At 31.4% G+C, this 72089-nt stretch overlaps 3 protein-coding genes and 1 long non-coding RNA gene across 4 annotated transcripts; 1 reads left to right on the top strand and 3 right to left on the bottom strand.

Moving 5' to 3' along the window:
• Nucleotides 1-12499: 12499 nt before the first annotated feature.
• LOC143043114 (apolipoprotein D-like) lies at nucleotides 12500-20706 on the top strand. Its single transcript, XM_076215572.1, has 5 exons — nucleotides 12500-12698; nucleotides 13318-13448; nucleotides 16138-16223; nucleotides 19169-19261; nucleotides 20408-20706. The coding sequence occupies exons 1-5, from the start codon at nucleotides 12570-12572 to the stop codon at nucleotides 20617-20619; spliced, it is 651 nt and encodes a 216-aa protein (XP_076071687.1). The 5' UTR covers nucleotides 12500-12569; the 3' UTR covers nucleotides 20620-20706.
• A 4074-nt stretch (nucleotides 20707-24780) lies between these two features.
• Nucleotides 24781-25485, bottom strand: LOC143043113 (uncharacterized). The gene is made up of 2 exons (XR_012968200.1): nucleotides 25423-25485; nucleotides 24781-24875 (listed from the first exon to the last, which is right to left on the bottom strand). It is a non-coding gene; the product is annotated as an uncharacterized LOC143043113 (long non-coding RNA).
• Nucleotides 25486-28785: 3300 nt separating this feature from the next.
• LOC143043112 (uncharacterized) lies at nucleotides 28786-35243 on the bottom strand. Its single transcript, XM_076215571.1, has 3 exons — nucleotides 35141-35243; nucleotides 33130-33441; nucleotides 28786-30764 (listed from the first exon to the last, which is right to left on the bottom strand). Exons 1-3 carry the CDS (start codon nucleotides 35163-35165, stop codon nucleotides 30469-30471), a joined length of 633 nt encoding a protein of 210 aa, XP_076071686.1. The 5' UTR covers nucleotides 35166-35243; the 3' UTR covers nucleotides 28786-30468.
• A 294-nt stretch (nucleotides 35244-35537) lies between these two features.
• On the bottom strand, nucleotides 35538-39802 carry LOC143042963 (fucolectin-1-like). Its single transcript, XM_076215466.1, has 2 exons — nucleotides 39667-39802; nucleotides 35538-35794 (listed from the first exon to the last, which is right to left on the bottom strand). Exons 1-2 carry the CDS (start codon nucleotides 39728-39730, stop codon nucleotides 35538-35540), a joined length of 321 nt encoding a protein of 106 aa, XP_076071581.1. The 5' UTR covers nucleotides 39731-39802.
• Nucleotides 39803-72089: the final 32287 nt, after the last annotated feature.

Genomic DNA, 72089 nt, shown 5'->3' with positions numbered 1-72089 from the left:
CAATAACGCTTTAATAAAATCACGATACTTACAAATAATCTCACCAAGCATGCATGCTTGCTTTTGTGAACTATTAAAATGTTGATAACATTTAAAAGGTTAACAAAAACGTTTGCAAAGAAGACAATAAACTTTCAAATAATGCACGATTTGTAATCTGTTGAATATTATAAAACATGCAGCATGGACATAAAGATTCAACCTTTCGTTCAATTTAATAGATAATGCCATGCAACATTCTATTTTAGTATTCACATTTAGAATAAAAGCAAATAATTCTGCGTCTTACACAAGTAAGAATTTATTTAAGAACATCACGTGACTATTTGTATTCAAACTTCATTTCTATCTTTTAAATTCTAATTCGTAAACTCAAACAAACGTAAAATATTTATCAAATAACCACAAACTCTTACATGGGAGACACCACTTGCAGAGACAAGGGCACATTTTATTAAAAATATAAATATATAGCTATTACGCAGCTTGTACTGGTTTCCCCATACTTGTGGTGCACAAATCTGAAAAAAAAATAATATGATTATTTATATTATGTATTTTCCAAAAGCTACTGTAGACTTTGACTGCAATGGCTCGAATGACTTTAAACCACCTGAGTTCACTCGTGCATGAATTCAATATCCTAATCGAACCGACCTTATTATAATTAACCAAACACGCGTTAACTATAAACAAACAACATTTTACATGTTCGATTTTGTACAACTTTGATAAATACATGTATGATCAGTTTACCAATGTTGTCTTATTCCCGACTGTTATATTTTAATATGGAAGATGATGCATGAATTGCAAGAGACGAGCGCTCACCTATGATCGACACCCCGATCTATATCTGCTTGAAATTTATGCGATTTTCTCAGGTTTTGTTTTATCTTGATGTTTATATTCGAATGGATTCATGAGATTTTAACACGGGCTAGTAACTGTTGCATCTAATAACATCTCGACAAATTCTGACTTTTTTTTTTATCCAAGTACAATCTTACATTTACAGAGAGCAGATACAAACTTCTATTTGTTGTCCCATTTTGTTTGTGTTGGCATTACATATTAACATTCAAGTTCGATTATTTTATAAAAATGCATTTGAACTGGATTTATCTACTATTATTTGTAATATTTATTGTTTATTTTGACTGCAGAAATATAAATGGTAATTACTTATGGTTTCTGATAAAAATTAACGAAACATAGACGACAAGTTATAAATAACCATATAATGATGTTTGACCCAATATTGTGCAGTCTACTGTTTTTCAAATGAAATGTATGTCCACCAGATTAAGAATGACAGAACTGGTTCGTTTTATTGAAAATAGCTTAATTCAATTTCATGTTATCATACATGTATTTCTCTCACATAAGATGTAAGAGCACGTCCGAGAATCCTTAAGAACAAATCAATAGTAATTCTATAAATTTAATTATTAGTTCCATAATTAATAGGAAAATCTGTAACTCTTACAAATAAAAATGCCACAACGTATACACGTGGGGTCATCCAAACATAGACATGAACACAAATTACTGTCAAATGATCACATTAGAATGAGTAATTTCATCTGATATCGTAAGGAAATATTCAATCTAGTCGTGTAAATCAGTTTATCTCTGCCTGATTGGAATGACTAGTACTTCTGCATAGGACGAATGATATTGGTTACATATAGGAAGAGAACTAAATATGTTGATTAAGTAGATAAAAATCACAGATATTGAATGTAAATCTACATTCTCTTGGGAAGAATGTAAGTCTTTTATTCCCGCGTGTTAAATGTTCAGCAAATGAAATACTAGTACCTAAATTAGTGTCAAAGACTCTTTCTTCCTTACATTGTACTCTAAATACGTCCAAAATTAGGAATTGTGTTTTTTTCAGTCAGATATAAAATTGTAAAGGAACTTCAAATGTATATACAATCAAAATAAGAAGATGTAGTATGATTCACCTATATGAGACAAATAACAAACCGAGTCTAAATGGCGTTGATGTATGCGACTACAGGTCAACATGTCTTTTATAATTAGCAAAATTCATAGCGTATAGTCAGCTATAAAGTGAATCCGATTAGACAAAATGTTAAATAATTCAACCAATAAAGCTAACGGCCTGGTACATGAAGCTTTAAATCATCCAATAGTCAGAGAATGCTACTAATATATGATTTATACTTTCGTCACTTTTTTCGGGAAATTTTACCTCATGGCCATATTATAATCTTCTTGGATTTCGGTCGCCTTATAACATATATGTCCCTTGCTTTTTTGTTATGTCCGGTACGTTGATGGGTCTAGAGGTTCAATTTAATATTGGTATTATTTCCTTTCATCCTCACTGTTTCATTAAATATTATAACTATCAGAGGAATTCTGATTAATACCATGTATATAGGTTTATATGACGAGATAATCATCAAGCCGAAGAGAGATAACCTGTTTTTTCAAAGAATCTTCAGAGGAAATACGTAGTTTATTTTGCAAATTTATTAACCGCAATTTGATATGTTCTTTTCACCTGAGCTCAACTACATGTGCTTTGCAGTTAATATTTGCCACACTAATATGTAAAGTGTTTACCATGTATATTATCAGTAAGGTTATTCTAATGTCCCAGCATGGTGTTTTTAAAAGATTTGTGTTATATAGCGAATTCCTATAGATTCTTCTGAAATGTCAATTTAAAGCTTACAATTAAGATATAGTACAAAAAGGTACCGAATTGAACATGTACCTTTGAAGTCACCCATTTGAAATTTTACGGACGCCATCGCGGTTTGGAATGTCTTTCTTTCTGCGTTTTCTGTCCATTACTTTAGGCGCTCACTTATAGGCTCAGGTCAATGTCAGTTCAGTATTTATATTTTATTAGGTTAGTAATACGTATTTGTACGAATGTTGATATTATTTATTAATATGTAATTGCTATTCCCAATAATTAATCAGTTATTTATTAAAATATCATACACAATAAAAGACTATTTTGGAAATAAGTGTTTAACATTCATGGGTCATCTTTTGGTTAAGTTCATTAAATATACGTTATGTCAGAACTATAAATTTATTATCTTTAGGTTTTATTTAGCAATGTCAGTTCTGAATCAAATATACCTCTGTATGTTATACCTAAGTCTACCTAAGTCTACCTAAGTCTACCTAAGTCCGTGTTCATATTGACCTAAACTCGGTGTTGTGTTAGTGTAACTCACACATAAACTAAACATAATTACGTTCCCATTAACAAAACTCAATGTTTACATGTAGTTTAAATCATGTTTTGTCTACATGCAGTCGATAGTCGATGTAGGCCTTGTGTAGGTTAAGTGTACACAAAGCTAGGCATTCAAAACTTTAATTTTCCCATGTATATTTAAAAAAAAAACAATTTTTATATAAAATTCATACTTATAATACTTATTGATAAAGTTCCTTACAGAAATATTTGTCTAAACTTGATATATTTATTTGTTATAAAACACTGTACGTAGCCTTATTAACCCCTTATTTAGACTCATCCATTATCATTGCCGAACACATAATTCATTTGAAAAGGTCTTACCGAATCGACTGGACGTACACCATGACAGAAATATTTGCCACTGGTCTTTATACTCAAGCAACGATTCACTAATAAATGCATTACTGAATAAAGGTGAGGTTAACTTTTTGTTTGTGTAGTATCTCAGATCCGTTAAAATACAATTAGAAACAAATAAATAAAAAAAACATTACCCCCTCCCTTTGCCAAATACTCCTTGGAGAAAAAATACCATTTGAAACAAACAGAAAAGATAAAAATGTAGTGATCTTTATAATCGCATTTTTTTTTCTTCGTCTGTAAGCACGCTGATGTCGAGCCTACGTTTTAGATGCGTAATCGAGACACCTTTAAACTACTGCAAATCATCCAAAGTGACTTTCTTAAAGGAGCAACCACTTTACTTCAACAAAAGGGGATGTTTCTGAGTCAGAATTTTTTCCCTACGCGAAAGTTTATAATTAGTTATTTTCAATGATACCAATTCAATATTTAACACTATAATGTATAGGGAAACTTTGGTATCAGAATATTTATTCATTCTAATAATCTGAATGAACCGATTTTTTAAAATTAAATTGTGGACAAATTCATCCCCCTTTTTTTGGTCGTTCCCTACTGCTAGAACAGTTGTTCGAAAATTTGAATTCGGTTCTACGTAATGGACATTTAAATGACATATAGTTTACAAGTGTGAACAAATCTTATGTACAGGTAGCTAAACAAGGTGTATAGATGTGAACAAATTTAATGTGAAACTAGTTTACATTACATTAAACCAAATGTAAAGTACATGTTTACTGTACACGGCGTTTGGTGTGAACACGGCCTTTTAAATGTATCCAAACGCAGGAAGTTTTGTTATTGCAAAACATAACCATTATCTATGGAACGCTACAACTGTCTTATGTTGAGCTCTGATATTTCGTTTTATCATATACTTAGCATTATATTACTATAACCGATATCAGAGGCGTCTCGTGCAAAAATGTAGTAATAATGATATAAAACTGTAAATACTCCCTCCATGCTTCCAGCTTTCAAATTTTCAATAATATATATGGCGGCATAGTGATGCTACTGTTGGATAATTATATTGTTATTTGTTGGATTCATCATTTTACTTCTTTAAATCGTTTTTGACTGTTTTAGTTATTTCATTTGTTTATTTGCCTTACATAAAACAGTTGTCGGAAGTATATGATACAGATATTAATACATGACCTTTTCAATATCGGCCTGGGTATCATCCTTTGACCCATAAGAGCATCTCAACTGTGTCTCGGGCTGACATGGGGGTATTGGGATGATACCCGGGTCGATATGGAAAAGGCCGTGTATTAATCTCTATTGATTGTTTTATTATTACTAAATGATATTTTGTATTTACTTATTTATGATTTTGACATTACGTAATGATGTTTCGATATGATGTGACGATTTTACATTACAAATAGTACTTGATGGGGTAAAAAAAACTCGTGACTAATTCGGAAAAAAAATTGTTAAACCGATTTCCATATACGACGTTTGTTTGATGTGCTTTGGATGAGTATATCACTATCCATTGAGTTCAAGTTCAAATTAAAGTTCGAGTTGTTGATTTGAGTTATTTGCACTGGGACTTTTTTCTATCTATGGGAAAATCCAATAATATGGGGGTCCAGTCTGTTTTAAAAGATGGTTCCAAACCCAGGACAAAAACGGGTAGGGAATTGGTTCCAACCATATGTCCATATTCAAACGCAGTGATAGTCTTAAAAGGGGGTTTAAACATCGGAAACCCCCTTTATCTCATTGGATCCACCCCTTTGGAGGATGATAACCTTCAATTTATTGTCCAAATCTTCTAGTGTCGGGTTTCAGTATATGAACTTAAAGTCCATTTTCCACACTCCTAGATTCCTGTTGCAGTTTATGAATCCTCCGATTTATGTATTTTCTTTAAGAAATATCTATTATTTATTAATGAAAATTCATAAAGTGAGAAAAGAAAACGCCATTTCTTGTTGTATATGCATTTATCAAATTTAAACAAAATTGCATTGTTAACTTTGTCATGAAAATTGGGTAAAATAATCTTCATAAATAATCAAACCAAACTTTATTTTACAAAGGGTTTCTATGATCTCATTTTGAAGTTAAATCAGTTTTAAATTATAAAAAATAGTCGAAAAATGCTTCTTTTCTCGATATGACAAAGTTTGAAGTTGCGAAAATAACATTTTACGTTAGCAACGTCATAAGATCCCCTGTAACTGTATCATATGTCCTTAATTAGGAATGAGTAACTAAAAGTGTTACATTGTTTGTAAATACAAAAATAAATATTTCAGCTTAATGTACATAATTCCACTGCAATATTCCTGGTCATTTTTAATTAGAGAAATAAGGACCTGTATTTGCCAATCGTCTCATTTCTACATCACAACCAAACTTAGTTTTACTTCCTATGACATCATATCAACTTGGTTGATACAGCAGTAAGACAAAGAAAATAAGAAAGATATCACTGCTTAAAAAAATCTTAATAAAGAAAAAAAATGTCACTGCTTAAATTCATATAGTAATGGAAGAAAAGTTGAATTAAAGAAACTTTCAATATCTGTATCAGAACCAATATAATGAATATTGACAACTATATGTGTCTTAGCTTTCATATATCATATGTATAGGTATGTCTTTAGTCTATTAAAGCGTAAACACATAGCTATGTCCACCCGTTGATAACAATGATAAAATAACGCTTTTTGTAATATTTAGGTATTTTTTGTAAAGATGATGCTTGTACCTCACAAGAGAAGGCCTTAATTTGACCCTTGATATGCAAAAAATGGAAAAATTATTCTTACAAGACATTCTAAATTATGTTAATTTTATTGCCAAATGGACACTACAGATTGATATATTATGAACATTTAACTGCAGAGTGGTCATTTGCTTTATCACATCAATGTCATAAACATGTCCAAAATGGGTATTTTACCTATTACAGTTTGTGGTTAAAGTGGATCGCCCTGTGCTTTACCAAAAATGATATTCTGTTGCAAGATATTATTACGACCCTTTGCTTTACTCAATAATAAAAGAAAGGAGAAACATTTTAAAGTTTTAAGTACAAAATGTTCAAGTCATCATGGAGTCTCTGAAGAGCAAAGATATGACGTCTTCTTACCAATAAGTGGCAAAATACTATATTAACTTTAATTCCTTCTAACGATCTCTAACAGGTGAACAGTACATTTAGTTACTTCCTGTGTGACGTTTACATTCTGACGTAAAACACGCGAATGTAGAGTTGACGAGAATGCAGTCACAGGACTTCAAATATTCAAATCTTTTATGGGTTGATTTGAAATACATATATAAGTAAGCAGTGAATGTGATTGTTAAATTTGATAGATGCTTTTTGTGCTTCTTTGTCCTCCATGGGAACTTCCCAAACCAAAAATGATATTTGATCTCCGTGAACACAATAAAAATAAAACAATTCCTCTTTTAATTCAGCAAAAATACAGTATCAAACATGTCAAGTATTGTTTTTTTAAATTGTAGCAGCATTTGAATATATGTCACAATTATGTATCTGAACGACGATGTTAGTTGGTCAGCAGAAAACTAGGTATGCTTTTGCAAAGCTGCTTGCGTATGAATATGGTATGCTAAAACGTTAGGACACCTGAATTTTTTCAGTAAAGTGTTTGGTTCAATTCTTTTTTCCAGAAATTTTGATATTTTTGTCAAAGGGTCATTATAAAAAAAAATCATAATTTTATGAGAATTAAACGAGTCGAACTAATTTTAGTTAAGGGGTTTGGTACCATCTTCAAAATTATAAGTACCTGTATGCTGCAGTTCTCATTATCATCCATTAAAAACTTATTTTTTATAAAGATTATATGATATTTATGTGGTTTATATTTCTGTCTCTTTTTTCACTTTATGTCGGGAAATTTTATGTTATGGCCGTATATATATATATATATATATATATATATATATATATATATATATATATATATAAATTTGTCAGTATAAAATCTAACTCTAACACTGTTTGGTGTAATTTTCAGACTTATATATATATATATATATATATATATATATATATATATATATATATATATATATATATATATATAAAAGTCTATAAAAAACGACCAACCAGCAAATTTACTATGTACCGGATCGTCTAGAATAGGCGATACTATGCAGATAAGGAAAAAAATTATATCAGTCTAAAGATTTGCACAACGGTACTGATATAAGATGTTATAATACGAAAATGTTGTTATTAAATCGTGCTGACAAATATTTCGGCTCTGTTGAGCCGAAATATTTGTCAGCACGATTTAATAACAACATTTTCGTATTATAACATCTTATATCAGTACCGTTGTGCAAATCTTTAGACTGATATATATATATATATATATATATATATATATATATATATATATATATATATATATATATATATATATATATATATATATATATATATATATATTATAAGCTTCTTTGATTTTGGTCCCTTTTCACATTTGTCCCTTGTTGTTTTAATGTCAAACATGTTAATGGGTCTAGCAGTGTTGGTTTTATTTCCTTTTATCCTTACAATTTTATTTAATATTATAACGATCAAATTTTCAGAGGATTTCTGATTAATACCATGTGTATCGGTTTATATGACACGAGATTACCATGAATCCGAAGAGAGATAAACTTTTATGTCAAAGAGACTTCAACAGATAATTAATATTTTGTGTATTTTGCAAAATTATCAACAGCAATTTGATGTGTTGTTTTCACCTATCCTCAACTACATCTACTTTGCAATTAATTTTTGCCACACTTATATGTAAACTGTTTACTCTTTATTTTAGCAGTAATGATCTTCTTATGTCACATCACGGTGTTTCTTTAAAGGTTTGTGTTATTCAAATAATAGTAAATTCGTTAGAACCGCCTGAAATGTCTGTTTTAATCCTACAAGTAAGCTATAAAACTAAATAGATTGGATTGTCTGTCTTGCTCCGTTTTCTGCCCATTACTGAGTGAAAAGTAATAAAAACTTTCCTCGAGCCACAAATGTGTTCCGGATTCCATGTGAACATTACAATGGGAGAAACTAGGCTAATTGAACTTATGACACATTTTCATATATCCTTTAAAGAAAGATACAATGATTTTATATAAGGGATGAAGTTTGTATGTTCAATTACTTTTGACTACGATGCATGACCGAAACACATGATACTTGCCATTTGGAACCATGAAATCGCATTGGAGAAAATCATAAGCGAGGTAAAAAATGTACTTATAACTTTTTTTTTACAAGAATCTAAATTTATATCTTACTTTAGGCGCTTAATTATAGACCCAGGTCAATATCATTTGCAGATTTTATATTTTAATAGATTACTTATGTGTACGAATTTGAATACAATAATTTATAAATGATTGATCAGTTATATGATATCGTACACAAAATACGAACTATTTTGAAAAAAAAATAGGTGTTTTGAATCCTTTGGTTAGGACATTACTGATACGTTCAGTCAGAACAATAACTTTATCTGAAGGTTTTATTTAGCAATATTTCTAAATTAGATATACATGTACATGTGTATATTATTGCCGAACATAACCATTAAAGTTGTCTTATGTGATATAACGTAATATGGTTTTATTATTACTAAATGATATTGTGTCTTTACATATTTATGGTGTTGACATGACGTTATCATGTTTCGATATAACTAACTATGGAATAGTCATAACTTAATGATATTTCGATGTTAAACGATATAGTTTCATATTGACTTGATATAGTTTTATCATTACTTAATATAGTTTTGTCATTACTCGGCTTTGATTCACCATTATTTAATGTGGTTGTGTCATTATTCAATGTGGTTTTAACATCACTTGATGTATGTGACTAAACGTAATGTAGTTGTTTCATTACATGATGTATTGTGACTAAACGTAATGTAGTTGTTTCATTACATGATGTATGTGACTAAACGTAATGTAGTTGTTTCATTACATGATGTATTGTGACTAAACGTAATGTAGTTGTTTCATTACATGATGTATGTGACTAAACGTAATGTAGTTGTTTCATTACATGATGTATGTGACTAAACGTAATGTAGTTGTTTCATTACATGATGTATGTGACTTAACGTAATGTAGCTGTTTCATTACATGATGTGGTTTTGTTATTTTGTAATGATGATTTGTCAATTCTTTATTTGGCTTTAATATTACATAATAATGTTTCAAAATTTGACGATTTTACATTAAATGATGTTTTTGTTTCAGTATTTAATATGGTCATGTCATTTTTTAATGTGGTTATCATAAAATTGAGAATTTACTTGATTATGTAAAAACACGCGACCATTTCGGAAAAAAATATGTTCTATTTTTAAACCGACTTTCATATATGACGTTTGTTTAATATGCATTGATTGAGCATATTGCTATCCATTGAGTTAAATTTCAAATTAAAGTTCGAGTTGTTGTTTAGAAATATTTACACAAGGACTTTTTTCTATCCATTGGAAGATCGACTTATGAGGGGGATCCAGTCAGTTTTAAAAGATGGTTCCCAACCCGGGAGAAAACTGGGAAGGGCATGGGTTCCCACCATAAGTCACTATTCAAATGCAGTGATAGTTTAATAAGGAGGTTTCAACTCCCGGAAAACACATTTTTCTCCATAGATCTACTACTTTGCAACATGCGTACCTTCAATTTATTGTTCAACCATTCTAGTTTCTTACTGCAGTATACGAACTTTAAGTTCATTGTCCCACAATCAATTCCGGTTGCAGTTTATGTTCACGTCCAATTTATGTATTTTGTTTAAGAAATACCTCTTATGTATCAAACGTTCATAAATTAAGAAAAAAAAACGCCATTTCTTGTTGTATATGAATTTATCAAATTAAGAAAAAATGCATTGTTGACTATTTTATTAAAAATTAGTACAAAATTAATAATCTTCATGCGTAATCATTTAAACGTGAACTCATTTTCAAGTTAAAAAAAGTACAAAAATGCACCTTTCTCCGGTATGGCACAGTTTGACGTTGCGAAAATAACATTTACATTACCAATGTCATTAGCTCCCCTGTAACTGTATCGTATACCCTTAATTGAAAATGAATAACTAACAGTGTTACATAATGTGAAAATTCGAAATAAGTATTTCAGGTTAATGTACATAATTCCACTGCAATATTCCTAGTCAGTTGTAATCTGCGAAATAAGGACTTGTATTTGCCAATCATCTTATTTCTACATCACAAGAAAACTGAGGTTTACTTCCCATGATGTCAAATTTACTTGGTTAATACAACAGAAAGACAAAGTAAACAAGAAAGATGTCTCTGCCTACACAAAAGCTGAATAAAGACACCGTCACTGCTAACTTATATAGTTTTAGAAAAAAAACTGCATTTAAGAATATTTCAAGGTCAGTGTCAGAACCACTATACGGTTATTGAGAATCATATGATCCTTACCTTCATATATCATATGAACAGGTATGTCTTTAGTCTATTAAAGCGTAAACATATAGCTATTTTGACGCGTTGATAACAATGGTAAAAGAACGCTTTGCATGACGTTAATAATAATTTTATTGTATTATTTCGGTATTTATCGTAAAGATAATGCTTTTACCTCTCAAAAGAAGGCATTAATGTGACCCCTGATATGCAAAAAGAGTAAAATTATTCAATCAGGACATTCTAAATTATGTTAATTTTATTGCCAAATTGACACTACAGATTGATATATTATGAACATTTAACTACAGAGTGGTCATTTGCTTTATCACACCAATGCCATAAACATGTCCAATATGGTCATTTTACCTATAGTTTGTGGATAAAATAGATGACGCGTGCTTTAAACGATATAATGTTGCAAGATATTATCATGAATATTACCGCAAAATATTTTTGCAAAACTTCACTTGTGTATTTAAACATTTTTTTTTCAGTTTTACAGTAAGTGCATGAAGTTTGAAGCATAAATAAAAAACTGTGTCAGACAAAAAAAACCCACTAAAACACACGAAGAATTCAGGGGGGAAAAGAAACCTCTCTTATTGGGGTTAACATGTGGCCTAATAAAATCTTAGCCCTTATTAGACATAACGAATTTTCCAGTGGCAGTTAAAAGTCCATCATTCTGGCGACCTACCTTAAGAACGTGCTGATATTCGAGTACAAACCAATCAATAATGTAAATATGTACCCATCTTAATGGGGAACTACATAAAGTAATGTTTGTATCTCGCTGGTAATTTTGTTAAAAGGCTTCCAAACACAGGTTTTGAAGATAAACATGTCCAATTTGGATGGCTGGGAATTTCCTACACATATATTTGATTTACAGGTTGACATAAAAAAAATTTGGCCACTTAGTATTTTTATTCGTAAATTCAAGGACAGCCTTAAGACTTAATACCTTAGCCGTATTTGGCACAACTTTTTGGAATTTTGGATCCTCAATGCTCGACTTTGTACTTGTTTGGCTTTATAAATATTTTTATATGACATCACTGATGAGTCTTATGTAGACGAAACGCGCGCGTCTGGCATACTAAATTATAATCCTCGTACCTTTGATAACTAATTAAGTTTATATAATGTGACAAATATCCATCACATTTAATTGTGTAAAAAGGGTTGATATAACTGCATTTAACACATGTAGTTCTTTAACTTCTGTCGTTCTTTGTGTGAAATTGAATGGAAAAAAGAACGATTTGACAGATGAGTCAAAACTAATCAAACCAACAAAAGTTATAAATGAATCTTGTCAATGTTTTTTTTTACAGAGCATGATTGACGTTTTATGTATTATTCAAAGGTACACTATCACTTTATTACTGTTAGATAGGTTATATTTGTAAACGTAGTTCAAGTAAACTCTAACCCAATGCATTGACATATAAGAAAAGGTGAACACGGCAGTTCTTTCAAAGATGGTCGATTTTAATTTCATTTTTAAAATATTATGCCTTCTATGTTTCCTGGTACCTATATTTGGACAGGTAACACGCCCAGGAGTATGCCCGAATGTTCGTACACAACCTGACTTTGATTTAAACAGGGTAAGTCAATTTTTCAAATATATTTTCCCTTCAGCTCGTTTGAATAGCTAAAATACATGTATAAAAAAATATGTGGTATGAGTATAAAAATTAGAAGAGGTGGTATCATTGCCAATTGGACAACCCTCCCTCAAGATTCAATGACATAATTCCACAGAGAGCAATACCAATACCGCATTGTAAGCTAAATATGACAAATGTAAAAAAATTCAAACGTGCATGAAACCAAACGGCCTGTACAAAAAACAAAAAAAAACAAAAAATGAATAATCGAAAAGCATTTATGTGTATTAAATAACATCTAGTTGAGTTTTAATTTATTCATAACAAAATAAATTATTATACCGTTAAACGTACATTGTAAAAGAATATATTCACAGATCAGTTTTTCATCTAGAATTCTATTAAGGGCACTTTTTGTCAAGAAGTATTATTTATAGTTTGTAAAAGAACAATCGTATAAACAGTACACACATATATTAGGAAGATCGGGTTGAACTTCAAGTAATAAGTTAGTCAAGACGAAAGAACAAAAACTTAAACAGCTCAGTTAAAATTTGTCTATATCCACAACCAATTGTACAGAACTTATAAACAAGGGACATATTTATTGTTTTAGTATCTCGGCCAGTGGTACGAAAGTGAGAAGTTTTTCTTCACTCCGGAAGTTGGACTGAGATGCAACTCTGCACTATACACTCTGAACAGAAATGGTGCTGTGAGTGTTGTAAATTCAGGCATAGAAGCAAGGTAACTATTTGTAAATTTAGGCATAGAATGTAACTCTTTGTATTTACCATTCAACTTTTCATAATGTTAATCACAGAAATAAGAAGCATGCTATTAAAAAAATAGAAAAGCTAACTACATGCACAACCGTAAATTAATTACTAGAAATATTTTTAGAAAATATTGTTTTCAAGATTCAATTAGAATGCAAAAATTTGAATTATAAATACAATTCATTTATAATAATGTAATTTAAACTTAGGATAGATTCAGATTTGTTTTCATCTAGGTCAGTCCGATATTTCTGCCTGCTTTGGCTTTCATATATGTCGGTTTTAGTGAATTTAATCGGATTGTCGCTCTCTTAGCCAAAAGTATTTATATATAAACATGACATTGGTAAAATATGTTTGTTCTTACTGTGCTATAATCTGAATTATGCACAGCTAAGATGTGCATTAACTACCTCAGATATACTGCATAGTTCAAATATATTCTTACCTTTAGGGACGTTTCCTGGATTCTGAAAGGGGTGTCCCTATGTTTTCTATAAAATATCAACGATTGTAGCGAGACTAAAAATGTTACGTTTTCCAGTTCAAGGATGAACAACCTATTCGCTCCCCCCTTTCCCAAATAAAAAACGAATCGACCATCTGACTCGAAGTAACAAAACAAGTTGATAAAATTATTAAAACACCTTGTACAAACATTGTACTGTAGTTTTATAATAGAAAATAAAACTTGATAGATCGATTGTTGGTATTTTCACGTCACCTTTAAGCGCCACATTTTGGCTAGTTCGTGACGCTTAGTTTTTATTGGAAGAGGTAGCCAGAGTGCCCGAAGACAACCACACACCTTTGATAGGAAAATTGATAGTTTTTAATCAATTAATGTTGGCGGAGTTCGTCCTCAAACCCTCAGTGCTGACCTACTAGTGATAACAGTAGAAGAACTACTTATTCTTAGCAAACGAGACCCCTGATGAATAAGAAAGGTTTATCCCTCCTTTTATATCATCTAAACTGGGAAATAACATGTTTTATTTTATTTTGTGTATACAATGTAATTCTTAAGTCATTTATCATGTATTTAAGAATATTCAAATACAAGAAATCTGATTTGAAGTTCTAGACTCAATGATTGGAAAGAGAATCGTTGTTTCTGTTTATTCAACATTTTGAATTTATGTACTAACATCTTCCTTGGTTCATCTTCCTCTAAGCATATCATTAACGAAACAAAAGCAATTTGTCTTAACTCAATAACACCGATTTGAAAGTACAATATGTCAAAGTATTAATCGTTACTGATTGCAAAAAAAAAAAATATTAATTTTAACAGAAACGATAGAAAATTTAAGGTAGATTCATGGTATACCGCCATCTTGCATTGTACAATCACAGTACAAAATCGGTCTAGTTTTTTGCCTAAATCAGCAAATTTGGAAACAGATTTGCAATTTAATGGTTAAATTGTTTATTTATATAAAGAAAACTTGTTAATTTATTGTATTATTCAAAATATTTTAACAAATATCAATTTTTTTGGTTTTTGAAATCATTTTTTTCAAAGGAGCCATTAAAGGAAAGATAACTCTTTTAGTACAAAATTTATACTGGGTTAATAGGGAATTTTTTTACTTTTACTTGTGGCAAGAAAACAAGTTCGGTGACACCATAATTTCTTTTTATTTTCTTAAAACATTTTATGAAACTTATCTTCTCACAATTTATTTCAAAATTCTATCTCATAGAATTTTTTTATGCACTCTTATGTGTTTTTTCATGAACAAACTAACAAAATTTAGGCAATTTTCAACGACTCATAGCTTGAAAAATCGCACGGTGACCCATACTTTTTATCATATTTTTGAAAATAGCATAGTAAAATCTTCATTTTGGCAAATTATAAAAAAATTCTGTCTCAAAAAACATTTACTTATGATCTACCTTATAATTTAGGAAGAAGCCTTAATATAAAAAAAAATTATTTAAAACTTACCAACCTCTTACTACATAAAGCCGTGTTTTCCCCTTTCTTTACTCTACACGAAACTCAACTTGGAATCATGGAATGCGGAATATCGTTTGGGTATTTCTAAAACGTTCACGTAAATTGATGGTGTCATGTGTTAAAACAGTTATTGGCCAATCAAATCGGTATATTGAATTTATTCTGCACGGCTCGTATGACACATTAACCTGAAGTCCTACATCGTTCGACTTGCTTGGTCAATAACTATAACATAATATTACAAAAAGTGTAAACTTTGCATTATAAAAAAAACAAACCAAAGAAGCCACATTTTCACTTTTCAGAAATGAAATTTATAAATGTGTATCTGAAAATATGAAATAGAGAATTATATATAAATAATACTATAGCATTACAATGTTTTTTTGAAGTTTAATCATAAAGATAACTAAACTGTTGTGTACCATAGTAACACAAGTGCAATATTACCTCGTACGTTTCCATCTCATTGGCGGATTCAGAACATTTTATAAGGGGGAGGGTGCTAATTAATCTGAGAGAGGCTCCGCTCCAGTCATGCTTCAAAGATTCCCTATATAATCAACCAAATTTTTCCCACAAAAAGGGGGTCCAGGGCACAACCATGGATCCACTCCTGAGTCTACCAGTTGTTTTTAGCAATCAAAGTGAACTTACAATTCAGTAACTGTTTTTCTTTTCTTTTTTGCAGAACTGGAATGGTACGTTCGGTTACTGGAACAGCTATAAGTACCAGTGCCATAGAACCAGGAAGACTAGTTGTTACGTTTACTCCGTGTAAGTATGAATAATAAAGACGAAATATTTATAACTTAAGTTTCTTCAAACAGTTGTAAGTAATCATTGAAAATATATGATGTTAGTAAGATACCCATTCAAATGAACAATTAATGTATCAATGAAGTACACATTTATTATATATCACGCTTGTGTGACTAGTAACATTTTTATCCTTTGTGGTACGACTTTAACTATATTTGAATATGTATACAGCTTTTCCACCACAGGCAAATTAAAAATGTACAACATACACTGTTTTTATAGTACCCAAGACAAAGCCGACTAGAAAACATAGCAATCGTATGGAACTAACGTTTCATGACCATTTTAAATATATGATGTGCATTTATCTTCAAATGATGTGAACTTGTCATTATATTATGTGCATTTACCTTTATATGATGTGCACTTGTCATTATATGATGTGCAAACATCTTTATATGATGTACACATATACTTATATGATGTGCATACATACCTATATGATAACACAAGATTATATATTTTCATCTGAATAGGGGCTGAATATTTATTCTAAATTCTACCAGGCCCCAACCTCAGAATCGAGTGATTGTCCTCTTACATCGGCCCTCGGGGCTGATATTGGTTTGCCGTGTGATACAGTATGCGATACAGAATTTGCCATGTATTATTCACTCTATATATATAAATAATTTAGCTGATCTGTAAAAATAACATCTCCATGCCTTATATATTATGTACTGTAGTACGACGCTAGATTAAATCTGACGTGGAAAGGTAACACCCGGCCAGCGAAAGCTTTGTTTTTATGAAGCCCAGGTGGTCGTATGGTCTAGCGCGCCGGTTACAGTGCAGGCGATTTGGTGTCACGATATCTCAGTAGCATGGGTTCGAATCTCGGCGAGGGAAGAACAAAATATTTGTGAAAGCAAATTTACAGAAATAACATTGTTTGGTTGATGTTTAGACGAGTTGTATATATATATATATATACAGGCTTCTATGACACGGAGTATACGTACTGTGAAAGTACTTTAATTCGTGGGTATCAGTTTTCGTGGTTTGAACAACATTTACATGTTCGTGGGTTTTTAAATTCGTGGATTTAAGTTTTCTATCAAAAAATTTTTTTTTTAAATTGAAGCCATTAGAAACGAAGGTTACAAATTGTCTGGAATGAAGGAAATATAAAGTAAACATTGACCTGTCTAAATCGTTGTGACCACACTAATTAACCCGAGATAGAGTGAACAACAGATTAAAGATACTTAAAGGTGTTGGTTAGGTCATAAACATGTCAGCTAAAGAAAACAATTACATAAACAAATGCTATTAACGTATCTTGAATTGTAAAATATTTTTTTATCAAAAGCCATCCCAGCATGAAATTGTTATTCCCTGTATGTACGAGAGTTATGGGGATATAAAATGAACACTTTATCATAGCATATCAATACCGGAAATCTGTCTTTCATCGATCAAAATATTGTTTTATTTGATTTAAAAGATCAAAAATTGTACAGTTAAGGTTTTAAAGATTAAATGGGTCTAATATTGCCTGCAGTTGTAGTTCATAGTGCATTTGCCCTGTGACAATTATAATAGTATTCTCAGATTAAGCGATGTTCAATATGTTCTCTCGTTCATATCAGAAGTCAAACCTATATGTAGTCCAAATAATTATGACGTCTTGAAAGGCTGTTATATTTTTTTCTTTGTCGAGGTAAGGCTTCAAAGAAAAAATATAATAGCCTTTCAAGACGTCATAGTTATTTGGACTAACCTACATGGGGTTATTTCTATGTCTGATTTTGACAACAGTTGTTTAATTTCGTTGGACACTTAAATTCGTGGATAAAGTCATCCACGAAACTCACGAAAATTGTTTCTCCACGAACAAAAGTAATTTCACAGTATGTGATGTATACTGATTTTCATGCTACGGCGTATGCGTATATGATGTATACGGGCTTTCATGTTATGGAGTATACGAATTTGATGTATACGGGCTTTCATTTTACGGGGTAAATGTAAATGATGTAATACTATACGGGATTTCATGTCAAGGAGTATACGTATATGATGTATACGGGCTTTCATATTACAGGGTAAACGTGTATGATGTATACGGGATTTCATGTTAAGGAGTATACTAATTTGATTGATACGGACTTTCATTTTACAGGATAATCGCATTTGATATACACGGTCTTTCATGTTACGGAGAACATATATAAGAATTTACATATATTGGCTTTCATATCACGGGGAAACGTATATGATGTATAATGGCTTTCATGTTAAGGAGTAGACTACTTTGATGTATAAGGGCTTTCATGTTACGATCTTAACGCATTTTATATATACAGGCTTTCATATAATGGAGTACATGTATACGAATTTGATGTAAACGGGTTTTCATATTTAAGAGTTAATCTCATTTGATTTACACGGGCTTTTGTGTTTAAAAGTTAATCTCATTTTATGTATCAGAGAACTTCCTTTTTTTAAATTTTCCTTGGAGTTCAGTATTTTTGTGATTTGACTTTTTTCTAGTTACGGAGTATAATTACGTATTTGATGAATATAGGCTCCCATTTTTATGAAGTATTTCATGTAAAAGGACATTTATATTCCACAGTATTTGACGTGTACGGTTTTTCCTGTCTGGATTTAATTTGTTTTGTCAAGTGTTATCCATTATTCAATGAACAATGAGAATGGTACCATTTTATAAAATTGAGAATGGAAATGGGGACTATGTCAAAGACAACAACCCGACCAAGGAGCAGACAATAGCCTAAGGATACCAATGGGTCTTCAACGCAGCGAGAAATCCGGTGCCCGGAGGTGTTCCACAGCTATCCCTTAATAAAATTGTGTACTACTTTAGTGAAGATGGACATCACACATCTCTATGTTTCTATTGCATATATTGTATTTAACTATTTCACATTCAGTTACACCGCCAGGACAGTATTGGGTTTTAGACACTGATTACGAAAGCTATTCCGTGGTATACTCATGCAGACAAGATGACTTTCAAAAGATAGGTAAATATATTTAGAAAACACAGAGCAAGTCACAATGACAAGCATCGTCAATTAGTTACGAAATTCTAAATATATGATTATATTGATTGTAGTTAACTTCAAGCGGAAAATAAATCATGCATATATTGACGAGGACAAATTATTGTAGTGTGAATATGATCCCTCTGTTATACTAGACCGACACAATGACAATATAACCGTCCATAGGATGACATATAATCATACCAAAAACAAGATATGCTGAATATGATCACTCTGTTTTATTGAACCGACACAATGAGCTTCGCTAGTACATGTATATGAAATGTAACTGTGCACAAGAAGATATCTCATCCTACCGTAACATGATATTCTGAATACGAACACAACTATTCCTTTATTATATCTTGATTTTGCATTTGAATACCATGATCCAAGCAGAGAAGTAGTAAAACAAATTGACAGATCTATGTGGTTACAACTATAGAAACTTCTTAGACCAATCGAAGACGGAGGTCCCTGTCTTTCGTCAGATAAAAAAAAACATATAATAATGAGTGTTTCTTCTTATATAGACACAACAAAAATTGTAGTAACTTCTAAAACAAATCAGCCAAGGTCCCTGTCTATCGTCATATATAAACATATACATGTATATATTTGCATGTATAATAATGAGTGCTTCTTCTTATATAGAAACTGCAAAAATAATTGCTGGTAGTTCCCATCTCAATAAATAAATAACACCCCAGGTTTACTGGATTGAGAACCACATCAGAAAAATACGAATGCATATCAAATGTTCATATGATTCTTATACAAATCCATTATATTAGAAGAAATAGCATACAGGTCTATCAGACAAGTTCAAGTCGTAATATTTAACACTGAATTCAACTGACAGCGAAGAAAAAGTATTGCGCTGAAATGACTATTTGTGGTACTGTATTTAATACAAACACGTTGTACAACATTTTACGATACAAGTTTTTGAATAGACCCATTCAGTTGCTACGAAACACATCCTGCATACATGTAATAGATAACTACAAATAAATAAACGATGTCAAAATATGAAAAAAAGACACGTGGATGTTATTTCTTTTTAAATCTTAATTAGCTGAAATATTTACGAAATACATGTTCAAATTTATCTTTTTTTTCCAGAAAGTGCTTTTATTCTGACAAGAGCAAGGGCAGGGTTACCAGCTGCCATAAGAATTCAATTGTATAGTAAATTATTGGCATCAGGTATCAATGCATATGATTTTATACCAACCGACCAGACAAGTTGTCCAGTGCCGTCACCTTTCCTACCGCCACCCCTTGCTATACCTGGCGTGCAGATAATACCACCAGCGCCTGAGATATTTGTTTAATCAGGAAAGAAAGAAAGTATTGACAGATAGTATATTATATAAATCTTCGTTGGTAAAATATATACAAGCATGATAATAAACATAGACTCTAATTAAGTATAATGACGTAAAATTGAAAACCGTTTGATTGAAATTATTATTAATGAACAGTTTTAGTAAAAACTATTACAGCAGCAACAATGCCAAGTATATTTATATCAGTATTTGCATACACATCACAGTTATGGCATCACAACTATATATCTTAACGACAGTGATTGTTACTTGGTCTGCGGAACAATTATATTTATAATTTAAAAATTCTACAGACTATTGATGAATGCTTAGGTGTGCTTTTTGAAGCTGCTCATGTTGAAGCTGCATCATGTTCAACGTTATAACACCTGAAATCTGTTGAATGTACAAACTTCAAAATAAAATTGGGATTCATTAACTTGTTGTTCTTTAAACAACAATATAAGACGTACCAGAAATTTTTAAATATTACAAAACGACTTGAAATTGACAATTAAGCTATGCTATCTTTTCTCTGTTTTCTATCTTTAATTTGAAACATTCATTTACACCATCAATGGATGTCCCTGATACAAACAGCTCAGGGAAGAAAAACATTGAAAAGACGCTACAATCAATATCTTACTAATACGTTTAACAATGTTTAAGCCTTTTCTGGAAGTACAAAATTATTAAAATTCTTATTTTTTGTGCAACTTATGTACATATATAATAAGTCAAGTAACATTTACCAGTGTCTGAGCAAAAAGTTGATGAACCAGAGGTATATCAAAGAACGTCTCGTTCTTTTTCTAAAAAAGTTCATCGGAAGGTACCAAGACCTTGTTGATAAATATTCACAATTAATACATGATGGTCTTGATGTATATATTCTGCGTATTGACGTTGTTTATCATCTTAACAACGTGTTCTACTGTTCTGTTATTTGGCTTTGTTCTAATATTGATATTACTTTTACTGTTTGGTCTGTTTTCTGTGATATCCATTTGACGTGGCTCGGTACGTATTCATCCCGTCAATGTGTTTGTATTAACTTTTATTTTTGCTGGTGTGTTTTGTACTTGCGACTTTGTGTGTTTCTTTGGTCCATATGACGTGAATATGTACTTTTAATGATCCATCAATTATGTTATTGTTCTAATATAAATTGAAAATACTTTAAACGACAAAATTGTTTACTCGCGTAGTGCTATTAACCATATGTGGATTCTTAAAATTTCTAAAGAACTTCTGGGTAATTTGAAATATCGGTCTGTTTCAGAAATTAGTTTTAACATGCTTCTGATTTTTTTAACCCTGTATACCACCATTTCCCATGTGAAATTATAGTTGTTTTTGAAAATAACATCGAACGACAAAATTATGTTATATTTCTTCCTATGTGGTTTTGAAATTTGATAGATGTTAATTGTGCTTTTTTTTTGGTTAAATATTTGTTTGTATTGAGATTGTGACACTATGATGACTGCTATACACATATTGTGACTTTTTTACCTATAAGGTCTGTTTTGTTAACACATCGTTGTAAATATAATGGCATTTGATGCTACTGTCATATACGGGAGAGGTTTAGCGCTATAAAATCAGGTTCAATCCACCATTTTCTACATTTGAAAACGCCTGTACCAAGTCAGGAATATGACAGTTGTTGTACATTCGTTTGATGTGTTTTATAATTTGATTTTGCCATTTGATTCTGTTTTGAATTTTCCTCGGAGTTCAGTATTTTTGTGATTTGATTTTTAGACATATTTTTTGGAGTACTAAATTATAATCCTGGTACCTTTGATAACTATATTCTATTTATTATAATGATTTCAGACCTGTAAAATCACTTTTTCATAGTAATCAGTGTAAAGCGTATTTCACAAAGACCGTACAGATTTTAAAGAACTGCCAACATATGGCGGAACTTTATATTTATCTAAGGTACATATTATAAAGAAAATATAAATCGGGCAATCGTGGCAGCCCCCCTTTTTATAGTATGTTCGATAAACGGTCAAGTTGGTTTGAAAAATTCCTCTATTTTACGAACCAAAAATAACCAACGGCATGCATATATTTTATCAAATGTACAGACACTGTAAACAAAACCTGTTTACTGAAATGTAAGCAGTGACATAATCTTTAAATCCGAAATCGCTTCCAATTCTATTTGGAGGGATATTATAAAACTGTATCATGTGTATGGTCTATCAGACAAATCATTTGACTTTTCCCCTCACTGTTGATTTTGAACGTTGATTACAACTTGAACTGTTTTTTGAATTGTATACACTAATTCTTAAATAAAGTTTTTTTAATATAATAGTGCAAATAAGATAGTATTGGTGTGTGAACAATGTGATGTAAACATTTTATTGTTGTCTTTGAATGACATATTTTACGATTGGAATGATTGTGTAGGTAAACATGTATAAAGTAGGAAACCTATTTAGAATGTCACTAAATTTAAAAAAAAACTGATCTATTACTACAATGCATACACTACATTTTTAGGTTACTAAGACATGATTAAACAATTATACAACACAAAACCAATACAATTGTTGAGAACGTGATTTGATATCTTCGTTATATGTCAAGGAAATAAAGACAACGCGTTATATTGAAAAAGAATCGAAATGTTTGAAGAGCTATATGACCTAAAAGGACATAAACAAATAGCCGAATGAATCATATGTCAACTTTACCTCCGGAAGTTGAAATCTTAGTTTCCTATAATTTCAAAATGTATCAACGGACATTTCTATAAAGGTTTGTTATCAATTATACCAGCACCGACGTACTGACTACTGAGCTGATGATACATTTGGCGACTGATGGTTCACTTAGCAAATGTATGAACCCAATGCTGTAAAAATGAATGCGTCTGACGCACTTATCAGGATTTATCTACATCAAGAACGCCAAAAGCAGAATATTTGAAAGCCAAGGATATTTAAGAACCGAAACAGTTAAAGAGATGTATGACCAAATAGAACCTAAAACAAAAAGACATCACAAGCAGCACCAAGATTTTGACCGAATCAAAAATTTAGATATAATGAATTTTCAAAAACATCATAAGAGATAACAGGGTTACGCCACACGCCCGTTTTACCCACAAGACTCATCAATGGCGACCAAATTAAAACAGTTGCATGCCAAATCAAATACGAATTTGGAGAGCAATAAAGCCGAAAGTTCTGAAAAGTTGAGCTAGATACGTCTTAAGTAATCTTAATATTGTGTTAAAATAACTTTTAAGTATTTTGAATATTTCAACATTTTATATAAAAAAATAAAATAATTTACAGTACACAGAACACATTACTGGTTATTAAATGTTATACTAGTCCTATTGATAAAATGTAATAACTCATAATGAGGAATATAACAGATTTAAGAAACACAGAAATAGCAAACACTATCATCAATACAATTTCTAGCAAAACTCATTAACAATTGAAATCTACGACTCCTTATTAGAGTGGACGTCGAAAATTGACGATTTCTAACAAATTTTAGCGTTTTCAAATAAACTAAACAGATCTGGTATAATTTCAAATGAAAGAACTATCCGAAACTACCTGACATTTATGTTAGTCTCTATGGATACCGTCGTGACTACAAAATTGAGCAAAAATAATTCAGAATATACATGTATCAATATTTAAAATGCCCTGACAAAACAGAAAGCGTGGATTCGATAAGGCCCAAATATGGCTCAATTTTTACCTTTCAAGCAATGATGATTGATTGACCATTTTCATGATAAATCAAACCTGAACAAATATGACTAGATTGGAACTAGGTTTTGTTTTGAAGATGTACGATTAAGCAATCTTTTTTTACGTATCTGATTGGATTAACCCTGCGCTTTAATATTATTATCCAAAATAAGGATTAAAGCAGTGAATATGACAATTTTCACAATTTGTGGTCTATTCGGGTTGTAGATATCTACCTGGGACACATTAAAAGGAAGGCTCGTCAAAATATTTCACCCTATTACATGTAATATACATATAGGTACACATAACAATCGACGAAAAGCGGAATATAACAACTGAATATTCTGGATGATTAGTATATACAATTTTATAACTTTTGCGCAACGAGTACTTCATATGAAAATCAAGTAGTAAGAAAAAAAATAAAAACAGTTTTATTTTTTAATCATATGAATTGAGTTAACGCGGTTCAGTTCCAGATGGTACGTATATCAAAATGTCGTGTCCAAGATGAGTGAAAATCTGCAAAGAAAAAACGCAGCTATCAGGCAATTGTGAGAAGATGTCTATGTGACAATGAAAAATAATTAGGCCAGTTAAAACAGAAAACACGAAGGCAAACACAACGCAATTCATTGATATTTTTTACAGTATTACTTATGTCTTTAGTAATTTGTATCATTCTGTAATCATGTTATTGCTATAAAAAATGTAATCGATATTTCATTTAACATTTAGTAATGACCACCAGTATTTCACTATTAAATAGATATAATCAATCACATAGAACTTGATTTTACCTTCTGAAATGCCATCACAGTTTAATAAATCTTTGAACATACTGATACTGATTTTTGGAAGGATAAACTTATCATTTCGGCAGGTCATCAATTATGTTTCCATGCATGTGCATCGAAATCAGAAAACCCATACCCATCGACGTAAACGGTCACGATACGTTTTAAATTCATACAATTCTCTCAGTTTTTGGTTAATAACTTCAGTTGCATTTTTCAAATCGATTCACGAGATTCAAATATTGGTAAAAGACTCGCCCTAATATACATACTGTTAGTAGGAAGTTGCAAATTCCATTCTGTTCACAACGCCGTCACCTGAAAAAAATATTGATATAAAACTATAAGACGAACAATAGAACACAAAGCACAACATAGAAAGCTAAAGACTAAGCAAATCGTTTCCCAACAAAAAAAAAGCATTGAGACAAAATTGAGATGAATAAAGAGGAAAACAAATATTCTTAAATTAGCAGTAAATATTTTTATCATTGTCGAAGGTCGTACGGTGACATATATGTGATATCCTCTGCTAGTACATATTTTTACATATCTTATTTATTTGATAATCGAAATTGAAAACAGTTCACCGTTCCTAACTTGGTTGTGTCTGTATTTCTGTATTGGGTTTTTATTATTCTTAAAGTTTTATAATAACTTACATCCACATTTTGTTTAATCTTTGATGGATAGATATCTTACTGGCAATTATACCTTACCTGCGTATGTGCATATAGTTATATAATGTACAGCATAGTGCCGTAAATGAGTAAATGAAATAATATTTTGTTATGCCACCCTTCTGAACAAAAACTTGTCTGCAACGACGTGGTAGGCTTGAATAAAGTCCCTGAATATACAATAATGGTACTTCTAACCAGGCACGCAGTAATTCAGACTTCAGGTCTTCAACGTTACGAACCAGATAAAGTCTTTTTTTTATTTTATTCTTCATCAGAAGCCATACATTTTCGATTGGGCTCAAGTCTGGTGATTGTGCAGGCCAGGTAAGTTGCGGTATCTGGTTTAACCTTTTCCATTTTTCTACAACCCTTGACCGATGACAGGGTGCATTATCATCTTGAAAAAGATAAGGTTCATTGCCATAATGTTTGGTTACAACTTGCCATAAATTATCGTCCAGTGTTTCTATATAATTGACAGAGTTCATATTACCATTTATCGTAGCTAAAGTACCAACTCCATAATATGTCATACATCCCCAGACCATAATTTTAAGATTGGTGGACGGTCGCTGTGCAACATATCCCAGACATTCAGGTCTCCAATTTGACTTCCTCCAAACTTTAAGTGTTCCGTCAGGTTTGATCACCATCATCATCACATCTGTAAATATAACTTTTTTCCACTGATTGTTCACAGTCCAATGAAGTTTACTCCTGCAATAAACTACTCTTTTCTTTTGATTAACAACCCTGATGACAATTTTCTTCCTAACAGATCGTCTGGTGTACCCTAGTTCATGCAATTTTCGTTGAACAGTTCGTCTAGACACTTTAACAGGTGTGCGAGTGTTAAATTTCTTGGTGATATCCTTTAGGGTTGAACGGCGAGATGTTTTCACAATCTGTGACAGAGTGTTTTCTGCCCGTTTGGTGACAGTTTTTCTCCTTCCGCTTCGAGGAACATTTTCGGTATTTCCACGTATCCGCCAACGTTTCAAAAGCCTGGAAATTGTGGATTTAGCTATTCCTAAGCTTTTTGCAACACTACTTGCTCGATGACCACTTTCAATTAAACTTATGATAGCCTTTTTGGTGTCGTTTGACAATTCTTTCCCGTGCTTCGCCATTTTTGTTGATATCAACAATGGCTAAACTTCGCTACGATTCCGGTTTAAAAATCCGTATTTACAAAGTTTATTTCGAGTAATTCCCCTTTGAACACATGTTATTGATTTTACGTTACACAACATCGATAATGACGTTCTTAAAAGTCGGACAACAAAAATCATCACCAATCGCCATTAAAAAAGTTGACTCATTTATGGCACTATGCTGTATGTTCTGTAAAAATTTTTAATGAGTGCAACTACAGCCTTTGTGCGAAACCTCTGTCATTTGTAACAGTTCGTACAAAACACATTACCATTTTGTTGTGCTTTTAATATTTGCCACTTGTAGAAGAATACACATATCATAAATTGTCAAGAGCTGTTTATCAAATATAGATATAGATGTAAATTAATGAACGCAAACGACATAAACAAACTAACTTTTATTTTGAAATATTATCAGCCTGGAGCAAATTAAGAATCGAAGCCCAGATAAGATTTGATTTATTAACCATGCTGTACTTCATTTCATTTGTTTTCAAATTGTTAACGATGCAAATGTACCGCCATTCGAAATCTAAATAAGCAACTCTACGAAAATGCATTGTGTACCTGGTAAAACAGAGCAGTCTGATATAAAAATAGATTTTTCTAGCATTAAATGGTGATTGATAATATTATGCTTATACGTTTCTGATAAAAACATTAAAGTCCTATCTAATCCGGAAGCAATGTGTTTTATCTTTATGTATACTCTTTGATATTCACATCCAGCTTATACTTAGATGTCTCCAGATAAAATCGTAAATGTATAAGTGTCAATGAAATTATTGGTTGTACTTAATCACTCAAAGGGATTTTTTTTTTAAAAGACTTTTGATTTTCTTATTTAGATTAATTTACAATTGATATCGTGCTATGTTGTTTGGGATTAGCTCATTATTGAAAGTCGTACGAAGACCTTTTAGTTGCTTACATCTACATAAGTTTTTTTTTAGTAAACTTGTCATTTATCCAAGATATGTATGTTATATTATGTCTTTCAACGTCGAGAGGTCAAACCAATGATTATATCAGTCTATGACGTCACTTATAGGCAATATTTGAAAGTACATCGATTGCAAATTTAATCGACCTATCTATGATATTATCTAGAATGCTCGATTTCTTGATCATATACTAACCTTGTGTTTGGGAACTTAATCGTCCATATTCAATCACTGCTCTTCAGTTTCTTTATTCGGTCTCTTTAACAATTTAATTCGATCGTCACTAGAGAGGATTGTAAACAAAACGCACGTCTGGCGTTCAATTTTCGTTCTTGCAACTATGATGAGTTTATCTAATATGGCGGATAATACTTTATATAAGAACTTTTCTTGATAAATAGTTTTTGCTCAAACTACCAACCATGCTTTAAAGTAGATAAACTTTTTTATTTTCATCGGCACTAGTTCACTAAATTGCTATTTCATAGTGACTTCAAAAACAAGGTATATAAATTGTAATCGATGAAGATTTCAGCACCAGGATGATTTCTACATAAGTGTTGAGTCCAATTAACTGTAAACTGGATTTTATATTCATTCAGAAATAATTTGAAATATCAATAGTGCAGTATTAAAATTAATATGCAATTTCTAATCAATCCTTGTTGCCTTTTAATACATCCCACACAAACAAACGGAAGGCGCACATTAGGGTGTATTGTCAAATTGGAGCCAATCACACAAAACATGTGCAATAAATAGAGTCGCTATAACATCAACATTTGCTACTCTTCGTGATAGTATCGGATATATGATGCATTTTAAATGAGTGATGTATAAAAAGTTCAAACTGAGTTATCCATTTTTTAATCATACTAAAACCAACTGAAAAGTCCTAATGTAAAATACATTTGAACTGAACGAACATATTGTCGTTATGTAAATAATGTGTATGCATCTCTTTTCCGTATGTACACAACCAAACATGCAATAAACACTAAACGCATCAGACTTCTCTTTTATCAAAAATAGAGAAAGATAAGTTCAATATAAATTACCTCAGACAACATAAAATAGAAAAAAAAAACATATCCTAGTAACAAAAACGTGATAGAGTAATATAGGCACTACGTATTATTTTAATCATCAGCAAACTGTAAATACAACCATCGTACTAAAGTTAACGCGTTTGATAGGTTTAATGTCTTTAAAATATACAACATCAAAGAGGGTTCTATTTTACACAAATCACTTTAAATAGTGCATATGGACATTATGAAAAATAAAATACAAACTCTGATTTTCGGCAGCTGCGTATTTACATCTTATCCATTCAAGCAGGACGCCGAACGTTAGTAAGGGTTTTACTACCAGACGAGAGAGTTCCAGATATGAGCATGTTTACAGTCTTCATTTGTCACTTTGGTTTACGATAAAGTTAAAAATATTTGATTGCGTATCAGAAACAATGCTAAGTTTATTTGTTAATTAGTTTAAAAGTGTTCTGTGCTGATAAAGCACAAAATCAAACGAATTAGTAAAAAAAACACGTTGAAACAGATAAGAGCGATTGAATGGAATAATTTGAGATTGTCATGTTAAAAAGATAAACACTAGGACAATGTATATGGATAGGGAATATAATTATTCCAATGAACAACAAATCAAGATCGTCAAGAATATGAAAGAAACCGGGAGTTCGAGCATTTCTTGCTAAACAGGAACGTCTCATATGATTACATGTGATTTGAAAACTTTTAGTATGCAATTTTATTGTATATCATATTTCTGCAAATGGTTATGTCCAATTACATGTACTAGCTGAAGCAGTTATTTTGTAACAATTGATCTTTAGTTTTCGACTTCAAAATAGTGGTATTAGTTTTGGTGAATTACAATGTACAAATATGCAGAAGGACGCTTTCAGATCTGATACAAATCTGTCGAGGATTACAAAATATAGATACATGTACTAGTGATATTTTTTTCCAAAGAAATGTGATTGTGACTGTATATAATATTTATTATTCTTTTATTGTTTTGTAGAGTTTGATTTTGTGTTGTGGGCGGGGTAGATGGGGGGGGGGCAAATATGTTTAACTCCTAAACATTCTGTATGTGCCAGTTGCAAGTCAGGGTCCTGTAATTCAGTGGTTTGCGATTGTGGTTTGTTACATATTTGCTTCTCGTTCATTAATTTGTACAAAAATATATAAGGCCGTCATTTTTCTCGTTTAAATTGTTTTACATCTGTCATTGTGGGGCTTTTTAAAGCTTAGAATGCGGAATGGACCATTCTCATTGTTGAAGTCTACGGGATAAACTTTTTTTGTTAATTTTAGTGTCATTATTTTGATCTACTGTGAAGGTTGTCTCATTTGTATGAATACCACACCTTCTTCTAATCCCACTAGCATGCAAATCTACATTTTGTTTCATTCTGCTGAGATTATATAACAAAACGTTTTCTCATGTGTTCACCTGTTCCCTGTTGATTAATTTGTTTGCTAGTTTATATGTTGTGGAATTTCGTTTTAAAACGTTTTGCGTTTGACCTTTATATTTTTAAGTTTTATAAGGTCGAGTAATATAATAAGGCAGACTACAATAATCAGGAACATTGCCGCCGCTATCCCGATACTTTTGGATGATGTTCTGTTATCTCCAGCGCTGTTTAACTTTCTCAGTGATGAGGTGAGAATTGACCTTCGCACTCTTAGTTCTCTTTTAAGATCCTCCAACTCTTCTGACATGATAATCTGTAACTCCTCTTTTGTATAATTAGAAGACCAGGCAAATGTCGAACTATCACAAGGGCACTGACAGATACCTTGACAAAACATAAAAAGTTGTATTTGCATTATTGTATGATAAGTTACAAAACAAAGCATTCTTTGTACAGTAAATTTATTTGACTTTGACGGTTTTTGAAAAAAAAAAGAAATTCAAGTTTACACTAAGGGCAAAGGTTGGTACCTGTTTAAACGTTCTAGCCCGCTGCATTTGTTTGCATATGTTCTAAGTCAGAAATGATCTAATATTCAGTAGTTGTCGTTTGTTGATATTGTTTATACGTGTTTCTCGTTTGTGCATGTGGTTCATACGTGTTTCTCATTTCTTATTTTATATAATTAAGATCGTTGGTTTTCCAATTTGAATGTTTTTTTTATTAATCATTTTTAGCTTTTTATAGCTTGCTGTTCGGTGTGAGCCAAGGTCCCCTGTTGAAGACCGTAATTTGACGTACACTGGTTGAATTTTACAAATTGTGACTTGGATGGAGCGATGTCTTAATGGCACTCATACCACATCTTCTTATATCAATTTGGCGGAGAAGCGCAAGGGGCTGATATTGCTTTACGTGTTGAGTTCTTATACGCATTAAAGGAAATGTGAGCTATGAGTCGATGAGACGGCAAATTAACAGCACATATCAGAATAAGCCCTAATTCCTTCGAATCTAAAATATTAGTACAAACTTCGAATGTTCTGGGGGAAAGAGGGTGTTAACCCGAATTAATTAATCAAAACCTTTCAGCTTCTTAATTAATGCATTTTTCCTGAATAGTTTTATCTAAACATATGGAAATGTTATAGCTCTACATTTCCGGGAGTTTTGCATGATAATTTTAATGAGCAGTTAGAATTCTGTCTAGCGTTTCACAAACAATCGTACGATTTACGTTTACGATTAAACTTACGTTGAGCGTGAGATTTAACCTACGAGCGTTTCACAAAGGTGATCGAAACGTAACGGAAACGTAACGTAACTTTACGATTACAAAGAAAGAAAAATAAGTACTACCTTTGACAGCCGCGTTCTGTCTTAAAAAAAGAATCTTTCTTTCAAAACCAGGAAGAAAATCTAAATCTTCGTAGTTTGAAATGGTTATCAGTTGTTTTTTGTTTGTATGGTAAATAGGTTTTTCGAAGTAACATGCGGTAAGTGTCCCGTCTAGTTTTAAGATATGTGTTTGCTTTGGTTTTATTAGAAAACTTTGCGCAGTCTGTTGTAGTTAGTATTGGCGAAGAACGAGGAAGTCTTACAAAAAGACAAATTCGTTGCCTTTGGGACTTTGACATTTCTTGAATCCAAATCGAAATGAATTTTTACATTGTTTACATAGAATTATACGTATCTTTTTTTAAAATGTTAATTATAAACTGGTAAATAATTCGTTAAGCATTGATATAGTTTATGATGCGTGCCTATTGAGGCGGCCACGGTTTCCTTTTTTAAGAACATGGCAAGACAACAGTAAGACTTGGATATGTAAAAAGTATATGCAGATATTGATTTCAATTTTTATAATGCTATGCTACGCTTTTGCTACTGTGTCATTGAAAATTAAAATGGTCATCGAGAGATAAAAATAATAGAAGCAAAAATGTCAACGTATTTTATTTATTAATGTTGTGGTTGTTTTTTGTTTTTTTTGTTTTTTTTTTTTTTTGGGGGGGGGGGGGGGTTGTAGTTTTCCCAAATGAATGTTAATGACGAAAATCCATTTGAATTGAGGCAAAGGGGTCCATATGAATCATCGGGATTTAACATTCGTCCTTTATAGATACAAAAAACAATTCAAATGAGTAAATACATAGTAGTATTGTCCTACTCGTTGTATTATAATGAATACGCATAGTAATATCATAATAGAAGCGTTGTGAAGACGTCATTTAATTGGGATAGTATTTTCTATTAGATTCTGTGTTCATTCCGATCTAACTACATATTTATTATGACCTTCGTATGCTTCTGCTGTGACTTATATCGGCCTAAAATGCACTACGAATGCTTTGAGCATGTTTAAAGTGGGTTGTGAACCTCAACAATCATAAAGACCATTGCACGTCCTTACTACGTTTTTGCAACCACGACCGCTGCGATCTTACTAACACCTCATTTTTTCCTATTTACTGAGGTCGTAACGGAAACATGGTCCTATTTGATTGGTGTATTAAGTATTTGTTTGCTGATATTATTATTCTAATGTAAGTAAATAGTTTGAAATTTGAATATGTCACGTCCGTTTTACGTTATTATAACCACGACCAACATAATTTTACTATGACTACTGTATAGTCTAAGTTTTGGGTCTAGTTTATCCACGGGGGGGAGGGGGGTAACTTTGATATATTTTTTGTAGGAGTGTGCCATTTTTGCCTCAAAAAACATTTACTCTTATTCTACTTACTTTCATCCGTACTAAGGATATTTCCGGTTGTTGTTTCAATCACTGTATCTGCTGGATCCGTCAAGTTCCTTGGACCATACACTTCCACTTCACACAACGTCAATGGATGTTCCGTAATATTGAAATCTACACCGTTTTGTTTGTAAATCTGAACAAATCTTCCTGTAGTACCAGTTGGACAAGTTATGTTTATGACGAGTGGAGATATTCCATCATGATGATAGCAAATGTCAGGTGTACTTTTGTTGTAGTCCTCCCAAGTAGAAATAACTGGATTGTAAACTAATACATCATAATCAGCGAGCCGGTCATCTATAATGTTCAATCAAGCTAACTCTATTAGAATTGATTAATCTCTAACCCGGGTTAAATAATGACCTCATTCTATGTTATGATAGGCGCTTTAAGAAATAAATAGAAAAACATATAGAAAAAAAGGGGTGAAGAATCTTCTTCAAGGTGTACGTTCAAGTTATATACATTACTTGATTATGTATGTATTGCAGAAGACGCCTACCATGTCTGTGCATGTGATCTTGCATCATTAAGAGGTTTCTCAGTATTTGTTTTGTACCTTGATTTGTCACTTCTAAATGATTTGCAAAAAAACAGATTTGTTGTAAGAAAGTGTTGAATACCATCTAAAATTAGGGAATGTATGAACCTAACAATAGTTTTAGTACACAACCTATTTCCATAGTAAATTGTATTGTTTAAAGGGCAGTAAGGTGGCTAATTTGAAGGGGAAGAATATGCTGAAGCAACAGACTTAAGATATCGGCCTCTCATCTTGACTTACATCTAGAAATTGACACTGAGGGTCGATTGAAAACAAAACATTACGACAAAAAAGATGAGTTCAGCTTTGTGAACTTTCCATTTATAAGTAGCAACATTCCACCAGCACCTGCATATGGTATATACATCTCCCAAATGATACGATATTCCCGTGCTTACATTTCCTATCATGATTTTCTTGATAGAGGTTTTTTGCTCACGAGGAAGCTATTAAATCGAGAGTTCCAAATGGTGAAGTTGAAATCAACTCTTCGTAAATTTTACGGACGCTATCACGAGTTGGTTGACCGTTATAAAATAACTGGAGCCAATTGATATCGGATATGTTCCTTACGTCGTAACTACAATCCTCTTCCTTTTCATGAATGAGACCTACCGAATTATACTATTTACCGGATTTGTTATCTCATAAACAACACGACGGGTGCCACATATGGAGAAGGATCTGCTTCCCCTTCCGGGGCACATGAGATCACCCCTAGTTTGTTGGAGGGGTTCGTGTTGTTTATGCTTTAGTTTTCTATGTTGTGTCATGTGAACGATTGTTTGTCTGTTTGTCCTTTTCATTTTTAGCCATGGCGTTGTCAGTTTATTTTTGTTTTATGAGTTTGATTATCCCGGTATCTTTTTTCCTTCTTATAAGACATAAGACAATCAAAAACAAACTACACACATGTTTCATTGAATACATGCGCTATGCGCTCTAGATAGAACTTAATGGTCAAAGTTTTTCTTAAAGGCACTTAAGCTCAAATGACATTTTTAAACAGACATGGAATAATATTTGATGTGAAATCTAGTCTATTTTAATTATTGATTTTGATTTATAAATTCTGTTTACCGTTTTTATCGACTTATCGCATAAAAACTAAATAAATGCTAATATATGTACATTTCATCTAACCCGTTTGGTTATGTCTAGAGCGCCTGTACTCAAGGCATTGGTGTTTTTTGTGGTCCTTCAAAGGTTAGTGTCGTTTAGAGGATTGGATTTATTCACTCTGCATTAATTTTAGAAATCATATCTTTGAATACACTCAGTTAATATTTCCAAAGACCAAATTTTATTTAGAACAGACGGAATTTATGTTGAACAAATCACACTATTTTTCAGAAATATACATAGTTATATACATCTTACAAAACGATTCTTTGATTAATATTGCTGTATCTTAAATTGAAGCCGTCTCCAACTGTTACTGTTTAAACTTACCATATTTATTGTATATAGTTTTCATAATGTGCTTAATTTATATACAATTGCCGCCATCTTTAAATTTTGTATATTGAATGATTTTGGAGAGAATTGTGTGTGGTGTTATTACTTTTATCTTATCATATTGTTTATCTATATGATAACATATGTTGAAACTAAACTTGTTTGACACAGATTTATGCAGCTTGGGTTGATATCAATTATTATCTTCCTGCTAGCAATCAAATCGGTTAATTAAAAGCGACTGCGTGGCGACCTTGTATTATTTTAATTTTACTAATGTGTTAGTAGACGTGTTTTATTTTATTTTCTTGAAAGAGCAATGTTACGTCGGACTCCTTAATCTGGCCGGACAGTATCAATATGTATATATCATTATCTGGAATATACATGACTATGTAAAACGTAAAACTTTACCACAACATGGATCCGCACGGTTGTATATAGTGATTGTATCTACTGTATAGTGTTGTCCTAGGTCAACTGTCCACCAGTTAAATGGTTCATAGTGCTCTGTGTGACTACATGAAGCTTCTTGATTCATTTTTTGTTGTGTGTCGCCATCAACAGCGACTCCCGGTGAAAATTTACTATTGGAAAAGAGTTGAGAACTCTGTCTGCATTCTTTGTTTAGTGCTAAATTGGTTTGTCCTAAAATAGAAAAAAAAGATAATTCTAAATTCAAAATGCATTTGTTCTTCAGTATCAATATCACTAAAGGAGACGACCGATTTGATTGAGCCTCAACTACTCTAAAACCACATGAAGTGGGAAATATTTGTGATTTGATGTAAAACTGTAGTGTTTGTACTGCATAGTTTTGTCTTAGTAGCAATCTACTGTACAACAATATCCAAATTCGCAGACGGTTATCAACTCATTTCGTACTCTTATATGTTTTCTCGCATACTCAGTCGAAATACAACCCGCGAAATTTAGAAATAATTTGTTTCAACACTTGTCCAATTGTACCACGATTTCGCAGGCATTTTTCAGTTATTATTTGATTTTAATGTACTTCAATTATACTCGTATTTGACAACATGTAGCAGCGCCTGCATACAGAGTATATATCTCCCAATTGATACAATATTCCCAGGCTTGTATGTCCTATTATGATTTCCTTGATAGAGGATTGCTAATCACAAGCTAGGAAGCTATTAAACCAAGAGTTCCAAAGGGTGAAGTTGAAAACATCCCTTCGTAAATCACGAGTTGACTGTTATGGAAAAACCGTTTCACAGATGATATCGGATATGTTCCTTATGTCGTAGCTACAATACCTTTTCCCTTTTCACAAACATGACTTACCGAAGTAGACTATTTACCGGATATGTAATATAAGTTAAAACGCAAAATCACAGTCAAATGCGTAAAAATTGTCAACACCTTAGAAAAGATAACTCATATTCTGTTTCATGGCAGCGTTTAAAAACTTAAAAAATCCTGATCAAAATTTTTATAAATTTTCTGTTTACAAAACTTTGAATTTTTCGAAAATCTAAGGATTTTCTTATCCCAGGCGTAGATTACCTTAGCCGTATCTTGCTCATTTTCTTTGGAATTTTGGGTCCTCAATGCTCTTCAACTTTGTAAGTGTTTGCCTTTTTAACTGGTTTGATATGAGCGTCACTAATGAGTTTAATGTGGACAAACGCACGTCTAGCCTATTTAATTATAATCCTGGTACCTTTGATAACTAAAATGTATTTTATATTGTTGATAAGAGGAGATTTGCACCTATTGTTATTCATTTGATCCTTTAATCAATTTATAGTTACACATATTCCATAGTTGAATCATGAAAGAGACGAGAAAAGAAAATATTAAAGTAAAATAAAAAAAAAAACAGGAGGTCAAGTTGGGTAACAGAATGGACCATTACATTTGTCGTTTTTTTTAACTAGGATTTAAATTTAATATATTAAGTATAAGCCTAGATTACGAAAAATACACTTTTCTTTCCTCAGATTACAAAATAAGACCAAACGGTCAATCAAACTTATAAGACGAAAATAAATTGACAACGACGTGGGCAAAAAAAAAGGAAGAAATCATATAAAAGACAAAACACAACATAGAAATACTAAAGATGGAGCAACCCGAACTCTACTGTCGAATGATTGTAAAATGATAAATCAACATTTTAAACATATGTAAAGGCGTACATCAGATATCAGATAACAAATACAACAAATAAAACGAGATATTGGTTCTTCATTTTCTCCAGTTCACCACACGATCATGAAAGTTTTGAATGAATTTAATATTGGATATCAAACATACATCTGACATTAACACAATTATCCATTAATGAAAATAAAACATATTTCGGCCCTGGTCATTGTTCTTGTTCTTACGCTTTTAAAAACTAGCACATGTTCCAGTGAAGTTTTTAATACATCACAATTAAAAGTGTAATATGTATTCAGAAATACAAGTAGCAACAACAAATTAACCGCAATTGCTTGTAATAATTGCCATACTTTTTTAAACCTGAAAATGACCCATATTTGAATTGAAACAGAAGCTAATATGTAAAATCTCCATACCTTACAACCTTTTGTTAATAATCACGAAAACAAGGTTACCAAGGTAAACACTTTAAGATCAAGTGCTCTGTATGAAACATGCATTTCTACCATTTGACGTGTACATGTATGTACAACAAACAAAAAAGCTGATTCAATTGTATACAACCTAACAATAACTGGTAACAGTATTGTTTGTCAAAATATGATATATGTACTGATAATTATTTAGAAAAAAATCAAAAAGTTAAAAGTTTCTTAAGTGATTGGTCATTTAGAAATATTGCTATATATGGAAAATTGTAGTTGTGAAAACTCTTGCCCTACAAATTCTAATTCGATGTTTTACTGTTTAACCTGATCCATCCCAAGATATATTAAAACAGATACAAGCTATGCTATATAGATTTGTTTTGGATGGTAAAGGGGACAAAATTTAAAGAAATCTACTTATCTCCAATTAAGAGGATGGGGGTATAAAAAGGCCCGATATTGAATCCTTTATAAAATCACTTAAGCTATCCTGGATTAAACAGTTTTAAACCCACAAATTATTCATCACGGAAGGTGTTATTGGCAGATCATCTTGAAATGAATGGCGGAGAAAATATCTTACAATTAACAAAATAAGTACTCAATAAAATTAAAAAAGAATATAACCCCTTTTGGCAAAATGTAATTTCGTCATGGGCATCTCTGTGTGAACCTCTGACCACAGCCCAAAGTGACATCCTGTCTCAACCATTTTTTTTGAATGAAAATAGTATGATTGATGGAAGACAGCTTTTTATAATAATTGAATAAAGAATAATATATTTTTCATAAATGATCTCTTTAAGGAAAATAGAAATTCTGATGAATTTATTAGAAATTATAATATAAAAACAACTTTCCTACAGTTCTATGGACTAGTCTTAGCACTTCCAAAGGAGTGGAAACATGCTATTCATTCACAAGTATTTTTCAAACTAACTGCTGTCGGTCACGAAATTGTAACCGCCATTGAAACAGTGGATAAAGTATCAAAACATGTTTATACAATATTTCTAGATAAAATAAAGGGAACCCCATCTCGTAAACAAGAGGAATGGAAAATAGAATTTGTAATAGATATCGTGAACGCAGAATGGAGTTTCTTTTTCAGTCTTTTTTAATGATAACCGAAGATCCCACATTAAGGCCATTTAAATACAGATTACTCCATAGAATTCTAGGAATAAATACTTTACTTATGAAATGTAAATATAGTGAAACAGAATTGTGTACTTTTTTTTACAGAACCTAAAGAAACATATATATATATATATATATATATATATATATATATATATATATATATATATATATATATATATATATATATATATATATATATATATATATATATATATATATATATATATATATATATACATATATCTTTTTTGAATGTAAATATGTTAGACCATTCTGGCTTAAATTTTTTTAAAAGTTGGGAACGGTATGTAAAATAAGTTTTAATCCAACCTTATCAAGTATAATCTTGGGTGTAAAATATCATGTATTTAACGATATTCTTTAATACATGTATTTTCATATTGAAAGGATATGTTTACTTATGTAGAATAAGAATTACAGTCCATATGTTGATGAAGCAATATAATGGTTTAGATATCATTATAGGATTGACATGGTCTCTATGAGTTTGTGCTCCGACAATAAAGCAAAACAATAAAAGAAAAATGATCAAATATTGATAATATTATTAAGAAATAGAGCTCAATGAAGATTTACTGTATCATTGACTTAGTATTGTATAATTTATAACAATTATTGTTAACCATATATTTATGAGTTATTACGAAATTATTATTTGTACGTCTTTACTTGTAGATGAGACTTGAGAATGATATGAAAATAATAAAAATATATATTACAAAAAAATATTAACTGGTAGAGTATTTGATTTTTATCGATAAAATTTTCCATAAACAATATTAAGTTTTTTCTTACCTAGCGTTAATAGTATATGAAATTGTATTGATATAGCCACAAAGAACATAAATTTGCCCTCCATAGCACTTTCACTTTGCAGTCCTTCGTCAGTCCTTCGTCTATTTTTTTAAGTTTTAATTTATGTAAATGTTGCACGCTTATGCGTTTTGAGCTGTAAGTATCAGTGCATTGGTTCTCTTTCAATACCTCGACAATAAATCGATACCATCCTTAACATTACACGTGGGTTGCAGCTGTGCATTAAAAGTCATTAAATAGTGCTATGATACGAATAAAACCAATACGTCATAATAATATACCATTTATAGTTAACGGAGTAAGCAAAGGTATGACAAAATCCCCTTTGAATGAAAAATTCCTCTTTTAAATGAACGAATTGGTCATTAAGACTTTGAAAAAAAGATTTTTCCTAACGTGCTGGAATGCAATTCAAAGGTATATATTGTAAATCAATACATTTTTTTTAGATATTGCAAGTTAACGATTTCCAAACTTTGCATTGAAGGAGAAAAAATACGCGTATACTTTATAAAGAATTAACTTTGTATCAAGAATGTTCACAATTCTTCGATTTTGCTTATTATCAAACTTTAGTCAAGATCTAAAACAACAACTTAATTTACCTCTCTTTGTAGGTATGTGTTATAAGGTTTAGTGGACAGGTACATGGCGTGGAAACCAAAAACATATGAGACATATGAAACGCGATAGGTTCAATTCTGGTTAAGGAAGTTCGTTACTTAGTTTCAAAATAACCAGCTTTTCATAACACTAGTATATATTGATAGGGGTATAATGATGGAACCAAAATAGCGAGAAAAAATATATAGTTCCAACTGCTTTTTTTAAAATAGTAGCCTTTGAAACTTTGCAGGAAAATGTTCGATTTTTCAAACCTTTATGATTGAGAAATTAAAGCTCTCAAAAATTTTTAAAAAATAACAACGATGTTATAAGACTTTTACAGATGGCTTATAATCATACATATAAAAGATGTTTAAAAAAAAATGGGGGCAATTTGCAAAATTGTTTAAGGCATTCAAATGGATAAAACCAGAGGATTCCGAAAATTTGACAAAAATCCCAAAACATGACAAGCAAACACCCTAAGGCTATCATTTATTTTTACATTCACTTCACTTAAAATAAATTACGTAAAAAGTCTTCATCTCTTGAGAAATAGCAATAGGATAATGATCTGTAGTGATTATTAATACTATACTTATGAGTTATTTATAAAAAAATTTGATACGCTCGATCATATTGAAGTCATACCTAATCCTACAGCAATGGGTTTACCTGGTATGGAGGAGAATATATTATTTATGAACTCTATTTGGTGCATATGTATACTGGATTGCATTTTTTATATTTCATTCAAACATTAATTAAAAAAAAAATAATGATAGTGGATTTGGACATTTTTGTAATAATATGTAAATTCTAAGTAATCGTTGCTGTGTATTCATTCATCGCACAAGCAAAAAGGACACCAGTACGTTTACACTCAATGGGTGCAATATATAGAGTCATAAGGAAATTACAATTGTTATACACTCGATGGGCGTAATATATAGCATCATAAGGAAATCATCAGATGCTAATTTTCGCGATAGTATCAGACATATGATGCATTTCTTATGAGCGATGGATAAAAAGTTCAAATAGAGTTATCGAACTTTTACTAAACAAACATCAACTGAAAAATTTAATTAAATGTAAAATATGTTATGATGCCAAATACATTTGTACTGAACAAAAATATTATCTTTTCTCAAATAATAGTTATATACAGACAAACGTGCAATAAATACTAAACGTATCAGACGTAGCTAGCCTACAAATAGAGAAAAATAAGTTTAGTATTTTACTTCAAACAACATAAAACAATACAACATATGATAATATCCTAGTTACAAAAATGTGTTAGAGTAAAAATCAGTTCTTATTATTTGTAAACATCCGCACACTGTAAATACGATCATTGTACCAAAGATAACGCGTTTTATATTGCACTCGTTCTATTTGAGCAGTCAAAATGCGTTTACAGTATATATTTATGTCATACACAGTGACTGACCTGACATCACTTTTCCTAATGAATATTTAAATAGAAATTGCCGAAATTGTAATTAATTATTCATGCGACCTATTCAACCTGTTCTTGTTTCCAATGTATAAAACGACTCAAACTTATTTCTTTTACAATTTTTAGGAAAAAAATATTTCCCTTAAATCATTATGTTTTATGCTTATTGTTGATATTTTAGTTCATTCTCAAACAATTCCTTCACCATCGATTAAGGGTTTCATCAGGAAATGTACATTTCATAGGATAATGATTTGTAGTGATTATTAATACTATGCTTATGAGTTATTTATAAAAAAATTTGATACGCTCGATCATATTGAAGTCATACCTAATCCTACAGCAATGGTATTTGCCTTGATGTATACTATTTGATAACAAATATTCATGTTCATCTTTTACTTTTACTCAAATGTCTCAAGTTAAAATCTTACATTTATAAGAATCAAAGAAATTAATAGTTGTACATGATCACTCAAAGGAATATTATTTAAAAGAACATTAAGAAGATGCGATCTTCAAGTGTTTGCTATTTTCATTTGAATTGATTTGCAATGACAACGTGCTATGATGTTTGGGATCGGATCATTATTGTAGTTCGAACGACAACTTTTACTTGCTAAAATCTACATAATTTTGATTTTGGTGTAAACTTGTTATTCATACAACAACTCTGTATGTTATATTATGCCATTCAACTTTCAGAGGTAAAAACAATGATTATGTCAATCTATGCCGTCACTTTATAGACAAAACTGCTTCGATTGCAAATTAAATTGACCTATTTAGGATGTAATATGGACCCGCTCGATCTCACGATGATATAGTTCGAGAACGAATTCATCCCAATTCTCGAATTTGAACAAATATGAATTCATTATTAATACAGATGCATTTGTAAAATTGTTTCATCCAATCAATCAAGTTAAGACACAAAATATAATGATAATATTTCACCAACTGGGGGTTAAGAAGTTATTGCAAACACGATTTGCATGTTTTAAAAGCACTCAATTGACTCTTTATAGATCAAAATTTAAGGAATTATTTTTAACATTAAGAACTGCTATCGATGAATCCTTTGTCAACATTTCCAGCATTAATACATTAATTGTTATAAAAACACAGGAGTTGCATTAGTGTTGTATCGATTGATCAATCTAAGTTAATGAAAAATATTTTTTTTAAAACTATCGTCCAATCCCAACATATATTCTTAAATGAATTTTGAAAGGATTAATAAAATTGAGAATGGAAAACTTAAACATATTTTGAAATGATATCGGTGTGTTTTCTGGGTAACGGTTAATGGTGTAGCTAATTCAATAATTGTCTTTCTATAATGATTACTTATAACTTTAAAGAATAGTCTATATCCATTGTTTTTTTCTTTAAAAAGAAGGGCGACAGATACCAATAGGACATGTAAACCAAAACAAAAATGGAAAATATACTGACACGTCATGGCAAAAAAAGAAAAAAAGACAAACAGACCAACAAAAATACACAAACCGGAACAAATGAAAATGAAATCCAAGCAACACGACCCATGCCAACAATCGGGGTTGATCTCAGGTGCTCCGGAAGGATAAGCAGATCCTTATCCCCATGTGATAATTTCTTAAATGCAATAGATTACTCCTTTCAGTTCAATAATACTTTAAAATGTTTGTACAACAGCAGTGTCTGGCACGGCATGTCTATTGTTATAATACAGTTTTCCTAATTTCACTTCTTTTCTCTATGGAAACTTTCGCTTGCATTTCTTACAAAATAAATAAGGAATATCGATCTTGTTTGGTCTATGTGTAGACATTTAGAAATACCGCCACGACAAAAACCTTTAAACTTTCTCATCCGTCATATCTAAATTTGCATATACGCTAAATTCGAAATATGATTGATTGTTCGATGGTTGACACTTAGTGGAATTTATTTCATTTAAGATATAACTGTATTGTATTTGAAGCTTTAATGACGTCCATCGGTAGTTTTATTGTCGCAAATTTTGTTAACCTGGCGACCCGGAGCGGAGACAGGTAAACGGGTATTTCGACAGTAAAACTAATGATGGACGTCCGCAAAAGCTTCAAATACAATACAGTTATCTCTATTCTAATGCAAAACAAGTTCATAATTAAATTTCAATCATTATTTCAGTGTAAAATCTTCATTAAAGAAAATTCCGCAAAAAGATGTTATCTTCGTTGGTAGCTACACTAGGTGACGTCATATGTATGCTTCCGGCGTCAAACATAAACCTCGGGCGTTTTCTGGCTTCTGTGCCGCTTCAGAATGTAATAAAGTTTGATAAAAAGAAGATTTTTAGGTGCAAAAAGTAAAAACACAAAAATACTGAACTCCGAGGAAAATTCAAAATGGAAAATCAAAAATCAAAAGGCAAAATCAAAAGTCCAAACACATCAAACGAATGGATAACAACTGTCATATTCCTGACTTGGTACAAGCATTTTCTAATGTAGAAAATGGTGGATTGAACCTGGTTTTGTGTGAGTTTTTTTGCTTGTTATTGTAGAAACTACATGTCAGTATACCTTCAGCAATTCAAAATGTCGGCTTCCTTAGTTACAAACAAGGAGATAGAGAATTTTACGCCTGTAATCCAATCAGAATCATTGATACAAAATAATTGAATTAGAATTATGTTTGTTTATAAGGACGACGGGAATATTAAAGATTTAAATAAATGTATTGAGATCACTATTGAAGCCATATATACCATATAATTATAAGCTGCTCTTTCGGATTTTGTAATGTTAGGCCCGACACTGTCATCGCGTGATTTCGCTCCAGATGAAGAGCGCGAAAAACCTATACGTAAATGTGGAGCACAAATCCACAAGTAACATATTTTACCGGTTTTGTTGTTGATCCCGATTATTACTTTTGGTAGTATCACAACTGACGTTTAGTTTTAATTCTAGTATATTTACTGAGTTTACCTGGTATGGAGGAGAATATATTATTTATAAACTCTATTTTGGTGCATATGTATACTGGATTGCATTTTTTTATATTTCATTCAAACATTAATTTAAAAAAAAAACCAATAATAGTGGATTTGGACATTTTGTAATAATATGTAAATTCTAAGTAATCGTTGCTGTGTATTCATTCATCGCACAAGCAAAAAGGACACCAGTACGTTTACACTCAATGGGTGCAATATATAGAGTCATAAGGAAATTACAATTGTTATACACTCGATGGGCGTAATATATAGCATCATAAAGAAATCATCAGATGCTAATTTTCGCGATAGTATCAGACATATGATGCATTTCTTATGAGCGATGGATAAAAAGGTCAGATAGAGTTATCGAACTTTTACTAGACAAAAATCAACTGAAAAATTTAATTAAATGTAAAATATGTTATGATGCCAAATACATTTGTACTGAACAAAAATATTGTCTTTTCTCAAATAATAGTTATATACAGACAAACGTGCAATAAATACTAAACGTATCAGACGTCTCTTTTTTTTAAATAGCTAGCCTACAAATAGAGAAAAATAAATTTAGTATTTAACTTCAAACAACATAAAACAATACAACATATGATAATATCCTAGTTACAAAAATGTGTTAGAGTAAAAAACAGTACTTATTATTTGTAAACATCCGCACACTGTAAATACGATCATTGTACTAAAGATAATGCGTTTTATACTGCACTCGTTCTATTTGAGCAGTCAAAATGCGTTTACTGTATATATATATCATACACAGTCACTGACCTGACATCACTTTTCCTAATGAATATTTAAATAGAAATTGCCGAAATTGTAATTAATTATTCATGCGACCTATTCAACCTGTTCTTGTTTCCAATGTATAAAACGACTCAAACTTATTTCTTTTGCATTTTTTAGGAAAAAAATATTTCACTTAAATCATTATGTTTGATGCTTATTGTCAAGTCAATGCACTATTATTGTCTATCTATATGTTCCATGTCTTAAGCTTCAATACTAAAGAGAGTTTTTTTTCATACAAGAATAATTAAATAGCGAATACGGGGACATTATAAAAACTAAAATACGAAATCTGATGTATCACAACTGCATATTTGCACATACCACACAGCCGAACGTAAGAAAGGGTTTTCCTGCCAGACGGAATGAAAATGATTGAATGTTAAGAAAAGTTAGGAATTTCAGTGCATACCGGAAACAATAAGTGGTTGATTTGTAAAATAGTTAAAAGGTGTTATGTGCTATTTAAGCACAACGGCAAACGAATGAGTAAAAGGAATGGTCGCAACAGATGAGCGAGGTTGGATAGACTAGTCTCAGACTATAATGGTCTATAATGGAAAGTTATATTTATTATTCGTTTATTGTTTTGTATAGTTTGTTCTCTTGGTACGCTGTTGTACAGCTGTCCAATGTTAGGGGGCGCCACACATGTTTAACCCTGCAACATTCTGTATGAGCATCTCTCAAGTTAGGAGCCTGTATTGTAGTGCTGTCGTTTGTTGTTTGTTACATATTTGCTTATCGTCAATTATTTTGTTCATATCTTAGGCCTTTGGTTTCATTTTCTATATTGTTTTGTCATTTTGGGGCCTTTTATGGCTTAGTATGCGGATTGGGCATTTGTTGGAGTCCATCTGACATACTGATGTCAATGTTTGTGTCATTTTGCCTCCTCTGAAGATGTGTCTCATTGGCATTCATACCACAAATTCTTCTTAATATTCCCATTAGCATGCAAAGCTATAGAGTCTTTTTTTATGTTGAGATTATATGATATGAAAAAGTATTCCCCTTTGTTTTCACTTATTTGCTGGATGTTTTTGTTTTGGAATTTCGTTCTATGATAGTTTTAGAATTCTTGCCTTTCATTTCTGCTAATGTATTTTGTCTATCTACTTTTTTGTCTTTCATTTATATATATGAGGTGGCTCTGTACGAAACCTATCGTCATTATGTAATTGTGCTATTGATTTGTTTGTTTGTATATGCCTTTTTATGTTTGTTTGTTGTTTTTTTTTTTTTTTTTTTTTGTTACAGATTTGTTTGTTTTTGCAGTGATAAAGATCCTAGCACAATTTTTACTACTGTACCCTCTTTTTATATTTGTACTTATTACTGCTGTTTGTTGTCTTCACCACATTGTAAATATAAAGTAATTTGATTTGACTGGCATACAAGTGAGAGGTTTAGCTAGCTATAAAACTAGGTTTAATCCACCATTTTCAACATAAGAAAATGCTTGTACCAGGCCAGGAATATGACAGTTGTTATCCATGATTTGTCTTAGCTTTTGATATAGCCATTTGATTGGGGTCTTTAGTTTTTAATTGTTCTCGGAGTTCAGTATTTTGGTGATTTTACATTTGCCTAGAGTCCTTACCACGACCAACACGAACTTACTACGACTCCAATTTTTTCCATAATTTCTGAGCTCGTAACGGGGTCGTGGTCATTTTGTGATGGGAGTTTTAAACATTTATTTGCTTATATGACTCAAATATTCTAAGGTTGTTAAAATTTGACACTTACTCTGATTCAACTTGAGATCATCCGTACTAATACTATTTCCGGTTGTTGTTTTAATCACGGTGTCTTCTGCATCCGTACGAAGACTATTTCCGATTGTTGCTACAGTCACTGTGTCTTCTGAATCCGTACAAAGCCTATTTACGGTCGTTGTTTTAATCACTGTGGCTTCTGCATCCGTACGAAGACTATTTCCGGCTGTTGTTTTAGTCACTGTGTCTTCTGCATACGTACTAAGACTAGTTCTGCTTGTGTCAATTACTGTGTCTTCTGTGTCCGTCAAGTTCCTCGGACCATACACTTCGACTTCACACAAGGTAAATGGACTTTCTGTAATATTGAAATCTACACGTTTTGTTTGTAGATTTGAACATATCTTCCTATAGTACCAGTTGGACATGTTATATGTATCACCAGTGGAGAAATTCCATCATGATGATAGCAAAGGTCAGGTGCACTTTTGTTGTAGTCCTCCCAAGTAGAAATCACTGGACTGTAAACTAGTACATCATAATCAGCAAGTCGGTCACCTACAAAATTCAATCAACCTTATGCTATTAAGATTGGGTGATTCAATGATTTTATTGCAGTTCCTAGTCATGGTAGTCGTTTTAAGAAGGAAATCTTAACATCTAGAAAAACAAGTGATTTGGGAAGATATGTATCAGTTCAAGTTATATACATTATTTTATTATGTATGTATTACAGGAGACGCTTACCATGTGGTCTTGCATCATTTGGAGTTCCCTTAGTATTTGCTTTGTAAAATACGGATTTTTTGTTATCAAAATATGCTGTAACAAATGTTGGAAATTCTTTTAAATCAAGGAATGTGTCTCCTTCATGTAAAGCTATATCTGATCTTATATAGATTAGACCGTTGGTTTTCCCGTTTGAATGGTTTTACACGAGTAATTTTGGGGCCCTTTATAGCTTGTTGTTCGGTGAGCTAAGCTATAATGGTTTACTTTTTTTAAATTGGTGTTTTCAATTGATTTTTATAGTTCGTTCTTATGTTGTACTGTTATACCACTGTCCCAGGTTAGGAGGGGGGTTGGGATCCCGCTAACATGTTTAACCCCGCCACATTATTTATGTATGTGCCTGTCCCAAGTCAGGAGCCTGTAATTCAGTGGTTGTCGTTTGTTTATGTGTTACATATTTGTTTTTCGTTCATTTTGTTTTACATAAATAAGGCCGTTAGTTTTCTCGTTTGAATTGTTTTACATTGTCTTATCGGGGCCTTTTATAGCTGACTATGCGGTATGGGCATCGCTCATTGTTGAAGGCCGTACGGTGACCTATAGTTGTTAATGTCTGTGTCATATTGGTCTTTTGTGGATAGTTGTCTCATTGGCAATAATACCACATCTTCTTTTTTATATTGGATGGAGAGTTGTCTCATTGGCACTCACACCACATCTCTTTATATCTATTGGTTATACTTATTTTCCATTTTGGTTTATAGGTCTTCATTTTTTAATCTACTTTGGATTTTCAAATACTTTGGCACGAGCATCAATGACAAGATGTTGATTGTCGAAATGAGCATCTGGTACATAAAAACTGATACAGTGTATGTTATTACATAAGTTACAAGATGTGGACGTCGGTAGATTACTGTCATTTGCATTTATAACTATGTTTATGTTGCATACATTCAGTTTGTACACACTTTCGAAACTGTAAAAGTAGACATTCAGTTTGTACAAACTTTTATAACTGTAAAAGTAAACTAGCTATTTCAATAGTATAGTGTATTGTTTTCCTGGCAGTAAGTTGGCAATAATGTAAAGAAATGATAAAATGCTGAAGATGAAGACTGAAAACAAATCACAATCTGGAACATACTACACTCATACGCATGCTTCATTGAATACATGCGCACTAGATAAAACTAAATGCCCTTCGTTTTCCAAAAGGCACATAATCTCTGTTATTTAAACAGACATGGATTAATATATGATGTAAAATCTAGTCTTTTCCAATGATTGATTTTGATTTATAAATTCAATTTACCGTTTTTATCGACTCAAAGAAGCATTTGTTGTTGTCTTTTAAAAAATAGTGTCCATTAGAATATTCGATTCCTTCACTTTGCGTGAATTTTAAAAATCATCTCTTTTAATATAATCAGTACTTAGTAACTTTTTAATGAAGCATATTTTGTTTGGAACAGACGAAATTAAAAATCTTTTTCAGCAATATACATAGCTGTATACGCGATGGAAAACGATTCTTTGATTAGTATTGCTGTATCTTAGAATGCACTCGTCTTTAATTATTACTGTTTAAACTTAACAGATTTATGTAATTATACGTTTCATAATGTACGTTATTAATATATAATTGCTGTCATCTTGAAAGTTTGTATATTGTATAAATTGGGAGAGGATTATTTGAAGTGTTTCCAATCATATGGTTTATTAATACAATATTAATATCATATCTTTAAAGTTAACTTGTGTGGCCCAGACAGCTAAAGCTTGGGGCTTTATCAATAATGGTCTTAACGCTTATACAAAGCTAGCAATATAATTGGTTAATTAAAAGCGACCAGATGGAGACATTGTATTTTTTTTATTTAACCAATTGGTTAGTGGGCGTGTCTTATTTCAATGCTGGATTCGTAGCAATGTAATTTGGAAAAAAATATTCACTGGCCTGATAGTATCAATTAAATATGTATATCATTATCTGGAAATAATATTATGTAAAACGCAAAACATAACGACAACATGAATCCGCCCGTTTGTATATAGTGATTGTATCAACTGTATACTGTTGTCCTACAACTGTCCACCAGTTAAATGGTTCAAAGAGTGCAGTGTGACTACAGGCAGCTCCTTGCGCTATATGTTGTTCCCTGTTGCCATCAACAGCGCATCCGGGTAAAAATTTAATAGCAGGGCCAATCTTAGAACTATGTCTGCATTCTTTGTTAAGTGCTAAGTTGATCTGTCCTAAAAAAGAAAAAAAAACACCGATAGCTGTTAATTCAAATGTGTGTCTGTTTTGTGTTATAATTAAATTTTAAAGTGCTTGGAGAAAACTCGTTTCTGTCAACATGTGGTTCAAACTAATGTTAGTTATAAAATGTAATCTAAAAATTAAAACCGTAAATAGTGGAAATATAAACTTTAAGGCTCCAAGATTCCTGTATAGCTCAACTTGCAAAGTTTGCATTGAAAATGTTTCAGAGCAACAGGAATATTTGTGTTGAATGAATAGTTTGTTGGTAAAAGTCTTGCCCTACTGATCATTTGCTGAACAGGATTTAGTTTTACTATTTACAATTCACTGTTTACAAGTTATCAGACAAATCACAAACCGATGCGGTAAAATCTTCATCTAAGGGTAATAACGGAGTCTAATGATGACTAAATCCTTCTTTACTTAACTTTAAACTGCTAATTGCATTCAGTTGCGACTTCAATTACTATTGTTTCTGCTAAAAACGTAAAATTAGTACACAAATTGTCATAAAAGACAATTTATTTATAAAAGTTACTCGGGAACACGTGTATTTGTTTACTTCTAGCACATGTGTTTAAATCAAACCATGTTTATGTTTAATTTTTATTGGACAATCAGTAAGTTATTTCCGGTTTAAGTTATATCAGTCATGATAACTTCATGCTAGAATTTAAGTGCTAAAATTATAGTAAGAAAGTCTAGAATTGTCATTCGAGGTTCGCCTATCCGACAGTAAAGGTTCGTTTCCCACCCACCCACCTTTTTTTTAAGACTTCATAGGAATGTAAATAGTAATACGTTATGTAGTAAATAGTTTATAAGGTACATGTATGTATTACTGTAAAGATTTGTTTCCTCAACTTTATAGAACATTTTTCTATTGTAGATTGTGTTTATATGTGATGGCAGAGGTCGATGACAGCAAATTGGACCTTTGTTTATTGTTTATAATAAAATAAGCTTTCTGTGCTGTCGGGGCGAGCTGATAACCAAATAACGGTGTTGAGTTTTACTTTATAAATGGTTTATGTTCGTTTGAAGTATTTAATAAGAACATAATAAGAATTCATGTAGCAGACGGATGATTATTGTCGTACTGACTTAACTGTAAATTTTTGATAACTGATCACTGTGGCTTTTTAACGTGTTTTTATCTGTTATACTATCGACTTTATTTGGTAATAAACATTACAAGACTATTACTACTACATGTATAAGGAGTCGTCTGACCATTTCAGTCGGGTTTATTCTTTTTGAAGATCTGCTGTTGCTGATAATTCATTTCACTTGTTCTTTCTCTTTTTCTCGTTTTAGTTTTCGAAATAAAGGGTAAAGCATAAATAATTGGTAAAATATAATTCAATGACACTCCTTCAAAAAAGTAGTCGAGCAGTTTTGGTATAAATAGATAGTAGGTAGATATTGGCATTCTGAACCTTTCTATCCTACTAGATGTTCAGCATTTTAACGTATCCACTGTACATACAATGTATTATCATGTGTGCTGAGACAGTAACTTGATGGTTACTTAAAGTAGCCACTGTCCATATGATTATGTATATTGAATCAATAAGTAACAATTAATTTTGTATAAATATAACTTTTATTTTTATTTTAACTTTTGATCGAATTGATTTTAATCACATTATTAGGGTAGGTGTTCTAAATAGTATGCTTATAGAATTTCAAGAATACCAGCATGCTGTTGTAAGTACATGTGTAGCAGGGGACTTTTGGAACATGTGTCACTACTATAATACTGTATACGTTAGTTGAAAATTGGAATGCATATTTTATGTTACATGGTTTTATGTGCAGTTTAAGTAAAGGTCAAATATTTTGAGATCAGTGAAAAATGAAAGTCAGGAATATGACAGTTGTCATCCATTCGTTTGATGTGTTTGAGCTTTTGATTTTGCCATTTGATTAGGGTCTTTCAGTTTCGAATTTTTCTCGAAGTTCAATTTTTTTGTGATTTTACCTTTTGGAAAAGTCGTTGACTATAAAGGTATTTTGATTTGGTAATGTGACATCCTTAATGAAGATGCAGTGTAATAAAACACTAAAAACAATTTATATTTAATAACTTTACTAAACCAGAATTTGAGCTATGTTTAGCTCTTCCCAGACGTGGCATTTATGTTAAATAAAGTCTCTAATACTGAGCAATGTTTATTTGGGTGTTTCTTGGGGGTATTTAACCATGTTCACTATCAACAAAAAACAATTGTCATCAATGAAATAAACTGATAGACCATGGTTTGGCCAGAAGTGCAAAACACTACTAAATATATTGTATATACTGTGAAACTCTATGTACTTTTAACCGTACAAATCATGTAGTTGTATTATTGATTTCAATACTGCCAAAGAGGTTAATATGTTAAAGTTATATAAAAAAAAAAATTGATGCATGTATTTTTATAACTAAATGTCTAGTTTTTGTTATAAAACTAATGTACATAAACTTTCTGCAGAAAATTCTTTAATTTGTCCAAATTTAAAAGAAGTTGCTCCAGCAAACAATTTCCCCGGTACGTTTTCCGCATGCAGTGTGACCTTTCTCGAAAAAATCCAGTGATCGCAATACGCAAGTTCGAAAGGGAAAACAAAACGTAAACATCGCTCCGTCATCTTAAACTATATCTCACTGTTTATGGTATACAAGTGCTTACCTGAATATCCATGCATCTTTGTTGATTGTATACGAAGGGGACAATCAGTAAACTTCGATTTCAAAACACGATCATTGATTAGCTGCCATATTTTCACAACAACACTGACCGATTCAAATATTTGTTTAACGATTAAACGAAATGGAGGCTTAAAAACATACAAAATCGTGCACAGAAGACTAAGTTCATGATAAATATATATGCATCGGTTCAAGAATTGGATAAACAGTATTTTTCACTGGCCACTCGTTTCATATGACTTTAACTTAAACGTTGTTATAAGCAAAAGAAGGTTACATAAACTTATAATTGGTAAGTCGCAAATAGTACTGATAGTAAGGTCATAAAGTCTTAGTCCAGACTGTTTGATATAAAGTTGAGAATTGAAATGGAGGAATGTGTCAAAGAGACAACAACCCGACCATAGAGCAGACAACAGCAGAAGGTCACCAACAGGTCTTCAATGCAGAGAGAAATTCCCGCACCCGGAGGCGTGATATATCCCTTTTTTATTTAATATCAGGCTTTAGTAATACCGTATTAATATGATATTCAAATGAAGTATAAATGAATTTGTGTTTGCTCACAATCAGCCCTGTGGACAATCCATGTAAAACATTACTGTTATTGTTTTAAATTATACTTTTGAGAGTTTGCCTAGTTTATTAAGAAATTTGCAATTTTGCACCTTACGGAACTTTTTCTGGTTAACAGAAATATGAAAAAATCTACGCATGATCATTTCTATACTAAAGAAACGTTAAACAATGTGTATTACAAGCAAATATGAAGTCTATGTGGTCCAGTTGTCTAAGGTACAAGCAGTGCTGTCACAGTGTCACAGTGTCATAATCCCACTGTTGGAGGAACAAAAATTTTCAAACGCAACTTTGTAGATCTAACGTTGTTCCGTTAAGTTTGAATGTAAATAATCATTAGAACATATTCAAAAGAAACATGATAAATCTCCTCTTCAGAATAATCGGTGTGATGAATTTGTTGTTTCAGTTTGTATAACTGAGGTCAAAGTTTGTCTTTATAATGCCTGTTCAAGAAACGTCTTGTAAATTGAGTTTCATTTATAGTTAAGCATTTCAAGTTAGGTATAAACAATTAAGTATTAAGAATGAGAAAATTATAATACCTTCATAATTTCGATTAATGAATGGATTATTTTCATTTGGATAATGTAACAAATAATTAGATCGTGGTAAGGGAAGTTGAGTGTTATTATTGTTTTACAGTTAAGGCATTTTGTTTTTCAGTTTATTAAGATGACGCGTTTGGTATAATTATAAACAAAAATATATCTTATCAAAGATTAAAAATTTTAAAACAATCTCTTTTAAATGCAAAGTTTCTTCATTACAAAAAACAATATTCTTTTACTTCCGAACAACAGTGAGAGTGACTCGGTTTTTTCTTTTTGACATACTTGTTTGTTTTATGGTGATGGAGATTATAACCAAGAAAAATATCCTGAACAACTGTCAAAAAGTCATAGTATTCTAACAGGAAATTCCGTCAAGTAATATGGGGGGATAGTATGGCACACACAACTATAGAAATATTGAAAAGAAACATCAAATAATTTGTGCAAAAACAGAAATCCTGACATGTTGGCTTTGTGATGCAACTCCTTTCAAAGTTTCATTTTAGGGTAATCCGTATTGATTCAAGCAGTAACAGCAAAAATGATTTTTAACATGAACTAGGTTAAGCTACATGTAAAAAGTAAAATCATAAAAATACTGAAATCCTAGGAACATTCAAAACGGAAAATCCCTAATCTAATGGCAAAATCAAACGCTCAAACACATCAAACGAATTGATAACAAATGTCCTGTTTACTTATCTGTTTTATTGGTATGATTGTGTTGCACTTTTGTTTTTATAACTCCTTTAATTTAAAACTGTTGCAATGTGAACTAACAAACGACAAATATACGTTGAATTTATTTGCATGAAAGTACAGGTTGACGAATAAAGTTGAAATGCGCAATTTTGCGATCCATTTCCTACAGGTGTATCAAAATTTAAACGCAAAAAAAAAGCTCATAAGACCTGTGCCCTCTCGAACTCCAACATCAATTTACAGGTATATTGTCAGTAGACCAAAGGATGTTGGCATTCAGTGAATAAACCGGTGCAGCCAATGTTCAAACCCTTCCATCCGACAAAGCATTTTTCTTTTTAAAAAATCAAATTTTTCTACAATTAGGGCTGTTTTTTTAAGTTGGTTATATAATATGCCTGTGCGTGCATATTCAAAATTAGTTTTTGTGTTGGATACTTCAAGTTGTCTAGCTATCAACATGAAGTTGTTAAACCGTATGTTTTTGTGTTTTTTATCATAATTTTTTTTTCTCAACATTGTAAGATAATCTATTTCATATACAGGTATTGTGTTGGGTTTTTTTGGTAACGAGTATAGGTTCGATGCATATATGTATCATTTTGAGAAACAATATTCACGAATTGTATTATCTAGAAGACATTTTCTTCGTAGTGATTAAAAATGAGATGCAAAAAATGCTAAATATATATTTAAACTAATAAGACTAAAATAAGCTGACAACGCAACTGCAAAATAAGAATAGAACCATACAAGAGACAGAGCACAACATAGAAACATTAAAGACTGTGAAACCCGAACCCCACTGTCAATTCTTCGCCAACAAAATTCCGAGAACTACATAACCATGAGAACTTGTAAAATTTTGCAAAAAATTGCTGAAATGCATTGACAACTGTGGACGACAGAACGTTATCCAGTAGAGCAATTTGTTACCATTCTCACTTTTCATTAACTAGTATATTAGATAAAATACTTACCCTGCGTTACTGTGGATTCATTTATTTTCGTGGGTATCAATTTTCGTTGATAGAGAAAAAAAGATGTTTCGTGGTATACGTAAATTCGTGGATCGCTGATTACAACAAAAAACAATTAGATACGTAATTCGTGGATTTCTTTTTGATTTAGGAGATCATATAACATCCTTGGTTCAATCAATAATAAAACAAAACAAAAAAGAAGGAATTCATTGAAAAAGTTTTGAATTGTCAAAATCCTCGCTTAATTGGTCATTCTAGGTTAAAGTGTTCATTGATAACTTCGATTACAATAATGGGCAGAGACAACTAATTATTTGTTTGTTTTACAATTTATAAATTCTTGTCTGAATTCTATAAGGCATTCAAAACTTTATGATTGAAAGCTAATTTCCCTAATCACGATATAATTAATAGTGATATAAGTATAAGGTGTGAAAATAAATGTTCCTGTCATAAACAATATTACCTACGGGCAATATCCCGTACTTAATCCTATTGATTTTTAATCACTGGTAAACCAAACTATGACACGGTAATTAACAACTTGCAGTTATTTTCCATGAACAGTTTTAATCAATTTTAAAAAGTAAATTATCACTGATAATCGATATATTTATTATAGATTTAATCAAAATACTTGTATCTTCTTTGAATAAAAATCACGTGTTATGTTACAATGTTTATCGCTAGTCAACACTATACTAGAACTGCATAACATAACCGGAAATAAACATCGAACTCCATACACATTTCTCGGGATTATTCTTCGTTGAATTCTTAAATTCGTGGTTCGCTGTGACCCACGAAACCCACGAAAATTGGTATACCACGAATAAAAATGAATCCACAGTAATAGCGTATCCAATTGTATAAATATAGCTACAATGCACATAAATATGCCCTCCATAGCCCTTTACAGTCGTTTGGTTGTTTTTTGCATATATCATGATATATCATTTTAAGATGTAGGCAGCATTCAAGCCGTTGCTTCTATTTTATATAAAGTTGGAAGAACGTAAACCTGTCCAATCTCATGACAGGAAAATCAATATCACGACTTTAAAATCATACTGTTTGATTATGCATTTAAAATACAGGACATTTTCATCAAGTTGTTTTTCAATAGAACTATGATACAAAAAAAAACAATATATCATTAAAAGTGAACAGATCTATTAAGCAAGATCCCCACTCCGAATGAAAATGTCAGTCTAAAAAACTTGATAGAATTTAAATACCTGCATATACCACATAAATAGAATGTATAGCGACTGAATACATTTTAGGAAAAAATTGGAAATTAACTTTATGCAAAACTCTGCTTTGGAGAACTTAAACAATTTTGATTTCTTAACGAAAATAAACATATGTATACTTCTAAAATGACGAGGTCTAATTTGTTAGTCGGCATGACTTGAAAACAACAAATCAATGAATTCATTTTATATATAACTTATGAAGGACAATGGTGTTGATTAAGAATTACAAATGTATATACAACATTCCACAATAATTTCGGCAAAAAAGTGTATCGATAAGATTTGGGTATTCCTATCGGCACCAATATCACACTTTTGATAGCAAACTTTTATGTTCTAGTACTGTTTACGAAACACAGCTTGTGACCAAACTTCGTAAAGACTCGTTTTAAACGTTTAATTGATAAATTCAAATTTTCTTATCGTTATCTTGATGATAATTGTTGCGTTAAATACGTATACTGCCGACTGTCAACCGAAGGAACTTAATTTCAATAAATTTTATATGAACGGAAATAATTGTGCTGTTAGGTGAATGGTTGTGATCCTGCTAACATGTTTAACCCAGCCGCATTACGTATGTGCCTGTCTAAGTCAGTAGCTTATAATTCAGTTGTTGCCATTTGTTGTTGAATATCATATTTGTATTTCGTTTGATATTTTTCACATTAATACGACCGTTTAGTTTACTCGTTTTAATTGTCTTACATATTTTATAGTTGACCATGCAATGTGGGTTTTTCTCCATGTTGAAGGCCGTACGGTGAATTATAGTTCATTTGGTCTTTGATGGAGAGTTATCGCATTGACAATTATAATACACCTTCTCATTTTAATATTTGTAGAAACTACATATAAAAAAAGATGTGGAATGATTGCCAATAAGTCAACTCTCCACAAGAAACCAAATGACACAGACATTACAACTATAGGTCAACGTACGGCCTTCAACAATGAGAAAAGCCCATACCATATAGTCAGCTATAAAATGCTCCGAAATGACAGAAAAGTGAAACAATTCTAACGGGGAAACTAACGACCTTTATGTACTTAAATAATACTCATTAATGGCAGTTTATATAAAACATATTGCAATACATTGTTTCGTGCAAATGAAATTTCGACAATTTTGGAGTTGTTTATGTAAATCAGCGAGCAAAAACAAACATAACTAACTAATTAATTTTGTTTAACAGTATTCACAACTTCAAGGAAATAAGGATTTAACAATAGTGTTGTACGCAATGCTGAATTATTTTCTACGGTGAAAATGCGGCGCCATTTGAAATCTAAATATAAGCAACTGTTCAAAATTGCATTTCATACCAGAGAAAGCAGAGCATAATATGATTGACAGTTTCTTGTTTTCGTTTGGCATAAAATAATTATTTTTGATGGTAGACTTATAACCTAATAATAAAAACATTGATATAAGTCATATCATATCAAGCATGAGCAATGTAATTTGCTTTTATACATATAACTTCATTGCAAATTAGAGCGCTTTCTCTTTATCTAAATATTCATTACAATCTTTAAAACTTGGTTTGACTAAAGTTATAGCTGATTACTTTACAATCTAATTACCATACAGATCTCTTATTTCGTTATACTCATACTAGTATAATGGTTCTTATTAGATTGACTCTTTGACCTCCTTATGTGTTAATCTGTGTTTTGGGTTTTTTTCATCAACAAAAATCTGAAATGAATATTCATATTCATTTTTTACATTGATGTCTCCAACTTTAATTTTTAAATGTCTTTGAAATAATAGGTTGTATCCAATCGACCAAAAGAATACTATTTGAATTTAAAACAAATGATTATTGTATTTAAGAAAAAGACACTGATTTTTTTATGACATGTTCCACGGCATTTGAGAAAGCCATCGATCATTTATATATAGGTCTTTTGGTTTCTCATTTGAATTGTTTTACATTTTTATTAGCATGTTATGATGTATTGGTGGGATCATGGTTGAAGGCCGTACGACGACCTGTAACTGCTTACATCAACGTAAGCTGGTCTCTGGTGTATAGGTGTGTCCTTTACAATCATGAAACAAGTCTTTACACGAAATCCTGTGATGTTAGATGTGGACGGATTGATAGTTTAGTCTTAAATGCATGATATTTCATTAGTTGTTATATGCTTTGAACTAGCTGTCAGTTAACTGCAAGTACTCTCAGATATGTACCTATTGTTGTTTTGTTGTTGGGATGTACAAGGACCCGTTTACGTTTACTTGTATTTTTATCCATATGATGAGTGCAGCCTTTTTCCACTGATTTTTATAGTTCGTTTTTATTTTGTACTGTTTTACCACAGGACCAGGTTAGAGGGGTTGGGATCCCGCTTACATGTTCAACCCCGCCACATTCTGTATGTATGTGCCTGTCCCCAGTCAGGAGCCTGCAATTCAGTGGTTGTCGTTTGTTTATGTGTTACATATTTGTTTTTCGTTCATTTTTATACATAAATTAGGCTGTTTGTTTTCTCGTTTGAATTGTCATTTCGGGAACTTTTTTAGTTGACTAGGCGGTATGGACTTTGCTCATTGTTGAAGGCCGTACGGTGACCTATAGTTGTTAATTTCTGGGTCATTTTTGTCTCTTGTGGAGAGTCGTCTTTTTTGCAATCATACCACATCTTTTTTTATATTTGATGTCTATATATTTGTGTATCTAAAAACAACGATTAGAAGACAAATCAATGATCATGCTAATCTAAGAAGATAGTATACTGACACTGTCTAAATTTATCAACAAATTTAGGATGTTCTCTTGGCCTCTCGATTCCCAAACAATAGAATGTAACTTTGAGTCAACTACTTCACCCTCAGGTGAAAATTCCGTCACAATTCTCTAACTTGAGCAACGATGAATTATTAATTGATATAGAATACATTTTTAATGTCTTGTATTTCAATGTACAAATTGTTGTACTATATGAGATGATTCATAATTGTCAATGGCATATACTAATTTTAAACTAGTATCATTTTGAAAATCTATATCATTGGATTTAGCCATGTTAACATATGTTTTTCGATGACAGCTGGTTCTGTTCAAAGAGAAGGATATTTACTACTTGATCCAATAAACCTCATCGCTATTTGTCCGCCATTACTGGACATCACAAAAGTTCTCGTAAAATTTTGACGTCATAATAAAAAATATCTAAATATCAATAGAAAAGTAAACATACTATATCGGAAATACCATAAGTAACTTGCACGAGAGACACTATTATGGGGTTTTTGCACGAGACGCCCCTGATATGGGTTATCAGCCCCGGTGGGAAATTATGGCTTGTGTACTTCCGTTCATTACACATATGCAAAAGCTATCATATTAATGCTAAGTTTATGTTAAATTATGATAATGTTCACTATAAATGCATGGAGAGTAATGTACTACTTACACGATTTTCATGTTAAAACACTTAACTGCCTCTTCAAATTCAATCTTGCACTTGGTCCCAAGGAAATGTTGATTTACTTGAATAATTGAAACTTATCGACGTTTCCAGCATATTAAATAGATTTTTGAATGTAGATTTCTATAGAAACATTGCATTACATTACTATTGTATCGAGTGATAAATTTTGATTAATAAAAGCTTGTTATAAACTATAAAAATATTACGCACCGCCAAATCCTAACATGTGAACTTTGATGGATCTTAAATCGGATTTGTGTAAACTGTGCACTGATTAAGGTAATAACTATTTAAAGAATTTAATTTTTATGATACTATCATCAATGATAATTCACTCTCCAGTCTTTCTATGTAATAGGATTATGTAATAAATACAAGGAATTAGTTCTGTTGTTCTTCTCTTATAGAAAATGTGTTTCCCTCGGTTTTAGTTTGTAACCCAGATTTGTTTTCCCGTTATTTATTTATGACTTTTGAACAGCAGTATACATTGTACTACTGCTGCTTTTAGGTAAGTCCTTTAATCTGTGTTTCGGTATAAATTTAAACCTACCGTTTCTGACATTTTCTGTCTGTTGCTATTGAAGTAGGTTTTTTAAAGCACTTTCTTTCTTTACAGGAGGTTTTCTAATGCCCTGATTTTCATTAAAGAAGTTTTTATAATGCACTTTTTTCTTCAGAAAATGTCAATCGTATTGGTTTATTTGAGCTTGCATTTGTACACATCTACAAGGGCATTGTGTATTAATCGGCAACAACATGCCATTTTTAATTTGTCAATGCATCTTATTGAATGTGATGACACATTTACTGAAGATTCATTAATTTTCGTTGGATACCAATTTTCGTGGATTTCGTGGGTACAACGGAACCAGAAATTTAAATATTCAAATTATTGCAAATCTGCTCATGAATATATGCAGACTTTGCCAAAGCCATGAATTTAAATATTCACAAATATGCAAGTTTTTCTCAAACCATGAAAATTGGTACCCACGAAAATCCATAGAAGTATGATTACTATCGCATATTAGGTTATATCGAAATAATGATTGATTGACTGATTGATTTTTGATTGCTTAACACTCAGTGTCATTTATTTCATGCATGTTCAGAACAACCAGAATATTTTTAATAAATATAATGAGATTACTTAACTATTATAGATATAATTTATCCTAAAAAGGGTTTAACAGTTACATGTATTATCACATTTTGCCGTTTTTGCTGGCGATTCGGACTGTTATTTGTTGTGGCTCTAAATAGAAAATAAGAGTTGTCGCTTAATGTGGAAACACAAGCATCTGCACAAGAACCAGCATTGATATTTATTTAACTCATTTCATAGCCACCTGTTAAATATTTTTTAATAGAACCTTAATGAGAATACCGCTTTCTTTCTTGTTTTACACTCTGATTAATAAGAAAATATTTAGTATTGAAAGCCGATATGAGAATTGCCGCTGTGACATATCTTATTATATATAGATAAAAGAAGATGTTGTGTGAGTGCCAATGAGACAGCTGTCCATCCAAGTCACAAACATTTCCAATTGCCCTGAGCATGCGTGAAATAAATAACACTGGGCTTCAAGCAATCAACAATCTCCATCCAAGTTTCAAATGTTTGCTTTCTTCAAATTTTTATTCTTTTGAGTATCAATCTTGATTTTACAGATCGTAGGTTAGTGTTGCTCCAGTAGAATATTATAAATTTTCAACATCAGAATTCCAGCTCCTGCACATATTTTCGCTATTGTATCGGACATATGTTGTATTTCTTATTAGCGATGGATAAAAAGTACAAAATGATTTATCAAACTTTAACCAGACAAAAATAAACTGAAAAGTTCAATTAAATGTAAAATATGTAATGATGCCATATACATTTGTACTGAACAAAAATATGTCGTTCCTTAAGTAATGTTTATGCATCCATTTCTTTTCATATCTATACAAACAAACGTGCAAAAAACACTAAATGCATCAAACCTCTCTTTTATTGAAATAGTAGGCAAAAGAATAGAAAAAGATATGTGTAATACATTTTATTTTAGAACACATAAAACAATACAAAAATATGATAGTTACAATAACGTGATTGAGTAGTATACATTACGTATTATTTTTTAAATACGTCTAACTTTTTAAAAACACATCGTACTAAAGTTAACGCGTTCTATATTTTCTATGCCTTAATTCACAATACCGAAGAGAGTTTTTTTTCACAATAGTATCATTAAAAAGTGCATATTGACATTAGAAAAATTGAAATACAAACTCTGATGTTTTGCAGCTACATTTCCCTTCTGTTCAAGCAGAACGCCAAATGTAAGATAATGTTTTAAAGCCAGACGGGAGAGGAGCAGGGATGTCTATATGTATAGTCTCCATTCCTAATGTTTGTTGAAGGTATGCATAGGTTACAAATGTTTGACTACGTACCAGAAACAATGCGTTGAGGATTTGTCAATTAGTTTACAAGTTGTATGTGCTTGTTAAGCATAAAAGCAAACGAATACACAACAGAAATAGTCGAAAACAGGTTTGACCGCTTGCAAAGAATCCTGGGACTGTCATGTAAAGTTGGTGAAATTGAAAAAAAATAATGCACACAAAATGTGGTTTTTTTTAATAGGAGATGATAATATTTCAGTTTCACACCTGAAAATGGTGATGGCCAATTACTGACTGTGACGGGTATTTTGATAACAATTGATCTGTTTTTTTCTTCTTTTTCCTAATGATGATATTAATCGTTTTGAATCACTATGTACAAAAATTCAGCGAGACACTTTCAGATGAGGTTAAAATCTGATGAAGACTTCTAAATAAAGTTTCAAGTACTAGTCTTAATTTCATTTGAATCAATAATTTTGATTCAAAAACAAATTTTGTTTCTGTAAATTATATTTTATTCAATATTCGTTTATTGTTTTGTAAAGTTTGTGCATGTGGTATGCTGTTCATTTGCTGTTGCAAAACTGTCCCAGTATAGAAGAGGGTTTGGCAACGGCCAAACATGTTTATTCCCAAAACACTCACTATGTGCCCGTCCCAAGACAGAATCATATTTGTTTTAGTGGTTGTCGTTTGTTGTTTTTTCAGGGTTTTTTTTTTTCGTTTAATATTTTGTACATACATAAGGCCATTGAGTTTCTTTTTTAAATTGTTTTACATTTTCGTTTGTTTTTGAAGTATTCTGGTGTTTCGTTGGTTTCCTTATAGTTGATGTGTTTCCCTCGGTTTAAATTTGTAACCCGTAGTTGTTTTCTCTCAATCGACTTATGACTTTTGAACAGCGGTACACAACAGTTGCCTTTATTTATATTTGTAATGTTTCATATTGTTCGAGTCCATCCTTACCACATCTTTTTTTTTAAATTCCCATTAGCATGCACGTCTATAGAATCTTTAATTACGTTGAGTTATTATATGATAAGAAAAAGTATTCAAATTTGTTTAACTACTTTCTTGTTGATACATTTGTTTGCAAGAACTTTTATTTTGGAATTTCTTTTTTCGACTTCTTCCGTTTGACCTTTATATTTTCAAGTTTTATAAGGTCGAGTAATACAATTAGGCACACTACAATAATCAGGAAAATGGCCGCCGCTATTCCGATACTTTTGGATGATGATCTGTTATCACCAGCGCTGTTTAACTTTCTCAGTGATGAAGTGAGAACTGATCTCTGTACTCTTAATTCTCTTTTCAGATTCTCCAACTTTTCTGACATGATAATCTGTAACTCCTCTTTTGTATAGTTAGAAGACCAGGCAAATGTTGAACTATCACATGGGCACTGACAGATACCTTGACAAAACATAAAAGTCGTATTTGCATTATTGTATAATAAGTTGCAAAACAAAGCATACTTTATACAGTTATTTTAGGTTGACTGTATTTGAAAAACAAAGACAAATTCAGGTTTTGGACGATTTTTTGAAATCATAATAACTTATATCACAAGAAAGCAATTGACAATTAACCGGGTGGTGTTAGGTGCGCGAGAGGGAGATGTATTTTTACGTGAGGAGTCTATATCTAAATTTCAGAAAATATATAAAATATGGATCAATGAGGCGGCAAATAAAGAGCATATGCCTATTTCCTTCTTTCAAAATCTCGATCGGTATCTGTCAATGAAATTTTATTTTATTATGTTGTTCAATGATACTAATCTTACATGATTTATTACCATTAAAATGAATTCGGTGAGTCTCCATCTTAGTTGTTTACATAAAAAAAAAGATAAAATAGAAATTTATTTACTTCAAGGGGTATAAAATAATGCCTTGAAATTTTCTTTGTACTTGGACTTCGATAGCATTCCCCTAAAACAAAATATTATCTAATAATCGCTAGTAAGGAAGCATCGTAATTCTAAAAACTACGTTTACAGATAACTCAAATCGATTGTTAGTTAGGTAAGGATTAGGTGTTTAAACGTGATCTTATGATAATGAGATTAAAGGCGGGAATCTGGATAAAACGATGCTTCTATGCCAAACCCGATCTTACTACGTCCTTACTATATCCTTCTTATGCTTTTATTGCGACTAGTAATGGTTACAATTGCACTACAAATGTTGTATGCATGTTCAAAGTTGTTCGTAGATCTCTACAGTCATGACTATGGCATGTCTTTACTATGCTATTATAGCCAGGATCACCACGATTTTACTAGGACTACTGTATATTCTAAGTTTGGTAAATAATTCGAAGTTTTCTCTGATTCTACTTACTATCATCCGTACTAAGGCTATATCCGGTTGTGGTTTCAATCACAGTGTCATTTGGATCCGTCAAGATACTTCTACCATACACTTCCACTTCACATAACGACAATGGTTGTCGCGTTATGTTAAAATCAACACCATTTGGTTTATAAATCTGTACATATCTTCCTATAGTACCAGTTGGACAAGTTATGTTTATCACCAGTGGAGATACTCCATCATGATGATAGCAAAGGTCAGGTGTACTTCTGTTGTAGTCCTCCCAAGTAGAAATAACTGGACTGTAAACTAGTACATCATAATCAGCGAGCCGGTGAACTATAATATTCAATCAAGGTTAAGCCATTAAGATTGAATAATGTTTAATTCTGGTTTAATAATAAAATCATTCAAATTCTTATCAATGGTAGTCGCTTTAAGAATTGAACTTTAGCATCAAGTGAAACAAGTGATTCAGGATGGTATGTAAGGTATTAGTTCAAGTTATATACATTATTGTATTATGTATTATGCATTGCAGACGCCTACCATGCCTGTGCATGTGGCTTGCATAATTTTTAATGTGCTCAGTATTTGATTTTTACCTTGATATAACACTTCCAAATTAATTACAAAATTCATTCAGTGTTATTAAGATTTGCTTTTACAAAATGTTGGAAATTGTTAAGTTAATCAATGTATCCCTCTCGTGCTAAACTCTGATTCCTTGACCGGCTTTGGTACGAACTTTACAACAGTAATAGTGGACAACCTATATTCATAGTAAATCGTATTGTCTAATCTTTTTTGAACTTTTGATTTTGATTTATAAATTATGTTTACCGTTTTTTATCGACTTATCTAATTACAAACAATACATGTACTAATATATGTAGATTGAATCTAACTCTTGTGGTTCTGTATGGAGCGCATTTACTCAAAGAAGTATTTTTGGTGTCCATTAGAAGATTCGATTTATTCACTCTAAATTAACTTTAGAAATCATCTCTTTGAAGATATTCAATACTTAGTTAATATTTCCAAAGCACACATTTTATTTAGAACAGACGAAGTGAATGTTGAACAAACACAATTTGTTTTTCTTCAGAAATATACATAGTTATCTACGCCATACATAAACGATTCTTTTATTAATATTCCTGTATCTTAAAATGTATTTGTCTTCAATTGTTACTATTCAAACTTAACATTTTTATCGTATATATTTTTTTTCATAATGTACTTAATTATATGACAGATTTAATCTTAAATTTTCTATGTTGCATTAATTGGGAGAGGATAATGTGAAGTTTTCTAACTTGTATCCAATTATTTTGTTCATTTAGATAAAAACATATGTATAGTTTGAACTTGTTTGGCATAGATATATTTTTAGCTTTGGTTTATTTAAATAATCTTTCCGGTTATACAAATCTAGCAATATGGTTGGATAATTAAAAAGCGACCACGTTGAGACCTTGTATTAAATTTCATCTTGTGAATAGGTTAGTGGGCGTGTTTTATTTCGATATTAGATAAGTTGAATGTTATGTCAATCTGTGAAAATAAAAATATATACTGGCCTGACAGTATCAATGATAAATATATCATTATCTGGAATTTATATTACTATGTAAAACGTAAAAGATTACCACAACATGAATCCTCCCGGTTGTATATAATGATTGTATCTACTGTAAACAGTTGTCCTAGGTCAACTGTCCACCAGTTAAATGGTTCATAGTGATCTGTATGACTACAGGAATATGCAACCTGCAATTGTTGTATTGTATTGCCATCAACAACGACTCCGGCTGAAAATATAGTTTCGTTATTGAGCGTAGAACTCTGTCTGCATTCTTTGTTTAGTGCTAAATTGGTCTGTCCTAAAATAGAAAAAAAAACACCCATAGTGATAATTCAAATGAGTGGTTTCTTCAGTATATATACTACTAAAAGAGGAGACCATTTAATTCAGTCGAAAACTCCTCTGAAACCATATAAAGTCGGAACTGTTTGAGATATGACGTGAAAATGTAGTGGTTTGTACTTCGTCAATTTGTGTTTGAACGGCAGATAACGCCAATTTGTTTAGAAAATATCCATATTCGTAGACCGTTATCGATCCGAGTCTTACTCTTATACTCCCAACTTAGCTGTGAACGTACTTCGGGAAAACTCGTATTTGTCAATAATTGGTTCATACTACTTTTAGTTAAAACATTTAATCTAAAACCGTAAGTTAGTTGAAATATAAACCATAAGGCTCCAATGTTCCTGTATTATTCACCTTTTTTATTTTGCATAATAATAGTTACCAAAGGTACCAGGATTATAATTTAGTACGCCAGACGCGCGTTTTGTCTTCATAAGACTCATCAGTGACGCTCCTGTCAATTTTGTTTTTTGTCCATGGATTTATGAGTTTTGAACAGCGGTATACTACTGTTGCCTTTATTTATCTATCAAAATATTTATAAGGCCAAACAAGTACAAAGTTGAAGAGCATTGAATATCCAAAATTCAAAAAAAAGTTGTGCCAAATACGGCTAAGTAATCAATGTCTGGGATAAGAAAATCCTTAGTTTATCGAAAAATTCAAAGTTTTGTAAACAGGAAATTTATAAAAATTACCACATTATTGATATTCATGTCAACACCGAAGTGTTGACTACTGGGCTGGTGATACCCTCGGGGACGAAACGTCCACCAGCAGTGGCATCGACCAAGTGGTGTTAATAGTTATCAAAGGTACCAGGATTATAATTTAGTACAATATACGCGCGTTTCGTCTTCGTAAGACTCATCACTGACGCGCATATTTATAAAGCCAAACAAAATTGAGAATGAAAATGCTGAATGTGTCAAAGAGACAACAACCCGACCAAAGACTAGACAACAGCCGAAGGCTACCAATGGGTCTTCAATGCAGTGAGAAACTCCCGCACCTGAAGGTGTGCTCCAGCTATCAAACTGTTTCAGTGCAACTGGAATATTTGTGTTAAATTAATAAGTTGCGGGTTAAAGTCTTAAAGTTATAAGATAAAATCACAAACAAATGCGAAATAACTCTTATACTGAATCCAATGATGACTGCAGTCTTGTTTACTCATGTTTTTACTTTTAATTGCATATAATTATCACTCCAGTTACTATTGTTTCTGCTAAAAATGTAAAATTAGTACAAAAATCGTCATGAAAGAAAAAATAATTCATGTTAGGAGTTGACGGATGATTTTTAACTGTAAATCTTAGATTACTTATCACTGTTGTTATTTAACGTGTTCTTATCTGTTATACATATCGACTTTAAGTTCATGACAAAAGCACAAAGAATGTTAATGAACATAATACAAGACAATTACTATTACATGTATATATGTATAAGGAGTCGTCTGACCATTTCAGTCGGGGTTAATCATTAGGAAGATTTGCTGTTGCTGATAACTTATGTAACGTGAACCTTCTTTATTTCTCGTTTTAGTTTTCAAAAATAAGTCAGTACTAATAGAGTATTTTCAATGGGATTATTATGGAGGAGAAAAAGACATATGAATATATTTTTCTTTAAATCTTACTTTTAATACCCCCCCCCCCCCTTTCCTGGTTATGTCATACTTATTACACATTTATTGGGGGCAGCTTTAGTAATTCAAATTTTACACCCAACATACTTGGTAAGGTGATAGGTAATTCATGACGGTAGTTGATAATTGTTTTTAAATTATAAGAGAATGATCTTGAAATATTTTATTTTATTACATTTATTCATTTGCAAGTTTAGGAAATTTTTCATGAAGCTTGATTAATGAAAAAAATAATAAATTTTAATCATGCAAAGGATATAATTCATTCTACAACGAAGCCATTTTATAGATACCAAGCCACTTTGACATGTTGTTTTTATAACAATTATTTGATCATTATTGATATCTATGGAAAAAAATTTATTAACAAAGTTTAATACTTCATATATAATAGATCAAGAATTTTGTATTTTTCAAAATAATTTCGAAAATAAAATGTGACTTTTTGTCCTGTGACTTTTTGTCCGTGACTTTTTGTCCTGTGACTTTCTGTCCTACATTCTTTATGACCTGTCTTTTTGTCTTATTAAATGTAATTCAATCCTGTTAAACTCAAACATTTTGAAGAAATATATCTTTATTTTTGGTGAAATTAATTATTGATATAGTATTGATATATTATATCGTCATTGCTTGAAAGATCGTTAATGTCGGATGGCGAATTTATATCTTCTACTTGATTATTTTCAACAAGTAACGGCTCAAACTGATACGGTATATATCTAAAGTTTGAGAGTTGCCTTGAAAACTGCTGTCAACACTGTCCATTGTTTAATTATGCAGAAATATGATCGACTTCGTCCTTATTGAGACATTTTTTTCAGCTTGTATCCACTGACGTCATCACGATCACGTGACCGGTATCTCATTAAAAATCAAAGATTACGACAAGCGCTGGATCCTTTGACCATTAAAAGGCCGTTAAATGAGGTTTTGACAAGAAAAAATTATTACAATATGTTTTTTGGCCAATATTTATTAATTAATTTAAAAAAAAAAATTTTTTTTAAATTGGGTCACGTCTCCTTTAAAGACATACACAATTAGAAAAACTACCATTCAGGGACAAGAATGGAATTCCCGACATTTTGACTTTGAGATGCAACACCATTCAAAGTTTAATTTTACGAAAATCCGTATTCGTTCAAGCAGTAAAAGCAAAATAAGATTTTTAACAACTTGACAAACATGAACTAGATAAAGCTACCTGTAAGTTACCTATCTTTTTAATTAGTATGATTGTTTTTATTAGCATGCACTTGTTACAATTATTCCTCGAACCGGCTATAGACATAGACATAGACATTTGCGCTGTTTTGAATGGTCATTGGCGCCTCAATTCATAGGACATTTGTGTTATTTTCTTTTAAAAATAACAAAATTTGGAGAACTATATATCTAACCATGCGAAACTGTAAATTTTGCTAAATATTGTTGACGAAAGTCAGTTTTGGTTAACATAGCAAATTACAAATATTAAGTGTAACTTTAATAAAACAGAGCAAACTGCACATGTTTTGTTGTAGTTTTGATAAACATAGCCACTAGAACAAATGTGTTTTAGAGAAACAAAAAATAGTTTAACTTAATTTTGGTTTTTGGTTAGTTATATCGTACAATTCATATTTGCACTGGTGACTCAAAATGTACCAAAATTCAAAGTGTAATATTTATTCAGAAATACTTCGTACAACATCAAAGAAACCAGATTAGATCGTTGGTTTTCCTGAATATCATAGTAACGATTTCAATATTTTAGGAAGCATGATATGACCCTGTTCTGTACCATACGCTCTTATTATTCAATAATAACAAAGTATAAGGACGCTTTAAAAAAAATAAGATCCACAGATCCGTGTAACAGACGCACGGACACTATGCATATGTTACGTTACATTAACTAGTTAAGTTATTAATTGCCATCATCACTTTTCATTACTAATAGCTAGTATATTTAATATTACACTTACCCAGAATAAATAGCGAATCCAACTGTACTAATATGGCTACAATGCAGATGTTTATTCCCTCCATAGCACTTTTCAGTCGTTAGGTCGTGCATTTATGTTTTATTCATACTTATATCATGCTATATCATTTCAAGATGTAGGCAGAATTATATGCGTTACTTCTCTTTTATATAACGTTTGAAGTATTTGAACTAATCCAATGTCATGACAGAAAATTCGATATCACGACTTCAAATTGACACTTTTTGATTATGCGTTTAAAATTCAAGAAATTTTCATAAAGTTGTTTTTCAATAGAACTATGATTCAAAGAAAACCAATAAGGCATCATAATATATCATTAAAAGTGGACAGATCTAGTAAGCAAAGTCCACCCTCCGAATGAAAATGTCAGTCTTAAAAACTTGATACAATGTATAAGGCTTAACATGCCTGCATCTTATTAATGAGATAAAAATTCTATTCAGTACCACAGCGACTTAAGATTATTTTAGGAAAATATTGCAAATTAACTTTATGCAAAACTTTGCGTTTAAAGACTAAAGCAATTTTGAGTTCTGGGTAAAAACACATAAACATATGTATACTTCTACAATAACGAAGTATAATCTAATTGATGAATTCAAAATCACTTATCGTCATGTTTATGATATTTTTCGTAAAATCATTATACTGGCCGACTTTCACCCGAAGGAACTTAATCTAAAGTAAATCTCATGTGAACGGAAATAACTGTCCTTTTTTAGATCTAGATATTGATTTTACACTGGAAAATTTCGACAAAAGGGACTGTTTTCTTGCCTAATTGTTGGTTTTCCTTCTTATGATAATGATAATCTTTTGGCACCATCTAACGGTTTTAACATGTTATGCCCGTGTCTGTGGTGTTGTTATAGATCGCAATGAACGTAATCAATGTACTACTGGTAATTTAAAAGTGAAAGATTTCAGTATATCAAATGACTTAAACCTTAATTATTCTTCCAAAGATACAAAGATAAGCTTGAAAGTGTGACTGTACCTGTATAAAACATATTCAAAACGGGATAGAACATTCTAAGTTTTACAAAATGCTGTTTACCGGGCCCATATATCTAAATACGATCCGGGTATACTGATCGATCCATTAAATAAACCTATTCTAAAAGGTTTCCATTTCAGCATTGTAATTAAATGGTTGAATATTGTTTTTATTGGTATATATATTGATTTTGTTTTCAGTAAATTAAATCCAAACTAATAGTTTTTTCTATTTACATACACATATGCACAGTCATGATACTCAATCTGTTGATACCTTTATTTTGGCATTGCATAATGCCATGTTTTTCTCT

Source organism: Mytilus galloprovincialis, chromosome 8, assembly GCF_965363235.1.
Source record: "Mytilus galloprovincialis chromosome 8, xbMytGall1.hap1.1, whole genome shotgun sequence".
NCBI classification, from domain to species: domain Eukaryota; kingdom Metazoa; phylum Mollusca; class Bivalvia; order Mytilida; family Mytilidae; genus Mytilus; species Mytilus galloprovincialis.
Note: the sequence above shows the minus strand (reverse complement) of the source record. Positions and strands in the feature narration are given on the sequence as shown.

Excerpts from the sequence above, each read along its gene's own strand:
- LOC143043114 (XM_076215572.1), top strand. The coding sequence starts at position 12,570 with ATGGTCGATTTTAATTTCATTTTTAAAATATTATGCCTTCTATGTTTC. Across the intron at positions 13,449-16,137 it reads AATTCAGGCATAGAAGCAAG|AACTGGAATGGTACGTTCGG; the intron begins GTAACTATTTGT and ends TCTTTTTTGCAG. Across the intron at positions 19,262-20,407 it reads AGATGACTTTCAAAAGATAG|AAAGTGCTTTTATTCTGACA; the intron begins GTAAATATATTT and ends TTTTTTTTCCAG.
- LOC143043112 (XM_076215571.1), bottom strand. The coding sequence starts at position 35,165 with ATGAAAACTATATACAATAAATATG. Across the intron at positions 33,442-35,140 it reads AACTATATACAATAAATATG|ATGACCGGCTCGCTGATTAT; the intron begins GTAAGTTTAAAC and ends TGAACATTATAG. Across the intron at positions 30,765-33,129 it reads TATCCTTAGTACGGATGAAA|GTATCTGTCAGTGCCCTTGT; the intron begins GTAAGTAGAATA and ends TGTTTTGTCAAG.
- LOC143042963 (XM_076215466.1), bottom strand. The coding sequence starts at position 39,730 with ATGGAGGGCAAATTTATGTTCTTTGTGGCTATATCAATACAATTTCAT. Across the intron at positions 35,795-39,666 it reads TCATATACTATTAACGCTAG|GACAAACCAATTTAGCACTA; the intron begins GTAAGAAAAAAC and ends TTTCTATTTTAG.